Raw genomic sequence first — 72089 nt, forward strand, 5'->3', positions numbered from 1 at the left:
CTCGTTTGTTGGCAGTCTGGTTATCCTCCGTACTGGTATTTTTTTTTACCTGCATGAAATGTCACATGCTCAGATGCATTTATTTTATAGACCTTTCAAGCTGCTAACCTGAACCAACATGCACATTTGAGGGTGTTTCCTTTTCCTTTTTTTTTTTTTGCAGTAATTTCAAAGGTGTAACCGAGCTTAGCTGAAATTGCTGGGTTTAGCTCTTCGTGGCAGGCAGCATTTGATCATTGACAACTCTGTTTTCCTCATTGTTTCCTGACTAAAATCTCCACAGCCTCTATAAATATGTAAATTACCAAAATCACTAGTTTTCCATTATTTCTGCCCCTAAGCTGCTTAAAATGTTTCTATATTCCTACACTTGCAGTGCAAAACAGAGCAGCAGGTGACAGCTGAGTTTGACTCTATTATCAAACCTCTATTTAGCAGCTACTTGTTTCTATGCTTCTAATAATAAATTTTTTCTGAGGGAGGGCTCCTTGTGTCCTGAGCTATTGCTGGCCAAGGGCAGACTACAGAAGTGATGGAATCAGAAGGCAAGAATGGCTGTGTGTTGGTCGGAGGACTGTGGCCATCTCCTGTGCTGTGCATTGCGGGCTGTGAGCTATAATTTTATGACACAGGAAGGATATGGGATGGTTCTGATTGCTGTTCCTTTTAGGGAAGGACTGAAGTAATGAAGCTGACATTGTCTCCATGTATGATGGTATTATCCTCTTCTGATTCATTGCCTCTTGCTCTGGCTGTCATGAACCAGATCACTGAGTCTCCCCATGCGAACTCATACACTTTGCAACAGGGAAAATAAAACACCAATCACTGTGGGTTGCATATGTATTCATATACATTTATGGAGATATACCTTTGTGCATCTATCTTGAGCGTAATCAACAGACACACTGGGGGGAAAGGGGGTGAGAAATGGTAGAAAATGTGCTAGAAAATCTATTACAGGGGGCCTTGGATTTGTTTACCTAGTTTCTGAAATCCTGGTGCTGAGCCTGAGAAATGTGTCTGTGATGATGTTCTTATTTATCTGAAGTAAATCAAGAGAGAACATGAATCATCTCAAAGCCACATGCAGGTCAGGGCTGCAACACTCATTCTTCACATTGGGTCTGTAGTGAATTGGGTCAATTGGTTAGAAGTATATATTTAAGGGGCTGGAGTGATAGCACAGAGGGTAGGGCATTTGCCTTGCATGCACCCAACCTGGGTTTGATTCCCAGCATCCCATATGGTCCCCCAAGCACCACCAGGAGTAATTCCTGGGTGCAGAGCCAGGAGTAACCCCTGTGCATTGCCAGGTGTAACCCAAAAAGCAAAAAAAATAAAAGTATATATTTGGATTCAGGAGGTGGCTTTGGCTTTATAAAGTTCTAGAATAATCTTCTCTAGGTCCAAGTTAGTATTGTTGACTTCGCTGGTAATGAAAAACCAGTATGTGTGGTATTCATGCCTTAAAAAAATGTTTCCATGACCAGAGCAATAGTACAATGGGCAAAGCATTTGCCTTGAATGCAACCAACCCTGGTTCTATCCCCACCACTATGCATATAGTCCCTGGAGCATTACCAGGGACGACCCCTGAGCACAGAATCTGAGAAAGCTCTGAGCACTTCCAGGTGGGGTCCAGCTGCAGATCCAGACACAGAAGACACAGACACAGACACACACACACACACACACACACACACACATTCCCAATCCTTGTGAAATCTGCAGAGTAGAAAAGTTGATAATATCCCAAATTCTTACGCGAGAAGACATATTCAAAGAAATTAAATAATAAATGTTTATTTCATGGGGAATAAGCCCAAACAGGTATTGGCAAATTTTGGCTGTCCTTATTTTTCTTCTTCTTTTTTTTTCTTTTTTGGTCCCATTTGCCTTTCTAAATAAAGTTTTATTGTCACTTTAGGAACAGCCAACTTCATTCACATAGGGTGGTTTGTGAATTCCAGTAGTAGAGTTTAGTAGTCATATCAAAAACTTTATGGTTTTAAAAATACCTAAAATATTTAGTGTCTGACCCTCTATAGAAAATTGTCGTGGACACCGGATGAGGACATTTTCGGTCAGCCTTTGGCAAGACTGTTTTACATCATACCACACAGACGTGCTAAGTGCCCATGTGGCTATAGCATGGAGTGTTGGAGATACTACTTATCTTCCTCTAAATATATTTGACACTTTAATTTTTTGTCATATGGTAACAATTTTGTGGAAAAACAAAAGTTGTTTTGAAGAATTTTGTTTGCATTTATAACATTCCAGGGAAAATGTCATCCAAATCTCAAAAAGGATGTTTTCCCAGTCTGATAAGAGTGAGAATAATATGCTATTTTATTTACTTATTTATTGGGTGTTTGGGCCACACCCTGCAGTGCTCAGAGGTTACTCCTGACTCTATACTCAGGGATCACTCTTGATAGTACTCAGAGGACCAGGGATTGAATGCGGGTTGGCCACATGGAAGGCAAGCAAGCACCCTACTCGCTGTACTATCTCTCCATCCCCCTATATGTTATTTTAAATTCTCAGTGATAACATATAACCCATTTAAGTGCCAGAAAAAAACAAATAGAAATAACTGCCTCTTCTTGCATCATGAACAGTGCTGGGAGGTGCTCAGCCCTGCCTCAGGTCTGTACTTCTCGTGTGGTGTCCTTGGATCCCAGCAAAAACTAGAACTGCTGGCAAGTGACATTTCAGAGAAGTGTCCTCTCCCCAGGTCAGCCAGCACTTGCACTGGACAATAGCTGATCTTCATTTCTGCAAGTAGAGTGACTGAAAAGCGTTGGAGCTGGGAGAGGATGTGCAAGAGCAGGAGAGAAGTAGGAGGATGGTTCTGTTAGAGTCGGTGTTTGCTCTTACTGCTCACTCCTTGTGTGGTGCCCTCCATACTTCTGGCCATCAGTATCCTGACTACTGCTTGTATCAAATACCACTGAGGAAAACCCCAGGGCTCACCCAGGGAGTGGAAATGCCCTACAGTGTGTTACCTCTGTAACCTAAGACTTAGTCTGCTTCCCTGCAAAATATATATTATAAATTATCATAAAAATAATCTGCATGTATCTTGGGTATATATGTGCCCAGGGTATCAATCAGATGAGCCAGTTTTTTTTAAAAAAAAAATCTTTCAGACATATATGTCCCGTATAAAGGAGTTTTATGGTGCCAGATGGTTTGCAATAGCAAATCCAGTCTGTATGTATGACAATGTGCACTCCATACTAAAAAATCTTTTAAAAGGAACAAAAATTGCTTTCAACAATACAACAAATCACTCAGAAGTAATGCCTGCTTATGTTTTCTTTGGAGAAACAGCGAGAAGTTTTGCAAATATGTTCTTTAGTGGTAATTGCATTTGTCCGGATGCTCAACAAACCAGTGAATTGCAATAAAATTTGAATTTTTTAAATACCTGTTGACAGTACTAATTTGTGATGCTAGTTGCTTTTTAAAAAATGGAACAAATGTCTTTGTGTATTTTCACTCGATTTGAATGCTTTGCCAAATGTTTCATGAGCTCCTTCATGTAAGGTGAACATTTTCCATTTGTGACTTTAACCTTTTATTTCTAGGCAAAAAATATATATATATATATATTTATATATATTTTATATATATATATTGCTTTTGGGGCCACACCCGGTGGTGCTCAGGGATTGTGCCTGTCTCTGCACTCAGGGATTACTCCTGGCAGTTTTTCGGTGCCTGGGATTAAACTGATTGGCTGTGTGTGACACAAAAACACCCTACTAGCTTGACTATTGCTCTGGCCCTAGGACAAAATTATTTTTGTATCACTTCACTTGTCATCCCATTGATCTTTGATTTGCTCGAGTGGGCACCAGTCCTTATCTTACTGCATTCTCTGTCTTTCAGAGGTCAGAATTTACCCTGTGGTTCATCAAAACTTTAGACTTTGACCACAGGATATTGGTATACCATTGGTATAGCAGGTAATCAGAGTAGGGAGAGACTTTGAAGATTCAGCCCACCCTCCCTACTTTATAGGTGAGAATGTAGCAGTGTAGGGAATTTATCACTGTCATCATTGCTTAATACAAAATCAGATTTGGGATCCAATTTTATGGAAGCATGGGGCTCCTGAGTGTTGCTCAGGACCCACTCTTGGTGAATCTTGATTTTCCCAACTGGTGGTTCAATGCTAGACCCAAGGATGCAATGCTTCTGGCCATATAGAGCTGAGCACCACCAGGGAACCTTAGCAGGACTTGGTAGCCTCCAAGATTACACCCAGTTTTGCTCAGGTGGCTATGTGATACCAAGGATGGAGTCCTAACCCTGTACTGTCTTCTGGCCCTGATGATCCCAATTTTAGACCCATAGCTCCCTGAGACCTGTAAAATAGGTACTTTAGCAATCTCTGGGAAACCCTTCCTGCTTTTCATCCCACTGTATCTGTATTAGAAGACTTTCCCCTTTGATCAAGAATTCCCTTTGAGACATTCTAGAAGAGTTAGACAACATTATCATGATCTTGTTGTATCAATTATCAAGTTCTGTGTAACAACACACCCCAAAATTTAGTGGACTAATAGAATGATCAGAAATTGTTGTTATGGACCTATAGATCACGTGAATAGGTGATCTAGAGTCAGGCTGGATGAGGGATGGCTGATAGAGAAGGGCCTCACTCACGTGTTACAGTACTGGCTAATATTGATGCCTGTACCTGGACTTAGGTCTCTAGTAATTCATTAGGTGAAGTCTCATATTATGGGAATTCAAAGAGTGTGAGGAAGCCCATACATCTTCTGGAGGACTTTAATAAGAATAAGAGTTTCATTTTCTTCTGCATTCTGTTGACAATCAAAAGGCAAAGTGTGAGGAAGGACATATTCTACTTCTTGATGGGAAAAACAGGGACATTATATGCAAATGGGGTGGAAAAAGAGAAGTGAATGGGCACCTCAGGTCATTTCTTGTCATGAATTTGTATATATATGAACCTACACATAGAGTCCCTAATGTAATCACTTATAACTAGATGATTTCTGAGATATCATTTAGTTGAGCCCTGTGTATTTATAAATGATTCCTGGATGACTCACTGTATTAAGGCCTAATCTAGTGAGTGACCTGCTTAATTTTTAACAGCTACAAGGCAAAGTATAAAAATAATGTTAAAACCATTTCTGGGTATCAGGTTATTCACCCTTTAACCAAGGAATCCCACTTCTAGGAATATACTCTGAGGGTACATTCACTTTCAGAAAACACACCTTTAGAAAACACATGTTCATAGCATGATTCATTGCAATAGTATTTGTAGCTGCTAATATTGGAAATGTCGAAGCACAGAGAGAGATTGAATAAGCTGTGATACATGTCTCCCCTGCTAGGCAAAGGTTGCGAGAATGTTCATGATGTAACAAGAACATTCCCATTTGGTATGATTTGGTAGTTTGTTTTGTGGACTGGGAATGCTGTTCCCATTAACTTACATGAGAATTTTTTCCACTGTTTCCAGACCCCCAAAATGACCTAGCAAATGAAAACAAGTAGGAATGTTCTACTTTCCAATATTGGGATTGATCTGTACATGTGCACACTAGATTACCATGCAGCTGAAGAGGCATGAGAAAGAGCTCTGGGCACTGAAAGGGAGTCATTTCAGGATAAAATATCCCATGAATATACTTGATGTGCCAAATGGAATGTGCAACTTTTTGCACAAGAAAAAAAAGAGAAAAATTATGTATATAATCTGCTTATTTTTAAAAAAGAATATTTGAAAGGACAAAGCAGAAAGCAAAGTGAGTGAAGCTTTAAGGGAGAACAGACAAAGACAGAAATGATATAGCAAAGTGCCAAATTTCTTTGAGTATACATTTTGTATTGTTTTAATATTTGGAGACGTGTTAGTGCTTGACATATTCAGAAAATAAAATGAAATCATTACAGTGAGAAATATTTCAAATACTTCAAAATGAAAGCAATGGAAACATATGAATCCAATTATATTTCAGATAAATATCTTAGCCACATTGGAGAGAAAAAAGAAAAGAAGAACAAATCCAAGTAATATATGGACAGAATATATTCAGTTTTGACTCAATAACTGCTAGGAAGCTAAAGTTGCCAGCAAATACTTAACCCTTCTAATAGGTTTGATGTTAATATTTTTGTAGTGGTGGGGGAAGACATTTTTGAAGCAATTTTAAATAATGAATTATTTAAATGAGCAAATGAGAAAAATCATGCACATATGAATTGGAATTATTTTAAAAGTAGATGTTAAAGAAATGATGACATTAAATGTGAGCTCACAACTTAGCAGGCGAGAGTGCAGTGACAGTATGCAGGAAACCTGAGTTGATCCCCAGCACCACATAATCCCCTGAGCACTGTTGAGAGCAGCCCTTGAGCACAGAAAAGGAAGCAGCTCCTGAATACCTATGGCTATGCATCAAAAACCAAAAAACAAAGTATAAAAATGATGTATAGATAGATATCTTGACATTATATATAAAATTTTTAAACATATATGGGCTGCATGCCTGTGGACCACATACATGTGTATAGCTCTCATGTATAGATATGTATGCTTGTTTGTTGTGTAGATGTGTGTATAGATGCACGTATTCCTAGATCAGTTACTGCTAAAAGATATTGCATGAGAACTCAAAGCATGTAGCACCCAGATTTGAGTTTTAATACCATTCCTCACTCACAGGAACCAGAGACCTTTGAGGTTTGAATTTGAGGAAGGGCAGGAAGAAGATGGCTGAACATCGTGTCATGCTGAAAGTCAAAAGTTGCTAGAAAAAAATGAAGAAGGATGGACACAAAGAAGTTAAGTCAGCTAGCAAGGAGATTTTTGTGGTTAGAACTAGGATCGTTAAAGCATCTAGAAATAAATCATCATCATCATCATCATCATCATCCTGTTGATCGTTGAATTTCTCGAGCGGTCTCAGTAACCTCTCCATTCGTCCTATCCCTGAAATACTCTACTCAGCCTTCCCAATGATACCACATTGATGGCTCTTTCAGGGTCAGGGGAATGAAACCCAACTTGTTACTGGCTTTGGCACATGAACACACCATGAGAAGCTTGTGAGGCTCTCCCATGTGGGCAGGAAACTCTCAGTAGTTTGCCAGTTTCTCCCAGAGGGAGAAGTAGGTTATACGATATCATGTGGCCACAAAGTGGCTGCGCACTTCTGGGAACTTATAGAAATAAGTAAATACAGTAATTAGTTACACACTATTGAAAGAAAGATGGTACATTCCTCTATACCATTAATAAATCAATAGCAAAAGAAAGAGGAATTTTAATTCGAGGGAAATGCTGAGTTGAAGGGGATTAAGTTGGAAAGTCAACCATTTGTAACCATCCTAGCAAAGATGGAATCAAGCAAAAATTATCAAATATCTGAATATTTGATATTCAGAATGTAAATAGAAAGTTTAATGACCAACTTGATATTTGTGTGACTTTACAATTTATTCCCTTCGCATTGCTTTGCAGTTGCAAAGGGGAAAACTTAATTGTGTAGTAATAAAGGAATAATCACTTTTTAGGTAATGGAAATTAAATGCTGCTGCTAAAACAAATAAGACAGCATCTGAAGAGGACATAACATCACTTAAGTAGAATTCTGGGTGAGAATTATAGCTGTGAGAAAAGAGAAGAAAAACACAAAATAAGGGACTGTATTTTATGTAAAGAAATGGGAATGGAACATTTGCATATATTTTTCATATATTTACCTACCATGTACAGCAAAGAAATTCTGAGGAATTGTTCAAGATCTGGAGACATTGCAACTAAATCTATTATCTGTGTTCCTGTACTAAAAAAAAGAAAGAAATGCAATGCAGGATGTCATGGAATCAGTTGACAAAACTAGAATGCAAAATAAGAGAATTTTAGCAATGAGAAATATATTGAAGTTGAAAATTCTTCTGTGATTATGTAAGAAAATATCCCACCCACAAAAGATATGCTGAAGTGTTTAGAGGAAAGAGTTATGGTGTACATCACAATCTCAAATAGTTCTAAAAATATAAAAAATATATATACGAGAGGGGTTTTTTTTTTGGGGGGGGTTGTTGAGACCACACTCTGTGGTCCTTGGGGTTGCTCCTGGCTCTGCACTCAGGAATTACTCCTGGTGGTGCTCGGGGGATGCTGTGCATCGCACCTAGATTGGTCGCAAGCAAGGCAAGTACTACATCTCCAGACCCATAAAAATATATAATTGTTACACGTACTGCAAAACTACAAACAATAAAGCAACTAATGTGAATAGTAGATGAATCATTTTTATTTTAAAAAGATCAAATTTGAAAATTATTTTATCAATTTTATAATTTAAAATTATTTCCAGTTAAAGTATTTGAACAGCGAAGAAATGATGAGAAACTGTTCAAGATCTGGAGACAGATCTTGAAAGGTTTTTAGGACAAATATTTGAATACTGGTCTATGATCTAATACTTGTGTGATCAAGGACCCATTACAGGTATGTGCCACTTAGGGATGGGGCTATTCTGAAATATGTCATTGGGCAATTTTGGATCATGTTGTATACATAAACAAACCTAAACCTATTATATGTAGACTAAGTAAATATGTATAGGTATTTATATGTATGGGCTGGATTGATAGCACAGTGGGTAGGGCATTTGCCTTGCATGCAGCCCACCCGGGTTCGATTCCTCCACCCTTCTCAGAGAGCCTGGCAAGCTATCGAGAGTATCTTACCCTCATGGCAGAGCCTGGCAAGCTACCCGTGGAGTATTCAATATGCCAAAAACAGTAACAACAAGTCTCACAATGGAGACGTTACTGGTGCCCGCTCGAGCAAATCAATGAGCAACGGGATGACAGTGATACAGTGATACAGTGATGTATATGTATGTGAACCCCCATTTTATAATACAAACCTGGTGTACCTACTATAGCCTGTACCTATATACACACATATGCATTCATGCATATATACATACATGAGGGAACCAAATATCAAAGAAATTGTATAACATCATATACTACACACTTATACATGAATATTAATATTGTGTGTAAATATGCATGTGTTCATATGTGTGTAGTGTGTAACTTTATATAATTTCATTGATATTTGTCTCCCTCATTATTCAAGCAAGAATGTCACCCTACTTTATGTCTCTTAGGGATAAGACAAACATAAACAAGTTAACTATTTCTTTGTGACTGAAAAAGTCACCTCTCCTATTGAGTCGGAATTCCAAGAATGTCAGATTTTCTGTTCACAGTTCATCCGACCCAACTTGTCTTCTTAACAACTTTCTATGGTGAATATTTTCTCTTTCAGAATACCCTTAAAGTTTTAAGAGAAAAGAACATGTCTTATACCTCAGAGAACTGGAACATTGTGGGTGCAGAGTTGCACCCAAATCAGGAGCACAGTCCAGATGAGAGGTGGGGAAGGGCAGAGTCCAGTGACATGACTGTCCCTTGACAGACAGGCAGGTGTGATTGTGTATCATGACACAGTCCATTAAAGTCCTCATAAGCCCAGAGTTAACAATAAGCACTGATGGAGTTGAGTCTCTGTTCCACTAAAAATCTAGACATGTCACATGGCAGAAAACTACATGCCCTATTCTTTACAAGGCTCTTTTGTCACTTGAAATTGGTCCCCTTGCTCTTTTAGAATGTGAATGTTGACTTTGGAGCAATGGCACTCTTTAAACTTTGAAGTGAGTAACCATTCCCCAGCACTCCATTTGTCCTGAGTCTAGCAGAAATAAACACAGAAGACGGTACACATCTGCATACTCCACTGATTTATGGTGAGGAAGGAGGGTGAGATTTATAATCCTGGCACACAACAAATATTTATTGGCATTAGCATTCAGAATATTCATGCACTACTGCTCTCTCTCATATCCTATACCTGCTTTTAACTCTTTTTTGAATAAAAATAACACATTTCCTTTGGAAAGGGCTGATCATATAAATAATTTGGCGTTCCAATTCCTATTTCTAAAGTTGAGGTTTATGCCTTCTCTTTTAGAAAGGAATATATTTATATATTCTGTTTTTTAATTATCCCTCATTATATGAATACCAATCCAAGAATTTAAAATTGTAAAAAGTCATGACTAAAGAAAAAAATTAGTGTGTGTTGGGAGGGAGTGGGGGTATTTAGATCATACATAGATGTTCTCAAGGGCCTTTCCTGGATCTCTGCTCAGAAATGATCCCTGGTGATGCTTGAGTGATCATATGTAGTGCCAAGATCCATCAGAGTCAGCTACATACAAGGCAAGCATGTTAATCAAAAACCCTTCAATATTTTTTGGCCCAAGGAAGGGAAATTTTAGAAGTCATCTCATCAGTCCTTCTTAGGGACCTGAAGAAGGCTCATGCCAAGTAGATAAAGGACCAAACATGATGGCCTCTCAGTATCTGTCTTGCAAACGATAATGCCCAAAAGTAGAGAGAGAATAAGAAGGAAATTGTCTGCCATTGAAGCAAGCAGGGGATGGGGCAGAATGGGGGTGGCAGAGGGATGCTGGGGACATTGGTGGTGGGAAGTGAACACTGGTGGAGGTATGGGTGTTCGTATGGGTGTTCGATCATTGTATGACTGAAACTCAGTCATGAAAGCTTTGTAAGTATCTCACGATGATTCAATTGAAAAAAAATTTCTAAAGTCAGAAGAATTACCAACTTACCAAATTATCTCACTCATCCATGGACTATAGAGAGACAAAAAAATAGAGTGTTGAATAATAACAAACTTTTGGTAATGAAATACAGAACCAATTACCAAGAAGTGGAGGACTGGAGGAGGTGGGAGTAGAGGAGGTGATGAAGATTGGAGCCACTTTGAGGATGGTAATTTTTATATCAACGTAATAAACGTTAACACCATTGTAGCTTCCTAAACTCTAATAAAAAACAAAGAGAAATTTTAAATTACATGTTAAAAAAAAGAAGTCTCATGCCTTTTAAAGGCACATGCTTAGTGAGCATCATAAACACATCCAAGTTTCACTCTCCTACCACTCATCCTATACTATTCATATTACACGGGATTTTTACAAAATATCTTTTAACTTATGACATAAGATAAGAAGGATATGCTGTTCAGAACTAAAATATGTCTTCAATTTTCCTTATTTATGATCTTCAAAGTGTTATTCTTTCTGTTATAGTTTTACTTATCATATAGTTTTTTTTACTTTTTCTTAAAATCTTCACAGTTATTCTTTCTGTTAAAGTTTTATACAAGGGGAAATTTTTCCTTAAAATATTAAGTCGACTGGCACTCTATCATTATTCCAAAACCATGCTGTTTTGATTACTTTAGCTTTATAGTATGGCCCCTAGGATTAACACTACTAAGAATGAGACCCAGGCTACAATAATTAAACATAAAAGTATGTCTGTCAATAAAATAAGTTTGAAGAGGGAGGAAACCTAAATTCATTGCTGGAGAATATTGGTGGTGGGATTATGGCTGGAACATTGTATGCCTAGGTCTCAATTGTCATACTATCTACAGCTTTGTAAATCATGGAGCCTAAAAACAAAACAAAACAAAAATCTCAAACCACTGTTTAGATATTCCAGAAAGAAAATTCATCTTGAAAAATATCTTGTCACTTTCACTGTCATTCCATTGCTCCTCCATTTGCTCAACGGGCACCAGTAACGTCTCCATTGTGAGACTTGTTGTTACTATTTTTGGCATATCAAATATGCCACGGGTAGCTTGCCAGGCTCTCTGAGAGGGATGGAGGAATCAAACATGGGTCAGCTGCATGCAAGGCAAATGCCCTACCTGCTATGCTATCACTCCAGCCCGAAAAAAAAAATCTTGTTATAGGAAAACCAATAAAAAGTGAATTCTACAGCTGTAATATCAAAGCGCTAGTCTAATAACTAGACAATACTTAGAGTGATGGTGGAGCTTTCTGTGAAAAAACACTCTATAACTCAGTCATACGTGTCATATAGATGACAATGCTAATTGAACTATTTTCCTTTAAATACAAAACCACCACTTCTTAGAGCATTTTCTTAGAGGCAGAGACTCTCAATTGTGTATGGATTAAGTTCTTCTTCCCAGTCTTTGTGCCCTGTACAGACCTTTACAAAGCTGCTCAGAACTTGACCTCAGACCTGTCCCCTTACCTTTCTGCTTCAGGCTAAATGCTCTCCACATCCAGATCATGATTTCCACTGCATATGAACTTGACTTGTAATGACTAGCGCATCCCAGTCCCTGTTCCAGCTTCTGAAGGAACTGGAATCACTTAAAGCAGTGACAAGCATTTGCATGCCTTTTTACTCAATTAGTGCTGCATCTTGTGGTGTAGTAGACAATTCCGTTTCAAATATATGTAGTTGTTAGGAAAATTCTTCCTGTTGTTTTAAGACCTATGATGAATCTGTCCCTCTCTTCCCTATAAGAGCAAAAAGAAGATAGTCTTACCTATACCTCCAGGATAGCATTCTGATTAAAAATATTTTGGACACTATAGGGTGCTTGCCTTGCATGTGTCCTACTCTGATTCCATCTCCAGCACCCCATGTGGTCCCCTGAGCCTGCAAGGAGTGTTCCCTGAATGCAAAGCCGGGAGTAAGCTCTGAGCACCATGCGGTGTAGCCTAAAACCCAAATAACAATAAATTCAATTAAAATATTTTGAGCATAGATAAAGAGAGGGTGAATAAAGGATGTTTGTTGAATGGTAAAGTGGGATTCTCCGGTCAGGTTTGCTGTAATTAATATAGAATTTAAAGCTAAAATATCTAAAGTTTCAATGATGGTTTGAACACTCATGCTGAGATCTATCTTTTTAGTAATGCTTATCTTTCCAAGGGGCATACTTAATTTCTCCAGCACTCTGCAAATTATTACAGAAATTACAAATCTACTAGAAAATCAATACAACTAATTGTGAATTAATAGATTTCTGAGAGTGAAGAAGCATGTAATAATGTAGATGAGTTCTTTCAAGAACATGCCAGTTCCAGTTTCAAGGGCTCAGGGCTCCAGCTGTTTCATGTGACATCTTTCAAGTGTAAACACATTTCTTCCTCTCCCCCATTTCTCCCCCTTCCATCCCCTATTTCCCACTGATTTAGTCTGCCGCTGCCGCAAATAACATTTCCATTAGCCACCTACTGCTAAATCGCAGAGTAACTATGACAAAAAAAAAAAATTCCAACATGCAAACAAACCAACAGAGAAGCAACTGGAAGTTACCGTTTGTCTCAGACATTTTTATGGGATCCGCCAGTGTTCCAACTAAAATAATGCAAATGAGAAGTTAAATAAATTGAATTTAATAGGAAACTCCAGAGTGTGTGTTTATAACAGGTGCAAATCAGAACAGTGTATGTATTTAGAATTCCATATTTGGTGCAGACCAAAATGAACTTTACTATTATATTTGTGTGATGGTGGCTTTTAACATGGTCCTAGTTATTTCTGCATGAATACCACACCGTTACTACTCAATAGACAGTGATGGGCTTGTCAAAAAAAAAGACTCAAAATTAGCATATTTATATCTATGTAATCAATGAGAATGTGCCACGGCCTTATTCCGCCCCCATCTTCTTGGAATAACATATATATGTACATATATATACATATATAGATATATGACTTGATCACTTTAACATTTTCATTGTTTCTGGTTTTAAATTTTTGTTTCAGAGTGTTTGGAGTGATAGTCCAGGGGTTAAGGCACTTGCCTTGGACACAGCCAACTCCAGTTCTTTGTCTACATAATGGGAATCACTTATATCACTTGTCCTCCTATTGATCTTTGATTTGCTCCAGCGGGTGCCAGTAACACCTCCATTTGTCCCTGTCGTGTACTAGTGCAGCCCAATGATATCTGCTTGCTCCAGGAACAGTAAGAGCCTCAAATCGTTCATTTAGGGATTTGATGAAGAAGTCTGACCATCTAGTTGGTGGGCAGCCCCGAGGTCTTCTGATGTCCCGTGGAATCCAGTCAGTAACAGCTCTACTCCAGTAGTCATCTCTGAATCGCATTACATGACCGGCCCATCTGATTTTTGATGCCTTGGCAAATGAGACAGCGTCCCTGATTCTTGACTGTTGACGGAATATGGTCTACCAAATGCATAGCAGAAACTGGTCGCTGAGTACAGAGCCAGGAATAAGCCCTGAGCTCTTCTGAGTGTGGCCCCAAACAACAATGAATTTTTGTTTCAGAATTATAAATTAAGGCAGATATAAATCCCATTCTACAGATAAGAAGACAGGCTCAGAAGTCTATTACTCTCAATCTATAGCTGAAAGTTTTCTCAGAGTTAACAATCTTGTCTAGGATGGTTATAGAGCTAGAATCAAATTTTGGTGCATAATGGGGCTTCAGAATTATCTCTGAAAGTCAATTAGATCTAGCTTTATGTGATAGCATTAGTTGCATGCACCTCCTTAGGGAAGGAACTAGAACCCCTGCAGGGACACTGGTGCTGAACAGGAAGGGAAATCAGTAGCAGAGGTGCTTGAATTATTAGGGGGTGGGGGTGGCAGAAGAGATACTGGGGACATTGGTGGTGGAAAATAGTCACTGGTGGAGGGATGGGTGATCAATCATTTTATGACTGAAACACAATCATGAAAGCTTTGTAATTGTATCTCACAGTGATTCGGGTTAAAAAATTAAAAATAAATAAATAAAAACTCAATACTATTAAGTTTTAGTTCACTGACTAAAGAGTGATTTTAAAGCAAAATAAATAAAGCAAATGAACTGGCAAGGAAGGAAGGAAGAAAGAAAGAAAGAAAGAAAGAAAGAAAGAAAGAAAGAAAGAAAGAAAGAAAGAAAGAAAGAAAGAAAGAAAGAAAGAAAGAAAGGAAGGAAGGAAGGAAGGAAGGAAGGAAGGAAGGAAGGAAGGAAGGAAGGAAGAGAGAGAGAAAGAAAGAAAGAAAGAAAGAAAGAAAGAAAGAAAGAAAGAAAGAAAGAAAGAAAGAAAGAAAGAAAGAAAGAAAGAAAGAAGAAGAAGGAAGGAAGGAAGGAAGGAAGGAAGGAAGGAAGGAAGGAAGGAAGGAAGGAAGGAAGGAAGGAAGGAAGGAAGGAAGGAAGGAAGGAAGGAAGGAAGGAAGGAAGGAAGGAAGATTAGCTCCTATGTCCCGTCTCCCACAAAGCTTTGCTCTACAGTGCAGGAACTTGGGAGATAGTCAAGGAGGGTCCCAGTCTTTACTGCCTATGATTCAGGACCCAGCAAAGATCTGAAGCAGGAATGTGGGTCAGTCCTGGACAGTAGAACAGGTGATAGGGTCTCAGGCTAGTTCCTTCTCTTCTCCACAGATCTGTAATATTAGGGGACTTCCTCAGAAAAGTTTTAGTGTAGAGATAGGTGGTCAATCCTTGAATAACCAACCATTTTATTTTAAAAATGATTTACAACTGAATTTGAAGACAACAACTTCACTAAAAATGGCAGTTTCTGGGGCCAGGGCAATAGCTCAACGGGCTTGTCTTATATGCTGCCAATCTTGACTAAATCCTCTCACCATATGTGGTCCCCAAGAACTATGAGGGATCACTCCTGAGCACAGAGAAAGGACTAAACTCTGGACACAGCTGGATGTAACCCAGAAACAAGAAGGAAAAGAAAGAGGGTGGCAGTGGAGGACAGGGGAATTTGCCTGCTCACTTTTAGGCTTAGGTCATAGGACGCTTCTACTAAGAAACTAATAGCCAATACCACAATAGCACAGTGGGTAGGGTGTTTGCCTTGCATGCAGCAGACCCAGGTTCAATTCCTCTGCCCCTCTCAGAGAGCCTGGCAAGCTACCAAGAGTATCCCGCCCGCACGGCAAAGCCTGGCAAGCTCCCCATGGCGTATTCGATATGCCAAAAACAGTAACAAGAAGTCTCACAATGGAGATATTACTGGTTGCCCGCTCCAGCAAATTGATGAACAATGGGATAACAATGACAGTGACTAATTCAGTAGGGGAAGACTTGAGACTTTACCTTTTGGAGAGAGAGAGAGAGAGAGAGAGAGAGAGAGAGAGACAGACAGACAGACAGACAGACAGACAGACAGACAGACAGACATAACAGGGAAAGTGAGAGGGAGAAGGAGAGAGAGAGAGAGAGAGAGAGAGAGAGAGAGAGAGAAGGCAAGTGCCTGCCATAGAGGCCGTGGAGGCGTGGAGGGGTGGTATAAGAGGGAAGGAAACGGGAGTCATTGGTGTTGGGAAGTGTACACTGGTAAAGAGAGGATTTTGGAATATTATATGACTGAAACTCAATCATGATCAACTTTGTAACTTGTATACCACTGTGATTCAATTAAAAAAATAAAATATAAATATAAATAAAATTTTAAAAAAGGCTTTTTGTAAATCAAAGTTTATGCCTTAGAGGGGCTGGAGCAATAGCACAACAGGTAGGGCATTTGCCTTGCATGCAGTCAACCCAGATTCAATCCCCAGCATCCCATATAGTCTCCTGAGCACCGCCAGGAGTTGATTCCTGAGTGCAGGAGCCAGGAGTAATTCCTGTGCATCGTTGGGTGTGACCCAAAAAGCCAAAAAGCAAAAAAAAAAAAAAAAAGTTTAGGCCTTGGAGAATGTCAGTGAATTGGAGTGTAGTTATTGCATTTCTTCCATCATTAGGAATGATCACGTTTATCGAGCAAGCAAATGCTAAAATAGCAATTTAATGTATTTTAACCGAATTAAAAAGATTCTGCACATTGCTATTTTTACTTGAAAATTTTGGTCTATAATCATGTATGTGCCATGATTTTTGACAGCATAAAATTGATTTTTTTTAATCTATGTTGGCTCCCAGAGAGTCGATTGAATCCCCAGATTGTGTCCTAACACACACTATTCATGAGCAACAACAACAAAAAAACAAACAAAACTAGAACTAAGCAAAATCCCCAGATTGTCTCCTCAGCCTGACTATTCATGAGCAACAGACAAACCAAACGAAGCTAAAACAAAACAAATCCACTAAATCCAAGGCAAGATTAGGTATTCTATTTTTTTTAGAAAATGATCTTCTAAAGGCAGAACTGGAATAAATGCAGATCCAACCCATTCCTCTCTATTGTATAATTCCTGATGATTTTCAGTACTTAAAATTGTGCCCTGAAGCATTGTGGCTGACTAACTACCAAAATAACTTATGTTTAATTACTCAAACAAGTAATATTTTTTAAACAAACAAATAAAATCAGAAGATAAAAATTTTCTGATTAAATTCTAGAGTGATGAGCTAAATGTTCTGTAGAGCTGTCGTAGCACTGTCGTTCTGTTGTTCATCAATTTGCTTGAGCAGGCACCAGCAACAGCTCCTTTGTGAGACTTACTGTTACTGTTTTTGGCATATCTGAATATGCCCCGGGTAGCTTGCTATGCAGGCGGAATATTCTCGGTAGCTTGCCCAGCTCTCCAAGAAGGACGGAGGAATCGAACCTGGGTCTGCCGTGTGCAAGGCAAATGCCCTACCTGCTGTACTATGGCTCCAGTTCATATGTCTGAAAGTACTCGTGAGTTGGAACCCCCTTATGAGTGAGTGTTTTGTAAAGGTAATCAGATAATAAAGCTTAGTGGTTGTTTCCTTATACCAAGAGATATAAGGGAATTTTCTCCCTCTCTCTGTCTCTGCTATGTGAGATTACAGTAAGAATTTACCCATCTGTAAACCAGAGAATAGTCTCCCACAAGGAATCGAAGCAGTTTGACCTTGAAAATCCCAGACTTTGAACTAAGACAAACATAAACCCAAACATGACGAAACATAACAAACAGGAACCCAAACAACTACTTCTGTTTTTACCGGCACACTTTGATGCCCTCCTAAAGCAGACCAAAATACCAAGACCACTGGTTTTCCCAGAAGAAGTCATAAATACTTATCACAGAAACAGTATAAAACTGAGAAAATAATTCTTTTATTAAATGCAACAATTGTAGTACCCAAAGATACTGACTTCTATTTTTCTTTAGGCTTATTTTTCCTACCAAATTAAAAGATAAATGGGGGCCGTTCTCCCAAGAGGTGGTTAGGAGATGGCGGGCGGAGGGGGAGGAGTGGTGGAGGAGGGTGGTGAGGGGCCTCTGACTATTCTCAGTCAACCAGAACAGCAGTTCAGTGTGCGAGGCCCAAGAATGTAACACTGCACATGCTCAGAAGTGCCAGGGACAACCCAGGCTATTTCAGTGGTGCTCAAAGGCCTCCAAGTTTTGAGCATGACTCCAGAGGCCAGCTAAACTACTTTTGGTATGGGCAGCTCCTTGCAGAATGTCTCCAGACTGAGAACTAAGCCGCGGCCCCATGCCTGCCCAGGAGGGGAAAGGTTTTACTCTCTCGCCTCTTCCTTGCCGGGGGTGAAGGGCATGGCGACAGCCATATTATGACAACCACCGATGAGAGTTACAAGCTTGCAATGATCCAATATCTGGAAGAAATCTCCCTGGACTTAGTTGCTAAAGTACAGAAATCCAATAAAAAAAAATACAGTCTTCTGTACTTTACAGTACAGAAATATCTCTTCACAACATGTCTGACTCTAGTGGGGAACTCGTAACAATAATAGTGAGGTTTTTGTTGAAATATTGAATGTAACCAAAGTGAAGATAAAGTAAAGTGAAATTTATCAGTTACGGGGCGGGGGGGGGGGTGGCCAGGATGGGAGGTGTACTAGGTTTTTTTTTTTTTGGTGGTGGAATATGGGCACTGATGAAGGGATGGTTGTTTCAGCATTGTATAACTGAGACTTAAGCCTGAAAGCATTGTAATTTTCCACATGGTGATTCAATAAAATAAATTTTATATAAAAATAAAAGAATCTCTGCTCTAAGGCCATGTTGTTTTCCATTGCTATCAGAAGAGCAGACTGAACAGTGACTTTGTTTACTGTTTTGTTTTGGATTGTGTTTTGTTTTGTTTGGGGGACACACCTGGCAATACTCAGGGATAACTCCTGGCTCTGTGCTCAGGAATCACTTCTGACAGTACATGGGATGCAAGGAATTGAACGGGGTCAGCTACATGCAAGACAGGCGCCTTACCCACTTTACTCTCTGTAGTTTCTTAAACAGGGACTTTAGACAAAGGATTTGCCATTTCTGGTCAAAAGGAAAAGTTAGAACCTCTGATTGAAGTAGGCTGATCTTCCTAAAATATAAAGATTGGTGAAATGGGGTGGGCATTGTTGTGGTGTATACAACAACATGGAAATTGAGTTTGTATGATGAAAAGAGGTTGTGATAATAATCCTCTTATTTCTCAGTAAAATCCTGTCTCCTCCTCATTCAGTTCCCAACTCACAAACATGCCTTTCAACAAATGTAATCGACTGTTATACTTGTGCTGCCCTCATGTCTCAAAAGCATTTATTAGATCTTTGCCTACTCTTTGCAATATTTCTGTCCAGCATAATATATCTCCAAACTTAGGCTTTTTTGTGTCTAGGCCAAATTCTGTCCCTAAGAAAATTTAATTCTTTCGTTACATTCTAAACCGCATCATTGGGTTTCAAAGGGACATTCTGGGCATTAACATTTGAGGGTTTTTTTTTTAATCATATTGACAAATGCATTTCCCTCTTTGATGCCATGTATTTCAGAACAACAAAATAGCAAAAATCAATAAATTCATACTTAACTTGCAGAATGTCATAAAAACATTTGTTAGGCAAAGAAATCTGCTGTCAGTCTGTTCTTTCTGATAAGAACTTTCTTCTTTGAATTGCAATTTTACTGTGTTTTTATCTTTATTAAACAAAGCCTGTGGCAATCATTTAAAAGAATGTCTACATCTTTTGGTTTTATAAAAATTTGCATATCAAAAGTATGCACTGATATAGTGATAGATCACATAGAAGCATAGAGTTGAGTTCAGTAAGCAAAATATTTTTCTTGGAATTTTTGAGTGAAAAGAGACCTTCAAGACCTACTGTGTCCTGAGTTCTAAATATTTTCCAGAAATGTCCTCAAAAACATGTCTCACCGGAAGAAGTAAAAACAAACAAACAAAAAAGTCTCACTGAAAGAAGTAAAGGAATGTCATAAGGTAGCATTTTCTTGTAGAAATTATCCTTTTTCTTTTAGGAATGAAAAAGCTCCTTTTTGCTTCTTTGTTTGATTACCATTTATAGAAAATTGTAGAAAAGAATAAAGCAAGCACCCTGCCTCTCTAACAAGGAAGCAAACTGAAGCACAAAGGTTTTAATAGAAGAGATCAGGTTTCTTGTGGAAGAAGAAACTTCCCAAGACCTTGGTCTTGGTGGAGCCAGAAAGAGAAAGTCAACGTGACCCCTAAATGCCACTGGAACCTGACACACAGAGCACGTGTGTCAGGCCTGGAGAGTCAGGGAGTGAGTCTGTGCAAATACACTCAGATCCCTGCAGAGCAGCCCATAGCACGTCACTAGCAATCATTTAGGGATCTTTACTTTTTCCTGGCAAAAGATTTCAAGGTTAATACTTGAACCTGGGGGAATACTCAAGATTACTTTCTTCCCTCCCACTCTCCTGTCTTCCTTTCCTCTTGGAATAAACATAGAGCTGTTTCATACCCTCAGAAATAGCGTGTAAATTGGAAGAGGCTCAGAAGGGAATGAAGGGGTTTCTGAATCAGAGAGGAAAGTAAGCTACCAGACTTGTACCAGATGAACTTAGAATAAACTGTTAACTAGCTGCAGGGATGGAGTTTTCTCATCAGTGTTTCCTCTCTACCTACAGTCTATTAAAAAGGGACTGCATTGCCTGTTGCCTCTAATCTGAATAACTGTAGCACTGTAGCACTGTCGTCTTGTTGTTCATTGATTTGCTCGAGTGGGCACCAGTAATGTCTCCATTGTGAGACTTGTTGTTACTGTTTTTGGAATATCGAATACACCAGGGGTAGCTTGCCAGGCTCTGCCTGTGGGCAGGATACTCTCAGTAGCTTGCTGGGCTCTCCGAGATGGATGGAGGAATCGAACCCGGGTTGGCTGCATGCAAGGCAAATTCCTTACCTGCTATGCCATCGCTCCAGTCCTATTCCGAGTATTATCTGAGTAACTATTCAGAGACTGCTATCATTTTCTTAATTTGGTCAATTGAGTTCTATAGTGAAATCATTGTAATGTAAAAATCAGTGCTTCATACTTCATACTAAAATGATAATGAAAATGCAATCCATAATTTTTGTTTTTACATTTTTAATGATAAAAAGGGCAAACCCAAATCAAGGCAGTTTGAAGATTTTTAGCCATTCTTTGAGTGAAGATCGTTCACAGTTTTGCTTCAGACAATATCTTCTTCCTTTCCAATGCTGTGGCTAATATCCCATCACAAAATAGATTCAGAAGCATCAGTGATCAGTCTATATCGGAGATTTTGACAAACTCTGGTCCTGGCCTGACACACCAGAATGAGGAGTAGGGATGGTAAACGCCAAATTAGGCTGTTGAATTAGCAAACAAAACTGGTGCCCCATGAGACATAGAACATTGTGTCTACATTACGAACCAAGTATGAGACTTGGGAATCCATTGGGAAAGCAACAGACTAGGATAATGTGACAAAACTGAATTATAGAAGGGATATTCCTACTAAGGAATTTTAAATATAGATACTTTAGTGTGAAGTATAATCCATGGTGCTATATGTTTACAGACATGCCTATAAATGCTATATTAAGATAGAAATCTTCGCTAGCTAGAGAGAAGAGAGCTGGAGTCCATTCCATCTCTGCTGTGTGCCCCATGCTAAGTTTCTTGGCACCATCTCAACTCAATCATTTCCCTAGTACTAGGATAAAATTAGATGCCTTTAATTCAAAACCATCTAGAATTCTATGGCATCTCAAAATAACCAAGAGTGATGCAAAGGCCTCTTTTTTAATAGCCATCATTAAAAACAACAAAAAATACCAAGGGCTGCCTACAGGTGACAATATTATCATGAGTCTAAATTGGGAACCTTTGCCACAAAGCAGAGAAAATGTGCCTGGTCTGTTCTGCAGAAATTAGATGCTCTGGAGGAAGGGAAATGTGTCAAAAGGTACCAGATTATGTGCTGAAATTGGAAATATTGTTCCAGTTGCAGGTGACCTTTCATCGTAAGATCATTCACTTGCTGGTTATGCTGTCAAGTAACTTACTCTTGCCCTTTAAAGGTCATTCATTGCCAAGGGTGTGCCCCTGGGTACTTCCTAATATATGTTTCTGATTTACTTCTCCACCATAAAACACAACCTATCGTGTGGCATGCCTGCCATTCTGATGAGAGAGGCATTTCCCCTTGTATGATACACATTTCACATTCAAATATATTGATGGTGGGAGTTGGGGGGGGGGGGGGGAAGAAGGATCCTTCACTGCAAACCTTCGTAACTTGCAATGGTCGGGTTAAACTGAAAAGTAGACCTGCATTCGTGCCACAGGAGAATGTTTGCTCTGTGCTGTGAGTGCACGTCCAGGACTTGTTTACCAGAAATGAGTGATGTCCATGTGCTCAGCCCCAGGTAGAGCTTCTTATCCTGGTACTAGTCAAAGAGGGCCAAACCATGCATGTTTCTGGGCTCCAGGTTCCGGTTTCCTAACAAATCGACTAATGTTCCACAACCAAGACCATTCATCTAGGATACAAACCCTAGATGAGAGTTCAGATCAGAAAGGATCAGAGTTCCCAGCAAATCTGACTACAATCAGACTTCTAGAGTAGAATTCCTTCAAAGTCTTACAAGGGCAGATTCCTGTAGTCTCTGGACTGTAGACTTTATTATAAAAATATTTTACAAGTCTCTATTAAAATGTCTTGTGAAAAATCAAGGGAAGGGCTTCCTTAAAGAGTCTCAGGGAATGGAGAGAGAGTACAGTACAGCAGGTAAGGCACGTGCCTGGGTTTGATCGCTGGCACCCCTAATGGTCTCTATAGACCTACCAGTAGAGATCCCTGAGCAAAGAGCCAGGAATAAGATCTAAGGGTGTGGTGCAAAAACAAAAACACACAAACAAAATAAAACAAACAAAAGAGTACTATCAGGCAAAAAAATAGAAAAGTTAAGTTGAAAATCATCAGAACAAAATACCAAGTAGTGTCTGTGTATATTTGCTTCCTCCAGTAAATCATCATAAGCTTATTGCTCAAACAATAGGAATTTGGGGCTGGAGCGATAGCATGGCCAGTAGGGCATTTCCTTGCATGAGGCCAACCTGGGTTTGATTCCCAGCATCCCATATGAGATGTCAGGAGTAATTCCTGAGTGCATGAGCCAAGAGTAACCCCTGTGCATTGCCGGGTGTGACCAAAAAAGAATAAAAAGATAGAAACTCATTCTCTTATAGTTGAGGAGGGTACCGGTCCAACCAACATCACAATGTCCACAAGCTTGGTTTCCTGTGTAGGATGGAAAGGGGCATCTCTCTACACATTCCTCTGGGTCTTCCAGCTAAGGATACTCAACTTGTTGATGCCTATCTCCAGCCTGAACCCCCACCATCATCTGACTTTATCTCTCTGTGTGAAATCTACTTTTTCCTCTTATAAGTACATTAACTATTGCATTTAGGGAGCTATTCCTTATCCAGGATGATTGCATCTCAGCATATAAGTCTCAGTATATAAGGATGTATTTGTGCAATCCAATTTTCAAATAAGGTTACATTTGTGGGTACCAGGAATCATGACTTAGGTTTATATTATAACCATTCACTTGTATCACTTGACACTCTTTTGATCTTCAGTTTACTCGAGAGGATGCCAGTAACATCTCCATTCATCCCTGTCACATGCTAGTGTAGCCCAATGGTATCTGCTCACTCCAGGAACACGAAGAGCCTCAAAAAGAGCCTCAAACCGTCTGTTCAGGGTTTTGATGAAGAAGTCTGGCCATCTCGTAGGTGGGCAGCCACTCGGTCTTTTGATGTCCCATGGAATCTAGTCGGTAACAGCTCTAGTCCAGCAGTCATCTCTAAATCGCATTACATGTCCAGCCCATCTGATTTTTGACACCTTGGCAAACAAGACAGCATTCCTAATTCTTGATTGTTGACGGAAGTCCCGAACTCCGGATTCCATTAGAATCATTACATTGATGTTAGTATGTAACAAAACAAAATGCAATGTCTACTTAGTTTGATAAGTGTAAAATCCAAAGGAAAACACTTATTTTTCTTCTTTTTCATCCATATGAAGGAATAACCTGAAATTTGCTTCTCTCAAAATAGATTGAGAATTCAAGTTTTGGGGCTGGAGCAATAGCACAGTGGGTAGGGTGTTTGCCTTGCAAGCGGCCGACCTGGGTTTGATTCCCAGCATCTCATATAGTCCCCTGAGAAGCGCCAGGGGTAATTCCTGAGTGCTGAGCCAGGAGTAACCCCTGCACATCGCTGGATGTGACCCAAAAAGCAAAAAAAAAAAAAAAGAGAAAGAATTCAAGTTTTACACACCATATTTTGAGCCATTGGGTCTAAAATTACCATTTTTCTCTAAATGAACATACAAAGCATGTAAAATGACCATCTTAGGAAGTTTTTGTAGGGTATAACTACCCAGGTTACAGGTCAGTCCTCATGAATTGTTATTGTAAAAATGGTTAACAGGTTACTTTACCTCTAACACTATGCCTATGATCAATAATATGAAGAAGACATTGAGAGGGAAAGAGTAAGCCCATTAAACTTATATAATTCAGGCTTACCATCAAGAGAATTGGCCTCTTGATCTTGTGTCTAGAAACAGAATTTTTTTATTATTATTTTCATTCCCACAAGTAAATTTTTTTAAGAAAAAAATTAATAGTTGAAGAACAATTCTTCTTCTGTGTTTTAAAGGGCAAGGGATATTAGATTAGAAGCCAGGTGGCCTGGGAAGTGCTGCTGTGCTCACTGGGGTCTTTGGCAAAACATCAAATTTTTCAGTTGATTGTCCTTTAGAAGGAAAGGTAAAGCAAACACAGCTGACTACCTAGCTCTGTGCCAGAGTCACCCCTGGACAATATAAGGTCCCAAGGTCTGACCACATTAGCCATTCCAGTGGCCAAACTTGGGTTTTTTTTTTTTTTCGAGCAAATTGATGAGCAACGGGATGACAGCGATACAGTGATACATAATTGAAGAATTTTTAAGAGGCAGGGAGAGAGAAACAACAATTTTAGTTTCTAATTAGAAAAGCTTCTTGGCCTCCTCCAACTTTCTTTACCTAATATGCGTGAACACATTTGGGGTAGAGTTGCCTTGATAACCAGCCATCAGTTCTACTTGTGCAGGGAAGGGGTGCAGGGAGAATATAGTCACAGTTACCAGTCATTTCTTTGTGCAGGAGGAGCACAGAAATCCTTGCTGAACGTATTTGAGGCAGAGTTTGACAATCCCTTGAATGCTCTCATCTTTACTCCGCTTAGCACACTCACCTTCTTAGTCTGCCTATGACTGCCACGGCAAAGATTCAATTAAGGGAATGAGATGATTTTCTACCAGAATCCTGATGAAGACAGGCAGGAAATATTCAGTCTCCGAGGTAGAAAACACCGTTTACTAATCTCTGATGTACCCTTTGTCATCCAGTACCATCAGGTTCCATGCCAAAATTAAGTTGGAAGGAATTTTGCGTTTAGAAAATGAATATATTCCCAAGACCTTAGGAATGATTCTTAGCTGTATGAGACCCCAAATATTAACACCAACCCCCAATATTGAAGAAAATTAGCACCTCTCGAACCTTTTCTTAGGATATGTTTGAAATATAAAGACAACAAGTCTTCAGAGCAGATGACATGGGAATTGAAAAAGACTGTACATGTACATGAATGTATGTTGGGAGGGTGGGAGAATACAGTCAAAGAGATAGAAAGACTTAACAAGAACTGAATTATTGCTGCTAAGACACAAATAAAGACCAGACTTAGAAGCTGTAGGAGCCTAGGAACTCAACTGCTGACTCTGAACAGCTTCACCAACCCACCTTTGTCTATACCAAAGAATAAATAATCAAGATTAATTGAATGAACTAATGTTTAAAACCTTCAAGTAAATGCCCAGGTGAATTTCACTTGAAAATTCAGATAATATTTTCCCTAGAAGAATTTTATTGACTTAAAAAAATAATCTAGGAAGCTAGAGCGATAGCACAGTGGGTAGGTCACTTGCCTTGCACATAGCAGACACAGGCCTGATCTTTGGCACCCCACATGGTTCTCCAACCCCCACCAGGAATAATTCCTGAGTGCTGAACCAGGAATTAGCCCTGAGGACTGACGAGCATGGCACAAAAACAAAAAATCTAAAAGTCATCCAAAATCTAAAGAAATTCTAAGAATAAGTCAAGCTCTTCTGATCAAACAGTGCAAGTCTATTTTTAAATAGGGCTATCTGGTGGTCTCCTGGTCCAACTTCACTGGAACAAATAGACATTATGCCACCAGACAATGATTTTTAGGCATTAATCCAAGGTAATTCCTGGCAAGCTCCTCGTGGCATATTCAATATGCCAAAAACAGTAACTATGATGGGTCTCATTCCATGGGCCCTGAAAGAGCCTCCAATGCGGCACCATTGGGAAAGACAAGTAAAGAGAGGCTGCTAAAATTTCAGGGCTAGGATGAATGGAGATGTTACTGGCACCCAGTTGAGCAAGTTGATGAACAATGGGATGACAGTGATACAGTGACACAGTGATATCAAGGTCCTGAACTGCAGATGCCCTAAGAAAATGCCTAGAGAAAGATATTATTTCCTGAACTTAAAAACAGGAAAAAATTTTCAGTGCTTTGTGATTAAAAGGCAGGAGGGAAAGAAATGGGACTAATTGCAGAAAAAGTTACATCTTGGTAGAATAGAAGTGTCCATCCAAATGAAAGTGAGCATTGGCTTATGAACTTCCTCAGGTGACTATCAGGTGATACTATTCAGTGATTAAACTATTCTGACTGCAGGATTATTTGAGTCAAATGTGTAGAGAAAACTTTGAATTCGCAGTATGGATTTCAGGCTTGATTGTGTCATATATATGTATATTTTTTGAGTTTGCCTAGCTAGGACTTCCCTCATGTGCTTAAATAAATCTTGGTTCTTAAGCCAAGATTTAGGATCTGTGTATGCCTTGCCAAACATATATAACCCTCCTCAGGTCTTATACTTCAAGTTCACCACAGAACTTTCACATTTGGGAATTTTTCAGGGGGAAAATTCATGGCTAGTTAAGTTGAGTCATTTATGAATAATACTAGAGCTTCAAGCGAAGTAAAAATTCTTTGTAATTCATGAGGTTATTGAGTCCTCAATGAACCTATGCCTTGTGTTCAACTTCTAGGAAATAGTAGCTTAAAAGAAGATTAGTGTGTATTAGAAAGTATGTGATGGTGAGGGGAAATTCAGTTTTATTCATCACCGAATCATGCTAAGCCAAGCTTCGGTCTCAGTTCTCTAGCCAGTTGTTTGGGAGACTCTGGAAGAAAATCATTTTTAAACCAATACTTTCATCATTAAATCAAAGAACTTTATGACTAGCAGCAGTCATAAAATTTTATTATTCAAACGAAAAAGATATTAAACGCTTTACATTTTTCAATAGTGTCCTCCTTTCTATTATTAGATAATAGACATGACAAAAATTGAGATACAGATTGTACACGTATGAAACTTGGCGACTATTAGAAGAGATTGACTTATAACCACGCAATTGCAATGTAGATTGAAAGCTTACCATCCCTTGTCTAAGAGCACCTGCCCTTCACACGATCTCCCCCACGATCATGTTAAAATATAGAATTCTTGTGTTTCCTAGTCATAATGATTATTCAGGCATGGGTACTAAATTCCAACTGATCAGACAGAATACCTTTCTGGTCTTTTGGGATGGAGTTTGAAAATACTAGTGGATTTGAGTGAGTTGCTTAAATGGCATCAGTAGGAACTGATACCCAAGGATGTGAGATGGTTGACCTGGCATCAAGATGCTTATAAAGAGAAATCAAGAAAAACCTGCCATTTAGAGAAGAAGTAAGGGGACCGTTCCCACAGCCTGACCCGCCCAGCATCAGCACCCCACCCAGCACCCCCAAGGCCCCTGGCCTTGTCCCCCAAGAGGTTGCTGGGGGAATGGCCTGTACCTCAAGGGGCGTGGCCTCAAAAGGGGCGGAGCCTCCTGCCAGGGCGGCCTCCATTATTTTTTCCCCTTCCCTGCTATGTGGATTTAGGTCATAATCCATATAACCTATTTCTTTGTAGAACACTTTGCATAAACCAGGAAGAGTGCCTGAGAGTAAGGAAGTATTCTAGAAGGGGAAAAAGATTACCACCATCAACTTAGCTCATCCAGAATCCCCCCCCTGCAGCAAGAGGGAATAGGGATAGACAACTAGAAGATTCCAACTCTATAGTTCCATAACTATATGAAGAAACAGCGAAAATCCCCACCACGAGGAGAGGATGGAAAAAAAATTCCAGAAGCCTCAACAGGGGTTACCCACAAATACGACCTCTCAGATAAAGAATTCAGAGAGGAATCTTGAAGATGGTCAACGAACTCAAAGCAACCAATAAATTCAGGGAGGATATGAATGAAGCATGGGAATGGTCCACCAAGAAAATGCAGGAAGAAATGAGAGCAGAAATTTCAAAGCTATGAACAGAAATGACACAAATAAAGGAATTATAGATGAATTAGAGGAGAAGTAAGAAGAGAAATAGCAGCAAGAAACTTCCAAGCTCTCAGAAGAAGAGAGGGGACTATGAGCAATCATAATTTTATTTGCTGATGGCTTCCAAGACACAGAATTGGTTCCCATCTTTCTTGAAGTATAATGTTCAAATATGCTTCTATGAAATAACCTAGCATGTTTGGTCTCCATTTTAGCTTATCTTATTCAAAATTACATTCTTTTAATCATACTAAAAGTATCTAGACTAGGAGTGGAGAAGTTGTACAGGGGTAAGACAATTGTTTTGCAAGTAGCCAACCACATTTCAATCCCTGATGATACATTTGGTCCCCTGAGCATTTCCTGGAGTGACCCTCAATATAAAGGCAAGAGTAAGCCCTGAGCATCACTGGCTATGGTCTCAAAACCAAAAGAAAAAATCTGGAATGGCAGATTCCTATATGAGGTAATAATATGAGGTAATGCATTTATATAGGAAGGCATGGTCTTGGGGTGGGGGCGGGGGTATACGCGGCAGTTCTCAGGGCTTACTCCTGGCTCTGTGCTCAGGGATCAATTCTGATGGTGCCTGGAGAACCATGTGTGGTTCTGCGGGTCAATTTCGGTTCAACCACATGTGAGGTAAGCATCCTACTCATTGTCCAGGTCCTTAGGAAGGAATGTTTTATGGGAACCTGGAAATGCTTTCTGAGCTGAGTTTTAAAGATAAGCATAAATCAACCAGGCAGAGAACAGGTGGAAACAGGCAGAGGGAATAGCCCATAGAGAGCCCAGAAACTGATGACACACCTTAGAAACTACACAAGGTTCACTTTTGACGAAACACTGATAGGCAAAGTGTATGTTTGGAAGAGGAGATGACTAGTATCAAGAGATAACATTGAGAGATAGAGTCCACAGGCAGAGAGCCTTGTGAAGTCATATGCACTGCACAACTTGGATTTTGAATAGGCCTCTTTCAGAGAACTGATTCTCTTTGGCTTGCTTAGAAGCAGACCCACGCCAAATCACTTTGGAGCCTGAGGCACAAGAAAAAAGTAATAATGCTCAACTTGTGCTTATTTAAAAAGCCGATATTTTGTTCATCACAGAATATTTGCCTTTTATTTAATTTTGAATATAGCTTTACAATATTATTTATCTAATTAATGCTTCTTTGGTGACCCCTTAGATTGCATAGTTGAAGGGAATGCCTCACTCTCTTCCCCACACTTTTGATCCTGAACTGAAGAGACTAAACACTGGAAAGTTTGTGCCATTATTGGGTTCAACTTTGCCATAAGTAATTCAGAATCATTAAAAACAACATATAAAAATTTCTAAATGAGAATACAAGAGGTAAGGTAGCTCTTTCCTTTTACAGAAGACTCCCAATTTGATCCCCGGCACTCCCGATGGCCTCCCTAATACCAGCAGAAGTGACCTCTAAGTCACTGGTCACTGCAAATGTGACCCAACCTCACCCCACCCCAACAACTAAAAAATTACTTAATGATTTTCAAAATTACATTCTCAGCCATGATGACTGGCTTTGAGTAGGTTTCCTCGAACCAGATTCTGAGAGGGAAGTGAAAGACACACAGCATTTAGGGAATACTTTCAGGAGAGACACAGAACTGAACCAAGGAAGAGACTGAAGCTCAATGCACCTCCTTCAAACTCATCCTATGGGGAGTTTGGAAGTTGGAAACGCTCCTTTGAGTAGCCTTCATGGAGACAAAGGACTCAGACTCTCCCATTGCTTTATAAATAAGTCAACTACTGTGGGTGCTAGAGAAATGGCAGTGCCTTCCTCCCGCCCATGTCAATTCCCAGTAATGAATACAACCGTCAGCAACTGATAGTTAGAGTTTTCCTATCAATCATCTCATTTCAAACCTCCTGAAAGTTTAATCTGCATTTACATATGTTTATAGAGAGTGGGCCAGAAAGAGTTCATTGGTTTATTAGATAGAATCCTATTAGTAGTTGTATTATGAAAACCCATAATTGTTGGTATGAATAACAGCTCGAAGAGAACTATAATTATGCCATAACATTAAAATTACTGATTCAGTATTTATTTCTGCTGTGTGTCTTCCATTGTGTGAGATGTGGAGGATTTGAAGAATAAAATGAGCACAGTTTTGCAATCCTTACAAAATGCACCATTTAGGGTGGGACTACAGTAAACATTGCAATATATGTGTCCTGACAAAGCCATGCAACAGTGATGTGGGACAGTCTGTATTTTGAAAAGAAAAAATGATGATTGACCCTACTCTTGGAAAACAGCAAAGAGCTATTCTGATGTGTGAGGTAAAGTTAGGAGCTAGGAAAGAATAGGACTTACTCCCAGCACTGCAAGTAGTTCACTAGGGCTGAAATGTGGTACAGAAAGGAAAAAAGACTTTGTGAAGATGTAGACTGAGTTCCAGTGCGTTTTGAATGGCATGTAAATGAAATTGCTTTTCATGGAAAGTTCCAGAATTACTGGGCTATTTAAGAACAGGAGCTATTTTGAGACTAACATTACAAATTCTTGCATCAGAGCAGAGCATAACTTAAGTTCCCAATTATCATTGATTAAGCTTACTATTTATCTATGGCTACTTAACAAATTATCATAAACTCACAGGTTTAAAACCACCTATCTTTAAGCTTTCGTAGGCAGAGCTGTGTTGTCATTAGAGATTTTATTGGTGATGGACAATAATCTCTAAGTCTCTCAGGTTATTGTAAGAATGCATTGCCTTGCAGCCTATCCTGCAAAGACAGCAAAACACACACATACCGCCACCACCACCGACAACAACAACACACACACAGATTCTTCTTAGCACGGCATCTCATGTAACAATGTAATCAAGTGAATGATATCACCTATGCCATATTGTTGCTTAGATGCAAACCACACTGAGGAGGCAGCATGAATGTAAGAAGCTGAAGTCACTCTAAGTTGTGTTCATCATTGCTATGTGTTGCCACTCAGTTCATCTCTGAAAGAAAGGGGGCCCTACCAACCTTCTTCTTTGGCTTAATCCATCGGTCTCTTATGAAGGGACTTTGGTCTTGGTAGAATTCTAGAAATGGAATTGTCCATTGGGAAATCTGCATATGCTTTTAGCAAACTCAGTATTCTGAGTTGCCACAAATGCTGCATTTGCTGCATTATGTATCAAAAATGGTGTGATTCATTCAGTGATGCCGTGGTACACTTTGAGGCTTTTGAAAACCTATGCTCCATCAACTTCTACAATGTACTTATGGTAAGTTTCGTGATTAAGATATCTTTAAAGATTTTCCTCTCATTTTCTATTTTGGATGTCATTTTCCCTCTTTGTTATATCTTGTATCTTATATGGAATACAAATATTAGGATACCTACCTAAGTATATTGTGTTCTGTCTGGTAAACATACACCATCAGGGATGTTTGATCTCTAATCCGTGCCATCTGGTGATTCAGTGATATCTATATGAATACAGAGTGACTCTGCTGTTTAACTACTTAGTATGTGCATTTAATTAAGTGCAAGAATTCCTACAGGCATGTGGTTAAAGGAGTTTTGGCAGATTTCCCCTCTGGAGGGCTTGGCACCGTATAGCTAGACTGCTTGCTGGTGCTGGAATTCCAAACGTGCCTGCATTTGTAACAATAAGTAGTGGTTTAATATCATCGAGGCCCCTGTCAGCTCCCATTGCTGTTTATAGCCCAAGCAGTTTAATAACTCATGCTGAAGCAGAGTCTAGTTGTTTTAGATGCACTATATCTGTTCCGACCCTACTAGATGATTATTTATGACCGACAACAAGTAAGGATGAATACCCAAATGGGAACATCTCAAACCATCCTTTGTAGGAGAGTTCATCTGTTCTATAGTTATTCTCCTATGAACTTTGAATTACAAAGCAAATGTGGTCTTTAAACATAAACAAAATAGACTTTTTCCTTAAAATGCAAGGACAATATTTTGAAATCCAGTGTGTGTCTTAACTTCCTTTCATGCTAAGAATCAGATTCCCTGAAAAGATGCAATGTTAAAACAAATATGCACTAGACATGATCCTATTTTATCTGAAGTCAGGATGCATGGCAAAGTATTTTTGTTAACTTCTCAGTAACCAGTTGGTGATGAGCAAAGATCAGCGATGGGGCTTAGGAGTATGGGTAAGCGCCCCCACCAAGCTGTGAGCAACTGAAACAGTCAGTATAGTGGCTGTGGGCACAGTCATGTCATCCACATGGGCAGGAATTGATCTTTGGTGTTGGGAAAGTGCTCTGGGGAATGCTATGCAGAATACAGTGGGGTCATAAGAAGAAGCATCCTGAGGGAACCCCCAAATAGAGTGAGAAACAAAGAGGCAGTGTATTTTTTTTCTTAGAGATATCACTTCACTTGTATCACTTGTAGTCCCATTGATCTTCGATTTGCTCGAGTGGGCACCAGTAACATCTCCATTTGTCCCTGTCACGAGCTAGTGCAGCCCAATGATACCTACTCGATCCAGGAACAGGAAGAGCCTCAAATCATTCATTCAGAGATTTGGCGAAGAAATCTGACCATCTAGTTGGTGGGCGGCCACAAGGTCTCCTGACGTCCCGTGGAATCCAGTCGGTAACAGCTCTAGTCCAGTGGTCGTCTCTTAGAGATAAAATTTTAAAAATCCTCTCTTCTAAGAAAACACTCATAAATAGCATAAGTGAAAAACATATATATGACTCCTCCTATGGGGGAAATTTTCTGCCATAGAGGCAGGTGGAGGGTTGGAAAGGGGGGGGGGGGGCGTGTACTGAAGACATTGGTAGTGGAGAATGTACACTGGTGGAGGGATGGGTGCTCGATCATTGTATGACTGAAACTAAAACATGAAAGTTCTGTAACTGTATCCACGGTGATTCAATTTAAAAGAAAATTAAAAAAGAAAAAATATATAAGACTTGTTTAATTTCTGCTGTTTCTATTATTTCATTCTGCTTGGGATTTGAATCTTAGAACAAAGCCCTCCAATGTTTTAGAGGCAGGGAGCTGAGAAGCTCTGAAGTATCATTTTATCTGATAGTAAGTTTTCATATGTCATATGGTTAATAGGAATAGTGGTTGCTTTTGTCCTCTTAACTTCTTGTTCCTGGTCATACTAGGGAAGAATTAATCATAGTGTCTGTCATTGCTGGTTCATACCTCACCAGCAAAATATAACTCAGATTAACTTCCACTACCTTTTCTAGAGTCTTCTGACAGACACCTACTACTTCTCAGTCACCTTCCTTCACTGCTTTGACTGACGCTCTCTCCAGGTGTCCGTCAGGTTGATCCCTCCCAAGGGCTCTGAGGAAGAATCTGTCCAATGTCTCTTCCTGAGTCCTGGTGACTCTCAGCCATGTTCGTCATGATGATCTCTACTTCTGTCTTCATGTAGAGTTCTCCTGTGTACAGTTTCTATATCTTAATTTGATATACTTAATAATCCTCCCCACCCAAGTCCATCAACTCCATCCAAATCCCCTGGAGTCCGATTTAAGACCTCCTGAGATTGAATTCAACATCTTCCCCCACCCTTAAGTATGCTCTACCTTTTCTCCATGAAGTATTTCTTCCCAACTTAACCCAAAGCAGCACGCTCTCTTGCTGGCATCTAATTGTATCTGGTAACCATTGTTTCCCTGTATCATCCTGATGTGTATATGCATGTCCTTCTTCCCCCTAGACTTTGAGTCCTTGGGAAGATTGGTGCTGCTTTTTGCAAATGTGTGATTTCCATCCAATTTCTAGGATGCCACAACAATAGTCTCTCATTGACAGTAGACATTCAATGAACATCTCTTGTATAACTGAATGGAGCAGTTAAGAACATTTATTTGTGAAGCATTGTGAAGCAATGGGAGTGACTTTCACCAATAAACTATTGCCTCATCTTCATTTCCTTGTCATTTCCACTGTGTTTCCTGTTCCATTATTTCTCAATAATTTTTTTTCTTGCCCTTCATAAAACTTGAGAACTCAGAACAAAGACCATTCTTCACTTTAAAAAATAAGAATACTACAATAGGAAGCAATTATTTATGACCATAGACTACAACTACAGCATATTCTCAACACAACTTCTGGTGCACCGTTTCTGAGCGAGTTATTATATTTATATTATTTATAGTAGAGAGCTGAGGCCACAGAGCTGAGTGCTTTCACTCTGTAACCAATTATAACATTGCATAACTATAACTGGAATAAGAAGTGCATACATATTGTAAGCATTCTACACTTGGATTAGCTTGACACTTAAAACACTTTTGCTCAGAGTTAAACTAAAATCATTAACACAGGTACCCCCACACTTTCCCAAAGTTGAAGTTACATGAATTCACTTATACAAAAAACCTGTTTTGACAACTGGAAGAAATAGGAAAAGGATTTTTAATTCATAATAAAACAACAAAATAGCATTTGTTTTGCAGCAGCAACCCCAGGGGGCAGCCGACCCCCTGAGGAGTGAGTATAGCTCCCCCTAGCTCCATCTCCAGAAACTACTTCAAACAGGCTATGCATTTAACAGCATGCCTGCTTCTCCACCTTGAATTTTAGAATTTAACTTTGCTTCTATACTGTGTGAGTGTTATTTTACATGATTTGGAAGGTTATTTCAGATTTGAAAAATCTAAAAATAGCAAAAAATTCCATACGACTTGATGCACTAAATTAATGAATGAATTCAATTTATGGATACGTTTGTAATAATTTTTAAAAATTAATTGACTACATGATTAAGTATATTTAATTATGCCTCTTTGCTTTACAGATTAAAATTTTCTAGGAATTCTGTGCTTTCAGATATCAAGGAAATCCTACAAGTACATTGCATGATCATTGAACTGCGGTTTGGGGACCAATAAATATCATTTTTGCTTCTTCCTAGAAAACTTTAAACTTGACTCCACAATCTGGGTCAAGCTAAATCTAATTGTGTAAAGGGGCCATAGAGCTCCAGTGTAGGGTATAGCCTCCCTTTAGTACCCCATCATGGATTCATCGCTGTGCTTGATTCTCTGATAACATATTCGTCTTATTAGAAACAAGAAAAGGTGTGTTTTATTCCTTTCTGGATCCTGTATCATCCCCCCCACCCCACCCCCGCTTTGTCCACCCTGCTTATCTTCTATGTTAGCATAACTGGGGATGAAATTCACTCACCAGAGATTTTGTACCAACATGGCACTGTTCTGTGAGAACTTATTCAACCATCACACACACAAACACCTCCCTGCATGGCATAAGTCAATGATGATTGGTTTTTCTTCCAAAACTTAACCGTTTTCATGGAGAAAATGCTGGCACTGCTGTGATTGTTCCCCTGTGATAGTATCTTAATCTCTGTGCTCTTTCTTTTTTCTTTTAGGTAAGTGCTGTTTTCGTTGCTTCAGGGAGTGTTGATTTGTCTGGTAAGTGGTTTTTGGTTTTTGTTTTTTATTGTGGTACAGAGTGTTGCTTCAAAGCTGCCTGTAAATTGCCTGAGAGAATCAAAAGGCAAACCGGAAAGTATAAGCAGGCGTCAGACATGCTTTATGTTGAAAATGTTGGTGTGCGGTCAATCTTTTTTAAATTAAATTTTTTTTTTTTGAGATCTTTCTTTGGAGTTCTAGCATAACACATTTTGTTCTCAAGTCTGGAAAAGGGCCCAAGAGTTGATTAAGTGTTAATGAAAACTCGCCTTTCATAAATTCTTTGTATGTGAGTTTTCTTTTCTTGCTTTGCTTTTCTTTATGTTTATTTCTTTCTGCGAGACTCAGGTAAAATGTAAAATTCCACATTAAATATTTTGCTTAGGATTTTGCTAATTCTGTTGTGTGACTTGGGTGTCCTGGCTGTATTGTTACCAAGAATCATTGTTCATCTTCGATCTTCAGAATTTCAGGGATTATCTAAGAGAGGACACTTTGCTACTCGGCATCAGGTGATAATTAACTTCTCCATTATAGAGCATTGTTATCAGTTACTGAAACTGATCTTTTCTAGTTGTGCCAATACAGATACTTTATTTTGCAGATTTCCTTGTGTAGATTAGTAACTGAGTCTGACTTTCCTTGAGGTATGTTGTTGAAGCCAAGATTTGTCTTTTTTCAAAAGGGCTGAGGAATAATCCAGAAAGGAAGCAAATAGGAGAAACAAAAAGCAAATACTTTGATTTGTGAGTCAAATTTTTGAGTTAAAGATACCCAAACTCTGGTGGTTTGATTTCATCTTATTTTTTCACGATAGCTGACTTTCATATTCAGTAAAGATCGGAAATGCTTCATCATACTGTCTGTGTCTGGGATATAGAAAATTAAGTGTCCCATGTCTAACATATCCATGATTATTTTATGTTCCTAGTCCAGATGATTGCTTTGGTTAGGAGTTATGGCTTCTTTAAGGCATTAGATTTGGTGCAGTTATATTCTGATATAGTTGTTTAATATTTCCCATTTAAAAACATGCTCTAACATTGATTAATTTCTAAGATGTATGTAGTTTGTTGCTTAAAGAGGCTTTTATTCAAACATTTAGATTTGTCTGATTGTTGGCTCTTCATGTAGAACCTTAAAACAAGATTTTCCTGATGTTTATGTGTGTTTAATAGAACATGTTTGAAGAATACCCAGAGGTTAACTAAATTTCTCTTGAAACATTCAAAAGACTGTAAATATTGCTTTAAATAACCTGCATGGGATTTTTGACCCCATGCTGTGTTCAGTCCTGCAAAAGAATTTTTCTATTAAAGATTCCGGATTAAAAAGATCACAAAACAGGAGACAGAAGATGGAAGGGTGAAGAAGGTTAGATTTCAAACTTGCATAGGCTGTTCCCCAGACTTTGAAGTCTATCAGAGACTCACAGACATGTGAACCAAAATGTTATTTGAACAGACCGTTTAACGACAGGCTCAATAGTGAAGCACATTTTAAATTGACAAAGTTAGCCCATGCTGGGAGTTTTTTATTCGTTGCCTTTTGACCTTATTGGATGCCATAAATGAAATATGGTGCTGTAGGTTTGAAAAGGCCAGGGGCTACTTCTTTATACCACACTTGTGATGGGGGGAAAAAAAACAAGAGTGAACAAATGCAGTACATTTAACTCTCCTTTAACTCAGGCAGCAATAACATAAAGACACTTTGGTTCCAAGCTGTAACCCCACTTTAACACAAGATCTCCCTTTGTTATTTTTAAATTCTTTTCCCTTTATTCAGGTAAGCCACCCAGAAAGGTCAAACCTGGAGAAGTGGCTGGGTTTTATTTTCACTATAAAGAGAACTTGAAAATGTCTTATTTGAGACACTGTTTTCACCATAGGTTTTCTGATTTATTATACTGCTTCTATTATGAACATCTTCTACTTTGAAATCAGATGTAACTATTTCTGCTAGTGAACAGATCTAAAATATCATTATTTTTCTTATTAAAAAGTGCAGCTCCAGCTAGCTAGAACATCTAATAGCCATACTGAATTTCCACTGCTCACTTAAAGTGGCTCTTTGATTATATGAGTGATAAGCACCCAGCTTTCATTTCCACATTGTCTGAATATTCTTTGGTGGTCTGATTAGCTAAGATATACCATAATTCACTGACATTAAATGTCTAATTATATTAGCAATATTCTGGAATGTATGATTTTCCATGTGGTTCAAAGTTAATAAGATCTATTGTGGAGCTGGACTGAATTATGGAAGATTCATAACAAATCTATGTTCTAGTGATTTGTGTCAGTATTCATAAAGAGAATAGAGAGAAATAGAGTGTGTTTTTATCCTGAAGATGTTGTATGAAGGAGGGGGTTGGGCAAAGAGTGGGTGATACCAGATGAGACACACTAGTGCGTGGGTGGTACTAATGGAGAAGACAGTTTGTATTAAAACCAAAAATGTCAATTAACAAATAATGGGGAGAGGGGTGGGAAGGAAGGAACCTTGTACTGGAGGGCACATCGTGACCACTTTGGTGGCAGGGGGTGGGCGGTGACTTTCTACATCAGTATCAGAAAACGTGAACACTGTTATAACTCTATCACTTTAACTTAGAAAAAAGAATTAAAAGAAAGATAAAAAGATAAGCAACAATGCAAGATAGAAGGTGAAGCCTCCTCAGAAGGAAGTGCATTGAACATTTTGCCCTGAGAGGAAATAGTTGATTGGGCTTCATTTGGTCTTTTTGAATTCTCCTCATGCCCAGTAGGGGGGAATTTACATTTGTCAATTAAAATGTCTTCATCTCTCCTCATTTAGAGTCACAGGAAGTAGGCTGATTTCAAATCCCTTCAGGGCAGGTTAGGATCATTCAGCCCCATCCCCACCTTCCCCAGGGCTGGGTGCCTGAGGGGGCTTGGGGCATCACCTCTGAATCTGTTCCCGCTCAGCTGAGGCCATAGCCCAACCCAGAGTTGGATCCAGGTTTGTCTGTGGCTTTTGGGTCCTGCTGATGTGAACTGATGTGGTTTTGAGTCTCTGTACTTGGCTTGTCCTGGTAAGATCTAACTGTCTCACAGTTGAGCCCTGTTGTCAGGGAACTGGGAAGTTTTTGTTTCTTTATTTTGGGTTCTTGGCTCACATACAGTGGTGCTTGGAGCTTACTCCTGTCTCTGGGCTCAGGAATCACTCCTGATGGGACTAGGCGGGCTCATAGGGGGTGCCAGGGATTAAACCTGCTCGGCGAGCCCCCGACAGCTATACTGTCATTCCAGCCCCAGTTTTATTTGATTTTTTCTTTGTTGGTTCATCTTCTAGATTTATTAAATAGTAGCCACAGCCCACTTAGGTGACAAAAAGAGTCTCATTTGTTTAACATATTTATTTATTTTGGTTGTGGGGGCCACACCTGGGAGTCCTCAGAAACGACTCATTGCTCTGCCCTGGGGGTTGCTCCTGAGAATGGAGCCTAGATCTCCCACAGGCAAAACATGTGCTATTTCACCAACTCCTAACATTTTTGTTTTAAAAGTATAAGTATGCCCCAAATGAATGTGTCTACATAATTATGCACACACATGTGTATAAAATCATATAATATACAAGTAAGCTAAATTATAAATATTTATTGTATGTAATGGACTGGGGTGATAGCACAGCGGGTAGGGCGTTTATCTTGCATGCAGCTGACCCTGGTTCGATTTCTCTGTCCCTCTCGGAGAGCCTGGCAAGCTACTGAGAGTATACCGCCCACGTGGCAGAGCCTGGCAAGATACCCGTGACGTATTCTATATGCCAAAAACAGTAACAACAAGTCTCACAATGGAGATGTTACTGGTGCCTGCTCCAGCAAATCAATGAGCGACAGATTGACAGTGATACGGTGATGTATATGTATACACACACTAACATTTACTTTCCACTGGATTCTGTGGCCTCTGGGTTACTAAAGTAAAATATTATCACAAGGTATCAATGATCATGATGATTCAAAAAAGTAATTTTTAAAAGAATGGATGAATGTTTATTAACATATTGATTTCCAGAGCAGACACTGTTTTTCCCCAAAAAATCACTTTAACAATCACTATCATTATACATGTGATAAAATCTGCCACACGACATCTTATAACCTACTTCTCCCTCTGGGAGAGCCTGGCAAGCTACCAAGAGTTTCCTGCCCACATGGGAGAGCCTCGCAAACTCCCCATGGTGTATTCATGTGCCAAAACCAGTAACAATGCTGGGTCTCATTCCCCTGACCCTGAAAGAGCCTCCAATGTGGCACCATTGGAAAGGACGAGTAAAGAGAGACTTCTAAAATCTCAGGGCTAGGACCAATGGAGATGTTACTAAGATCGCTCGAGAAATTCGATGATCAACAGGATGATGATGATGATGATGATGACGATACATGTGATTAAAAAAATGTCCTTGTAAAATTTACATACTAGTACCAGTTCAATACTTACATAAAATGGTGTTGTTTGGGGAAAACTGGGTGAAGAGGTAACATAGGAACAGGCTAGAGTGTTCTCAGCTGCCAGGCAGCTACTTTGTCAGTTTTTCTGAGGAGGTCACAGAAAACTTCCTAAAGCTGCTCATTTCTGCTAGAGTGAGTTCAAATCTGCAGGTTTCTTGAGATTCTACTCTGCATCTAACTGTCTGCACAGCTCAGATTTAAGGCACTGTTAAAAATCGTCTCTTAAACCTGAGAGCAAGTACAGGGATTACAATGCCTACCGAGCAAGTAGACAACTGGGGTTAGGCCCTGACACCACATATGGTCCCCTCAGCACTGCCTGGAGTGATCCCGGAGTGCAGAGCCAGCAGTAAATCCTCAGTACTGACACGAGTAAACTAAATCCACCAGCACTACCACCTCCACCAGCAACAACGACGAAAAGTCTCTTCCCAAAACCAAATGGGAAGCAGGAAAAGCCCCTTTGCCTCCTGTGTCCATTTAGCACTTTTGTCCAGTGGAATTTTGCAATAAAGAAAGTACTTTGCTTTCCTCAATACCTTGCGTCCCACTCCCAATTTTTCTCCTAATGGTCCTTCTGAAATGATCTACCTTCCTTACATCGTATCTTGAGTTTTCTTTGCTACTAGTTTATAATAAATTTTATGGTGTAGTAACATGACTCTCTGTGTAGTAAATAAAAACAAATAGGACTTTGAACAGTTCATCCATTAATTTTCACTTTGTTGATTTAGCTCAAAACCTTGAGTTTAAAAAATTGATTTTGACTCTTTATTCCCCTCCTCTCCGTTCCTTGCTTCCTTTTATTCCTATAAACAAAGTTCTAGTACTTTCTATACTCTGCAAAGATTGATGATTTGTATTCTGAGAGTGAAGTAATGTATAGAAATGCAGACCAGGCAAGCCTATTAAAGTGTATCTACCATATTGTGTCCCCTTCAAGGATATTGGTTTTGGTGTTTAAAAGATTGTACATTTGATCAACAGAGGATATACTAGGCAGTATTTAATATATTTGATAGCTTATGTTGGGGATATCTAGAATAATAGGGACTAGAATGAAGGAAATTCTACTGATCAGACAAGTGGTTCAATATAGAATCAAGTTCTCAAATTGATTTTCTAAAAAACAGCAGTCCAAGATTCTCTCAGAGATAAAGAATAGATTTATTTGTAGTTGCTGTGTACCACATATTTCTTTAAAGATCATAAGGTACATTAATATATTAATATTGCAGATAATTTAAAATAAGAATTCATGTAACATTATTTAATCATTCTGAAACACTTATGTGTCATCAGTCAATCCAGAGCATTTATTCTGTTATTAAGGTAGGGTGTTTGCCTTGCATGCGGCTGACCCAGGTTCGATTCCTCCACCCCTCTCAGAGAGCCTGACAAGCTACTGAGAGTATCCCACCCGCACAGCAGAGCCTGGCAAGCTACCCTTGGCATATTCGATATGCCAAAAACAGTAACTACAAGTCTCACAATGGAGACATTACTGGTGCCCACTCGAGCAAATCAATGAGCAACAGGATGACAGTGACAGTGACAGTTATTAAGGTATAGCAATGAATCCGGGAATAGTTTTTGGGGCAAGAATGAAAAAAGTAGGGCTCTAGGAAGTTCACTAAAATTCTATTGAGAACTTTCTGTATATAAGATGTGATGAATCAACCTATGAGAAGATATCAAATCAATTTCTAGAGACTTGGAAGTTTTCATAATTACTCTTTATGTTTAAAACATCTAAAATATAAGTGATTTAGTCAATTCACTATAAAGTATAAGTAATAGAATCTAATTTTATCTGAAATATATAGAAAAATTGCAGAAAAATTAATAAACCTCCCTCAAAATAATTATTTATAATGGATTTACTGTATTTCCCTTGCTGGGGCGGCATGATATAATAATAATCAAATAAATATCAAATATATTTGACATTCTGACCATAACATTAAATATAACATTAAGATATTCAAAACATTCTTTCCTAGTAATATTGTTGAAATCTTTACAGTGATCCCCAAAAAGTTCTATATGAAATAGTACTTGGAGAGGCCTACATTTCATTTTATAATGAATCATCTACCTTTTTAATTGAAAATGTTACAACTTTTTGTGTTAATCATGATAGAATGCCTCAGAGGGCTTTTTTAATTATATTTTTATGGCTTGACCAATTTTATGTTTTAAAATTTAATTTCTTTCTCCTTCACATAGTTCTCTTCTTTTTAATGTGCTTTTATGTTCACGGAATATACTCTGGTGTATTCAAAGCACCCTACAGTAGAGGTCAGTAGTGCTAAAGGTCAAACTTTCCAAATTTATTCAAGGGTACTTTCTTGGTCAAAAATTACTTTAACCACATTTATAAATATATAATTCTTTTATATTATATTTTTAACTATTTGTGAACTACAGTCATCCACTGTGGATCTTTGCTTAATCAAGGTGTGTTTTTTTTTGGGGGGGTGAGTAGGATGGCACATCTGTGGTGCTCAGGACTTATTCCTGGCTCTGTGCTCAGAGATAACTAACTCTTCTTAGTAGTGCTTGGGGGAGGGGACCATATGTGAAACTGGAAATCAGTTTTCAGCCAGTCACATGCAGGCAAGTTCCTTAAGCACTATCCTATCTCTCTGGCCCTATATCAAAGGTTGTTTACTCAACTACGGTTTATTTTGTTCCTGTTTGTTTTTTTTTTAATTTCTCTATTGAGCCAATTCAGCTATGTGATCATCCAAAGTCTTGTCAGGAAAAAAGAAATGAATATAAAATTTGAATTAAAAGGCACAGGGAAAGACAAAATGGATTGTGAAATGTCAGGACTGATAAGAACCCTGAAGAATATCAAGCAGGTACTCTACATATAAGGACAATGAGAATCAGACATGAGCAAGGTGAAATGACTTGTCCAAGTTCAATTCTGTCTTGTGGCTCCTAATCCAATTCTCTTCCTATTGCATTAAGCAGAGTTTCAAAGAAGTTTACTTCTGTGTATTTGAATATTTGAATTAGATCTATGACAAGTTCCAATTCTACTTGTTATTATGCTAGTAAGCTAAGACCTAACTTAAGTCTACTTATGCCCAAGATCACAGTCTTCCTAAATTCACACAGCATATGTTACAGGTTAGCACATTTATTATTTGAAATGTAAATATTGACATGAATAACATCTGAAAGACAACAAATATGGGTTATAACACATTCCATGGCTTATTTTTCCATGCCACACATATATTGTGAAAAGCTTCATTTTAAGTGCTGTGCATTTTGTTAGTTGATATGTCAAGAGTGGGCTCTACTTATGATCAAGTTTAGGCTTCACATTGCAACAGTCTTCATTTGCTGAAAGTAAAAACTACATTTTTTAAAAAATTTAATGAATCACCATGAGATACAGTTACAGACTTACAAACTTTCATGATTGTGTTTCAAACAAGGCTCAAGTACCCATCCCTTCACCAGTGCTCATTCTCCACCATCAATATTCCCAGTACCCCTCCCCTGGCCCCCATGTCTTACCACCCCCTGCCCCTGTGGCAGGCACATTTCCTCTTACTCTCTCTGTCCTTTTGGATGGCACATCTGTCTTTATCATCTATTTTTATCTACATCTATTTTTATCATGGACAACTTAAAAGAAAATATAACGCTGTTTTCATAAACAAGCCATTTTGTAAATGGTGCAGACATAAACACACAGTGAACATAAGTATCTTATGGGGTGAAGTTTTGAAACATCTCAGAGTAGTCGCTGATTATCGTCTTAACAGCACAAGTTACACAAAGTGCTTTGAAAGTGTAGATATGATTTTTTTTTAAATTTTGACTGAAAAGTTTTTTAATTTAATAGATAAAGTCATTATTTTATCTTCTTAAGATTTTCAATTTAGATTGGATTCATTGCATTTAGTAAGTGCGCCTCTACAATTACATTTATAAAGGGGAATCTAAGCATGTTCAATGTTCACTTTCAATTATCAGATTGGAAATAGAAATTTAATAATGAGGTTTCAATACCATCTTCATTTTGGTTAGTTTCCCAACATGAGAGATTAGCCATGATTTTTATCATTCATGAAAAATTTTCAAAATCCTAGAATAATTGACTGGAACACATAATGGTGAATCCTGTAACTTTATTTAACTAAATTGATCAGAGCTCATGAACACTGTAGAAAGAATGTTATAATTCTGTGATGCCTAATTTTAGTAGTGGGATTTAGTTCTCCTTGCTTGAAACTAACAAAGAGCAGAGTAGGGTTTACTTACTCTGTTAAATTATGTGTCTTAATTTTGATTTCAATTCACCTGAGAGTGCTTAGCTGAAGTATTTACACACAATACTTTATACTACTTGCATCTCAACTGTAATGAATTAAGCATTTACATTTTTATGTAAAAACAGTTGATATCTCTAAATTTTTTATTGTGGACATCATTTCAAGGCATTTGTGTGCTCCATTGTGTTGTTTCAGCAAACCTAAAGCTTAATGCTTTTGTTTAATGCAAAAATTAAGATTTCCGCTCACCAGTGATTGTTTTCTAGGGAAGAATATATTACCTCACAGACTTTAAATTGCTCAAGGGCACAAAGAAATACTAAAAAATAATTTCATAGATCATAGCAAGGCCAATGTTTTATATTATTTTTGTGTGAAATTCAAAATTAATTTGAGCAGCTAAGTCTATTAACATCAAAGAGTAAATCTATTTAAGTGAAAAATTATTTTCATATGTAAGTTTTTCATATAAAACAATTTTATCAAGAATATTAATGGAAAAATTTTAAACATATTGAATCATTTACCTCACTTGACGTTTTCTTGGAAAGCAAATATATTTTCCTTATTATGTTCCTTCCAGAAGATATTAAAAAGTCATGTAGAATATTTTTGTTTTACAACCACTGATATAGCATTTGTACAGTTATCTCTGAGAACTTTTTTCCGTGTGAGTCTGTCCTAGTAATAAAGTTCTAGACATAGATAATCCTCCATTAAACTGACAAGCCAAGTGTTAAAGTTTCACTTCTAGAGCTAAATATATTTAATTTTGAAATTAAATGCATAAACTCCAGTTTCCATAATGCAGTACTTATCTCTGGCCAACAGTATTGTGGGTGGACAGGGAATTTGTCTTTACTTACCCCTAAACCTCCTCCTCCTTCTTAATCCAGGCTTTAAGCACATTCAACTGCATTTGATGTTCAAAGAACACAGAACTTTCCCAGGTCAAATTACAGATATCATAAATATATCATTTAACTAATGATTGGGTACTGGCATTGAACAGTTCACAGATAATATTATCTAGATATGACGTTGATAAAAAGTGAAAATTATTTTTTTATCAAAAAGAAAATTTCAGTGAAAATGCATTTGGACACGCTTCAAATAAACTGAGTGAATCTCCGTGATTATCTTTTGTCCTTGAGATTGTGATTTTTGGTCTTTATTTTATTTGGGGAAGAGTTTGGAGCCACACCTGGCGTCATTGGGGGGCTACTCAGCCTCTGTGCTCAGGAGCGATGTCCCTACAGGAGCCAGTAACAGGTGAGGCAAGTGCCTTAAGTCCTGGATGATCCCGCCAGCTCCTAAATTTCAGGTTGTTTGATTTTTAAATAAGTTTTATTTCTTTTCAAAGCGTATTTTTTTAATTTTTTAATTTATTTATTTTTAATTAGTGAACCACCGTGAGGGTACAGTTACAGATTTATACACTTTTGTGCTTATGCTTCCCTCATACAAAGTTCGGGAACCCATCCCTTCACCAGTGCCCATTCTCCACCACCCGTAAACCCAGCATCCCTCCCACCCTCCCCAATCCCATCTCCCCCCACCCCACCCTGCCACTGTGGCAGGGCATTCCCTTCTGTTCTCTCTCTCTAATTAGCTGTTGAGGTTTGCAATAAAGGTGTTGAGTGGCCACTGTGCTCAGTCTCTAGCCCTCATTCAGCCCGCAACTCCCTTCACCCACATGGCCTTCAACTACATTATAGTTGGTGATCCCTTCCCTGAGTTGCCCTCTCCCCAGAATGTGAGGTCAGTCTCCAAGCCATGGAGTCAACCTTCTGGTACTTATTTCTACAATTCTTGGGTGTTAGTCTCCCATTCTGTTATTCTATATGCCATAGATGAGTGCAATCTATCTATGTCTATCTCTCTCATTCTGACTCATTTCACTTAGCATGAAACGTTTCATGCTGATCCACTTAAATACAAAATTCATGACCTCCTTTTTTCTAACAGCTGCATAGTATTCCATTGTATAGATGTATCAAAGTTTCCTCAACCAGTCATCCGTTCTAGGGCATTCGGGTTTTTTCCAGATTCTGGCTATTGTAAACAGTGCTGCGATGAACATACATGTGCAGATGTCATTTCGATTATACTTTTTTGCCTCTCTGGGATATATTCCCAGCAGTGGTATTGCTAGGTCAAATGGGAGCTCAATATCTAATTTTTTGAGAATCGTCCATATTGTTTTCCAGAAGGGCTGAACCAGTCGGCATTCTCACCAGCAGTGTAGAAGGGTCCCTTTCTCCCCACATCCTCTTCAACAGCGGTTGCTTTTGTTCTTTTGGATGTGTGCTAGTCTCTGTGGTATGAGGTGGTATCTCATGGTTGTTTTGATCTGCATCTCTCTGATGATTAGTGATATAGAGCACTTTTTCATGTGCCTTTTGGCCATTCGTATTTCTTCCTTGGTAAAGTTTCTGTTCATTTCTTTGCCCCATTTTTTGATAGGGTTAGATGTTTTCTTCTTGTAGAGTTCAACCAGTGCTTTATATACCATTGGTATCAACCCCTTATCTGATGGGTATTGTGTAAATATCCTTTCCCATTCTGTGGATAGTCTTTGTATTCTGGTCACTGTATTTTTTGCGGTGCAGAAGCTTTTAGTTTAATGTAGTCCCATTTGTTGATCTCTGTTTTTACTAGATTGCTTAGTTCTGTGTCACCTTTGAAGATAAAATCCCAAAGTGAAGAATCTGTTAAGAATTTTAAAGGCGTGTTGAACTCCACCCAGTTGCTGGAAGATCTCCTCTTCAGTTCCTTCCGCTTCTACCTGCTGCTCAAATGTCAAAACACTCTTTGAATAATCTGGAAATGGGAGAGTGTCCAAGTCCTTTCATAGACTCCCCAGCGCGGCTTTTATTTTCCTATGACTCATGAGCAACTAGGAATGTTTGGACTCTTTGGTATATTCCATATCGAAGGGAGAATTGACAGTCCTCAGACTCCATTCTAGTTATCTTTGTGACTTTCTGAGGAAGACCTTTCCCTGTACCCTCAACTCCAAGTTTTTGAAGAAACTTCCTATTCAATGCGCATGTCCTGTCTCAGTGGAAGTGTTGAGGGGGAAGGGGACAAGATTTTCTCTGCTTCTTTCTGCTAAATGCAAATCCATTCACAAAGCTTTTCCCACTTTTTCTTAGTATCCAAGGACACAGCATGATGGACCTGGTCCAAGTCAGGGGTCAGGTGATTTGTTCAAGGAATATTCCCATTGCTTAAGTTGGGCGTTTGAAATGTAGATGAGCATATATGATGAATGCTGCCAAGAGTTTAAGTTCTTAGAACTTACAAGCACTGAGCATTTGACATTTGTTATTAATAGATCTACATATAGCAAATATCTAGAGCTCAAGATATGATGCTGTATTTGATGACCTTTGTTCATCCAATGGCAAAAATAATTCCGTTGCTGGCATTTTACAACAGAGCCGGAGGGCTGCCTACCTTACCTTTAAGAAAAGTCTCAGAAACAGCACAAAAGATGCTAACATTTCAAGGTTTCCTGTAGCCCCAAGGCAAAAGCCAAACTAAAGTTACCATGAAAAGTCATGTAAAAACTAACAGTCACCCCCCCCCCCACCTTAACTTACTAATTGAAGTTTTGGGCCATAACATGTCTTTTGAGAGAAAGGTCCATAAGCATTTAATTTGAAATTAGAGTGGTTGTAGTTATTACTTTTAATGTTATGAAATCCCTCTGAAATATAAAATTTTTTTTATCTAATTTCAACCAGCTGGTTAATTTCTATGAAAATGTCAGTATTCAACTTTTACTGATCTACAAAAATGTAGATTTGGTATAGCTCAATCTAATAATCAATCATTTTATGGAACAGTACTATCTAGTTGAATTTTAATTTGCTGTTGTAACCATTGTTTAAATCTTCAATAGTCAAGACTAACTGATTTAATAGAGTTTAATATGCTTTGCTTTATTTATACTTTTTTGAGGGGAAAGTGCTACTAGGACATGGTTGTCAATATTAGATGTTTTTCTAATTATGCCCCAGTACTAACTCCCCAGATCTAAAGTGCCACTTTAGAATTTTGGAATAACCTAAGAGAGAAGGAAAGTTTTTCTAAATTTTACATATTTTGCAGATGGTCCCAATTATGTATCTTACTATGAAATCCCCAATCAAAAGTGCTAGTTTAGAATTTTTTAATAATCTAGAGAAAATGAAAGATCTCTAAATGTTACATATTTTACAGATGGCTCGTCGAGTCATCTATAAGGTAAAAATGTGACCCCAGTGTTTAAACCTGAAGTAATTGCCTTTGTTGAGGGATTTAAAATGAAGTTCCCCTAATTATTAATGCATCATATTCTTCTTCAGTGCCTTGGGCAAAGCAGTTTTGGTTTTTAAGCAGGTTAAACTCCTGTTTTCTGTCAGAAGAATCATAGTGATGCAACAAAGCAATTTTAGCCTACAAGTCTATAATTAGCGCCAGAGTTCTAGAGTGCAGAAATAATTTTTGAAATACACAGGGTAACTTACATTCCATCTTTGTGATAAGGCATGCGTGGCAAAATAATATTGAGATCATACAACCATTTGGGATAAAGAAACATGTCCATACAACAACTATGGGAATTATTGTTTTAATGGTTGCACAAATTGCTATTTTCTGGAAATAGTTGATATGTGAAGAAATCAAATCACCTGAGCATCTCATTTTTGCATTATGGCTCCAGCTGAATTTCTTGATAGAATTATACCTACATTACTACTAGCTTCCCCTTCTCAGTCTTAAATATAATTCCATTTAGGGACTCTGTTATTATATCAAAACAGAATAAAAATCTAGTTATAGAGTTCAAGAGTCTTCACAATTGGTGCTCTTTGATTGTGCATTGTGTGAACCACTCATCTGACTAATCCCTGTTTCATCTTTATCACCTGGTCTTATTGTAGTGTCCAAAACACTGCCAGGAAGTGATTGCCACATTATGACCTGAGTGGTGTAAGCAGAGATTTGTAACTGGGTAAAGCCTCTTCCCATAAAGAAATCCTCTGCTCAGAGGTCACTCCCAGACATGAGAGACTTTCTGATTTGATGATAATTCTTTCTGCTCTACTCTTCTTCCTCAGCTATATGCACATAGATACTTGATTGGCCCTTATCAAGTCTGATTTCTACGGATATACTCAGTACTCTACTATGATTCGCATATCAGCACTACTAGGTCTGGTAAATGAAGAACAAATAAATTAAAAAGAATAAATGATTTGGACTTATTAAATAGGTTTCCTAAGACCCCATGATACTTGCTTTACTTACAAGTTCCTATCCTTTTATAATGGAAATATAGACAGAGTTTACTCCTGTACACTCAAAATACCTTGTCTGTTTTCAATCTTCCAAAATGTCTTATATGATGCATTTGTTTCTGCTTAGGTAAGACAACCAAATATCATGAATGGGGTTAGAATTTAATAATTTTTAATTATTAAAGAAATTAATAATTCCACTCCAAATAAACACCAAGACATGTTAATAATGATTGAAGTATTTTCAACCCTCTTGGGGACTATTCACTTGTAATTTTTTTTGGACTGTCGAAGACAACTTTTATGATTGGGAAATAATTTAATCTCCAGTTTGGGGTATCATTGAAAGTCAATATAGAAAATGTTTGTCTTTTGACAAGTTGAAGACATATTCATCATTTGAATCCTCTCTTCTCTACTTTTATTAAAACACCAATCTAGCCAGTTAACTTAGTTTCTAAAATTCTAGTGTTATCAGGAAATTTAAATAAATGTATTTTCCAACTATCATGTTCTCTTGCTGCTAGAGAGATGTCAATAATTGACTCATTTCCCTCGGACTGGCACCAAGTTTGTTGCTCAGTCAATAAAAATTAAAGACTATATTCTCAATAACTCATTTAAAAATAATTACTAAGACATTGTTGTAGGGAATAAGTAGAGTCAGAGAGATAGACCTGCAGATAAGGCACTTGCCTTACATCTATCCCATCCAGTTTTGACCCCCAGCACCATCCATGGTCTCCTGGAGCCTCTAGAAGCCAGGGGTAAGCCCTGAGCTTACAGGATGTAGTCCTAAAACAAAATCAAAAGTGGGGGCTGAGGGCTATAAAACATACCCAGGATCAGGCAAATCCTAGTGTCACTGCTGCTGTTATCACTCATGTGTGGGACTGGACTAGATCATCTCTCATGTGTTAGTCTAGATGTGGACTAAGAGACCACATGTTCTCCCCCGTGCTCTTAAGACTAGACTTCCACCAGTGAAATCTGTGACTGAACTTTTCTAAAAGCACAAGTTCACTACTGGTACAAATTAATCTTGCAATTCACAGAAACCATATAATCTTTCCCCTTATTGTATCAAGTGAGAGAACTGACTCCCATTAAAACATGTGAGGGAGGGTTGGGACTCGGGGTGGTGGGGATACTGGGGACATGGGTGGTGGAAAATGTGCACTGGTGGAGGGATGGGTGTTTGACCATTGTATGACTGAAACGCAAACATGAAATTTTTGTAACTGTATCTCATGGTGATTCAATAAAAAAAATTTAAATAATTATGTTGCAAGGACAGAAAGATAGTACAGTGAGTAGAGTTTACCTTGCATGTGATTGACCCATGTACAAACCCATGTACAATCAGGGAACTCGTATGGTTCCCTGAGACCTGTCAGGAGTGATTCCTGAGCACAGAATTAGGAATAAGTCCTGAGCAGAAGTAGGTGTGCCCGTATATATATATATAAAAATATATATATATATATAATCGATTTGTTCAAGCGGGCACCAGTAACGTCTCTCATTGAGAGACTTATTGTTACTGTTTTTGGCATATCCAATACACCACGGCTCACGGGTAGCTTGCCAGGCTCTGCCACATGAGCTCGATAGTCTTGGTAGTTTGCCGGGGCTCTCCAAGAGGGACGGAGAAATTGAACTCGGGTCGGCGGCGTGAAAGGCGAACGCCCAACCACTGTGCTATTGCTCCAGCCCATATATATATACATATATATATACATATATATATACACTAAAGATAACCTGATACTTTATGTCCTTGTAAAGTGTTTCAGAAGAAGGGGGAATGGGGAGCAAGGAAGGTAGCCTCAGAAAAGTGCTTCCACCTTCTGCTTGACCCACCTCAGTTATCCGGCAAAGTTCCTGGACTGGTAAAGTTCTCTACAAGCACCTGTATGCTTATGGCATAGATGCTAACTTTCTACCAGCCCCAGAAGGCAGCTGTCAAGGTACTCCTGGAAGCCACTTGAACTACACTGCACAGGAACTGGCCTCTGCCAGAAATTTCCCGTATCTGTGGAGTCAGATTGGAGTGAGGAAGTTCGTCTACAGGAAAAAGAAAGTAAGCCCTAACTCTGCCCCAGGTTTTTCAGGATCATTGCCTTTTCTTTATGAACGAATGTCAGGAGGCAGATAGTGATGTAAAGTAAATTTATTTAGAAAAATGTAAGGGAAAGGGAGAGAGAGAGAGAGAGAGAGAGAGAGAGAGAGAGAGAGAGAGATTATTTTCGAGGCCCTTATTGTTAGGGTAGGGCCTAAAGGGAAGAGCCTTGGGTTATTGATGTCTTTTTTTAAATAATTTTAGCATGACGTTTTGTCCTTCTTTGAGCTGCTTTTCTGCAGGGATCCATTCTTCTCTGTATAAAATCTCAGTTTCTGCATCTGGGTTGTAACTTCATGACATTGGACTATTTCAAGGCTGGGACCTTGGTGGCTTCTTTAAATCACACCTTGAAAAAGTCATTACCAGGGTCCTCTCGCTGTCTATGTTCCTGTAACAAAATGAACTGTTTATTTTCCAGTTAATAAACACCTGACGGATCATAGAATATACTTATTGCATAACATAATAGAGCGATTTGGATAATAGTTACTTAAACACACCATATTGCTTTTAGAATATATTTTTTTCTAGTTATCAGCCATTGAGGATTATAAATATCACTTGGATCTTCTTTATCAATGAAGGAAACAGAAGCACAGCATTGTTAAATAGAACAAATATAAGGAAACTGAGGCCCAGAGACACTGAATGATGACCAAACAGTTTCCCGGCCAAAATGGCAGCATGAACTTGCTTCAGTTTTCCTAAGATGGTCCCAGCTTCTGCAGACTGCTTTAACAACATAGAAAATGTATTATTTTTCCTATTTAACAAAAATCAATGTCTAGATTTGGATAATAAATACTCATCTTAATTAAGGGCTCTGTTTGGAAAACCATGCTGGTTTTCTTAGGTTATCTTGCCCTTGGGGTTTGTATGTGATGGGAATGAGAAGCGTTGAAAGTGGGATTATATTTCCTTCACAGATATGGCATCAGAAAAAAAGTCCCCATCAAGAACTCCATGATTTCCACGTCTTTCAGACCGAAAACAGCTCTAACTATAAAAATAAAATAAAATTCCAACAATTAAAAATGTTTGATAGAGATTCTTTCATTTATAACACTGCTAAAGATAGTTTCTCATGAAGATCCAATTTCTTTTTTTTTTTTCTTTTCGGGTCATACCCAGCGATGCACAGGGGTTACTCCTGGCTCTATACTCAGGAATTACTTCTGGAGGTGCTGAGGGACCATATGGGATGCTGGGAATTGAACCCGGGTTAGCCGCATGCAAGGCAAATGCCCTACTTGCTGTGCTATCACTCCCGCCCCATCAAAGATCCAATTTCAATCAGGTATCCTATTATGTTGTCTTAGTTGCTACCTTGCTGTGTACCTTTAATTCTGACATATGAGAGATCCTTCTGTAGTTATCCCTTTTCTTCTGACTGACTTCATTCAAAATGATATCCTCTAGCTCCATCCATGTTGTTGCTGCAAATTGTATGATTTTGTTCCTCTTAGAGCGGCATAGCATTCCACTGTGTACCTATTCTGTAATTTCTTGATTTATTCATCTTTATTTGGGCATTTGTGTTGTTTCCATATCTTGACCATTGTACTAAGTGTGATGATGAACCCAGGAATGCATATGTCCTTTTGAATTCATGCATTTTGGGATAGAGCCCAGAAGTGGCATGACTGGGCCATTAGCTAGTTCTACTCCCCCCATCCTTTTTTGTTAGATACGCATATTGCTTTCCATAGAGACTGAACCAGATTACATTTCCATGAATAGTGAATGAGGGTTTCTTTTTCACCAGAATCCCAACAATTGCTGTTCTAGGCTTTTTGATATGTCCCATTCTCACTAGCATGAGATGATATATAATTGTTTGGGTGTGTATTTCTCTAATTATGCATGACAAGCACATTTTCCTGTGTCTGTTGGCCACATCCATCTCCTTACCCCATTTAAAGTTGGGTGATTAAAAATCCAGCAAATTCTTATAGTCCTCACATATATATATACATATATATATGTATGCATATGTATATAAATGTTTGATAAAGTCAAATTTAATCCATGGGTTTCATAAGCCAAATCTGGATGTGCCTGCTTCTTCCTTTACATGAAAATTTAAAAGTTGAGTGTTTTATGAATGATGGAACATTTATTTAAAAGTAGAAGGAAGTGACACATTTTGTTGGCTATTTCTTATAAACCAAAAATATGTAGGATATTTTAAAATTTGGAGGATATTCATATCAGATGAGCATGTGCATGGAAAGCAAATGAGATGAAGTTTGAATCTGTGACCATTCATAAGTATTTAAATAGTGGAACTCTACTAAATGCTAGGAAGAACCTAGTTACTAAAAACTGTAGAAACATATGGTAGTCTCCCCAAATACTTGAAAATATTCAGTGTATTTGTGGAGTGTTTGTGTGTGTATTTTGAAATGACCCCCTTAGTTTGAACAAGAAACAGTATTTTGGCACACAATACACATTGGTAACCCTAATAAAGGAGTTTGAAAAGATAGTGACAATAACAAATGTCAACTATTAATATTATTGTTTGGAGCATTTGTCAAGTTGTATTAGAGCTCAGATTGCCTTCATGAGACCATTTGAGCTCTCATCAATCATGAATCACTCCCAAAGGCAGCAAATCATAATGGCCATTTCTCCTTTAGGACAATGACAAGCTTCGAGAATGTTAAGTTCCCCTGGTGGCCGTAAACCTGAGCAATCTCAGGGGAATGCGATAGAGAGACTTCTTTGTTTTGGTTGATGAAAGCAATAAAAAGTCATTCAATGACTGGTTCTGTTTTGACATCTCCAAAACATCACTAAAATGCTTCTCTATTATCTTTTTAATACCTCACGATAAAAAGCACTTATCCAAGACACATCTGTATTTTATGCAGATTTCTCCCTAAGACTTCCAGTAATCATTTTACATGTATGAGTATGTACATGTTTGTGTTTTTTGATTCCTCTGACAAAATTGCAGTTTGACAAGTAAAAGGAATTTTCTCACGCTCAGGTAACTTGGCCCTTGGCAGGCACTTTGAAGATAATTTGAATCCTATATCTTGTGTGAATGCATAGATGCCTAAACCCTCTGAATGTATGTTGGCTCATAAACAGGTCAGTGTGTTATATGGACACATGAGGCTTCAATGAAGGCTTAGATCCCTCAAATGAAGATCAGGGTTCACTTTGATAGGCAACCTGTGGTGGTCATATATCAGCTTATATGTTTTAGACCCTTAGACATTTATACTTAGAACTAAAATGGAATAGACTAGCAGAAGTCTATCCTTTAAAGGCACATATAGGGCATTACTATATAGACATAGAGACTATACAGACATACAAACTTGTAACTCATAGACACCAGAAGATTTTGTCACTTCAGAAAGTGCTAAACATTCTTAAAGTTTTGTTGAAATGAGCTATATAAAGTAAATTTGCTATGTGCCAAAGAGAGTGGTTGGGATTGGGTGGAAAATCGGAGATATTGGTGGAGAGAAGGTCACACTGGTGGTATTGGAACACAAAATCCTTGAAACAACTATCTAACAAAACTTCGTAAATCACGATGTTTTTAATAAAAAAATAATTTAAAATGCAGGAAGGGGCTAAAAATTCATAATGAATATTTTAAATTTCTAAGCACACAAATTTGATATGTCCTTGTAGTCACAGAATTTTCAAATTTCTGGGTTTAACACCTTGGTTTCTCCCTTCCTTAGTGGAATTTGATTAACCAAAGGCATTGGAACATCAGGTATCTATAATAGGCTTAATCTTTTGAATCCCAAAGACAGTATGCTCTTAAGTCTTTCATTCAAAACCTGTCAGTATGCTCTAAATGTATAACTATAGCTCTGTATCATCTATTTTAAAAACTTTTCATCTAGACAGCCTCTTAAATGTACATTCTGCATTTAAACACTACAATTCCAGTTATCTGATCTGTGCTTCATTAAATCAAGCTACAAATGTAGCACATTTTGTGTGTGTTTTTCCCTCCTATCTCCCTCCAGCTATGTTTCTTTCGATGCAGCTATCTAAAAACGGAGTCTACGAGTATCAAGATAGGATTTTAGATATGCTAAAGCATTCTGATATTTTTGCAGTTACTATATTTCATTTAAAAATATCACCAAGACAGGTTGTTGTCAGCTTGTAATTTATTTAAATTGCTATTGGCTTGATTTCCGTTTTTGTACTCTTAGGTTTAGCATTCCTAAGATCAAAAGTGAATCTGAGTTCAGGACATGCAAGATTTGGGTGGAAAATCTTTATTAAACCTTGTTAGGTCTGTAAGTAATGACTGATTTCACTTTATTTTTATCTTTATAAAAATAAAGATACCTAATGCTAATCTGATACTTTCTTTTGAAATGAGAAGATGAGAATTTTTAGAAAAGCTGTCATGGATATTGGAAATTGCCAGCAAGCTGGTGCAGGCTGGGTCTAGCATGGAGTATTGATTCAGATGTCATAATTAAATGAGCCTGAGACGGAGCTCAGATAGAAATGGTTTAGAAAGATGGATAAAGAGTCAGGAAGAGATATGAGTTAGAGTCTCTTTCCCTAATAGTACTTGTCAGAATTTCAAGGGTGAGAAGTTCTATCAATTGGAACAAGAACGGTGTGGGTGTGATGGGTTTGGCACCTTATCAATTTTCTCCCTTCTAAGAGAGCATGTGTGTGACATCTGTGATTTATTTCCGATCTACCAGTCTGGTGAGCATGAGCCTTGAATTTGCTGCCAAATTACTCTACTCGTCTACATGCTAAAAGGCTGCTGTCACATTTAAGACTGTCGGAAATTCAGATCCTTCCCGTGGGTGATCCCAGAGACACAAAAATAGGGACTTTCTTTTGCTTATGGAGAACCATGTGTTGGAGTTCTGTTGTGGTAAATCAATGTGTATTATATCAAATTAGCCTCTCTCCCAGCCATTTCTGTATATATGGTTCAAACAATAGTATGACCATCTGCCTCTCTTTCCCTCTCTCTTTTAGACCACAATGAGAGCTTTCCATCAATAGAAATATAAAGCACCCTAACCAAAAAACTTACCAGTCTAACATAAAAGCTACTTTCCCAGATTCTATCCACATGCACCCTATAGAGTAAACATTTCTCCTTAGAAAATAAATTCTGATTGCCAGCAATTGATTTCCAAAGGGGGTTATCCCTCCTTCTCAAAAAGTGGGAAGGAAGCTAAAGTCTTGATTAAATATGAGGACGGAGGAGCATTATAAGACCCATGACATACTAATGGGAGGAAAGACATTCCATGACATGCCTTCTGAGAAGAAAGACACACTTATCTCCGCTATAGTTTTCGGGAGATCCACCCAGCAGCCAACTTTGGGTAGATTAGGTTCTTTCATCTACATACCCTCAATCCTGAAGGAGAGAAGGCAGGTTATATAAGTCTAAAGGGTATCAGGAGCATTGATTATTTTCTTTAAATGCCATCTTTTTTCCAGGCCTATGTAGGGGGGATATCATTTAAAGTTGACATAGCAATCCCTCTGGCTATTTGAAGTGTGACCTTATGACCTGGAAGCTAGCCTCAATCTTTAGGATTTATCAAAAAGACTTTAATATTGCAGAATGACAGTGCCCACCCATCATTTGTTCACCATCTCCCTCTTCCTGCTTTCTCCTCATTATTAGAAGGGTCATTATTTTAAGCCACTTGGTTGCCTCAGGAACTATAAAGTGAGCCTAGTGATAATTCTTCATGACACATATATGTACATCATCTTTCTCTGATCATTTGACCAAACCTGCCCCCAAATAAGATTTACAAGTATCTTTTATTCTTTAGATTTCATACTAAAGGGCTTCTGCAATTCATTTTTTCCGAGTTACAAGCAAAGTAGAAAACCATCAGGAAGTGCATTATTTATTGAGCAGCACAGACTGCCTGACCATTTACCATTTAAGGTAAAAATGTTTACAAATAACAAAAAATGCAGAAATTTGTTCACAGATGACAGGAAGGTCTTCCATTTTTTTAGAAATCAAAAACTGGAAAAATCCTACTTGTCTATTGTACAGCTCTCTAATAACACATATAAGGAATAGGAGGTTGAAAAATTTAAGTTCATCAGTCAAGAACCTGAAACAGACCATCTCAACCAGGGTTTGTAGTCAAAAGAGCTGTTGTGAATCTCAGATTTGCCTCTTTCTGAATGCCCAAAGATTCCCTACAGATTTACTTAACTTCTCTTCCTCCACCAGCTGATGAACCTTTCTCCATGCCCACCCTACTTCTCTTTACATCTTGCTTTCCTCCTCTGAGAAACTGGGAGGAGATACATGTGTCTAAAGTTCTTTGTGAGGATTAAATAAGGGAGCCCTAGCAAAATATGTAGGCTGAACATTTTAGTTGTCAAGGGCTGCTCTTTAGTTATAGGTATGGTTGGAGTTGAAAGTGAAAATAGGCTGGAGTGACAGATAGTACAAGGGGTAGTGCATTGCATGCAGCCAACCTGATTCGATCCCCGGCATCCCACATGGTTCCCTGAGCACTGCCAGGAGTAACCCCTGAGCATTGACAGGTGTGATCGAAAAAGAAAAAAGAAAAAGAAAAGGTGAAGCTAGTCACAGAATTATCCCTGTTATCCCACAAAGAGTGGCCTAATCTTTGATCTCCAAGACGCCTATCTCTTTACTTGCCTAGCAGAGAGGAAATAGAATCTGTTTGGGGAGCATCAACTTAAAGAAATGGGTTTTTTTCTCTACTATTTGGACTTTGCTTCTTGGATCTACTTAGAAGTGTGTTGTGTGTTTAGACAATCTCTGCTGGCAAGTGTTGCTAGAAATAAACAAGCTGTCAGGAGCAAATGATTCATTTCTCATCTACTTGGATGACATCTGGTTTAAGTGTGATGAATACATGCTTGTTTAAATCCTACGTTGACGGTGATGCTATCTGACAGATATGTTTGCAAATATTTTGGGAATCCCTTAAGTGCTTGCCACCGAAAGAGAGCTTATTTAAAAGAGGGAGAAAGTCATAAACTTCAGTCTATAGGGTCAACACTTGTCTCAGTCTCCTTGTCTCCCCAGGCTATGAGAATTGCAACTACACCTGCCACACTGTTTAAAGATTAAGAAGTGGCTATTTTGACATTAAATGTGCCTGCCACAGGCAACATGCTGATGTAGCAAATGTGCAGCAGTGGTCATTGGGACATTTGGAAAACTGTCTTTGTTTAAATAAAATATTGAGAGTGCCTACAAGTTTAAGTGGACCTCAGTATATTGAATGGTTTGTCTATTTGCCTTACTTTTGTAGCTATTCATTTAATAACATTCAGTGGGTTTTATTAGACCTCACACAGAGAGCTAAAAAGAAGTGAAGATATGTACCTGCCAGGGGACTTTACACGGCCACTAGGGAAATAACTAGTCTTAACATAACGCTTGATTATTCAGATTTGCAATGGAATTATGTGGCATAGTGTCTTGTGTGCTGAACATTCGCAGTCATTCCGGCTTGCTTGTGCCATGCTGATATGTTTTGCCATCCTGATTAACCTGAGAATTCACAGTCTTTAACTGAAATATATAGATAGCCATTTATATATTGGGAATTTAAATTCCATATAGATATTCTAAATTATCTGAATGGTGAAAGTTGAAGGCTTATGCATAATGTATAACAATTGCTCGGTGAGGTAGGAATAAACATTTACGGGGAGAAAATCATGTGAAACATGTGTCAAAGCTTAAAGAATGTGTGCTTGATATATAGCCCATTTAATAATATATTTATGCAAAGAAGAGTGAACAAATGTTTCTTTATACACATGGCACCAATAGCTACTATTTGCATGGCCCATTACAATTTTTAAAGTACTTTCCATAAATTGTAACATGTAAAATAACAATCTTAGTTTAATCCATGTAATTAATTAAATTTTTCAGTGGCATAATTGACATTTTTGAGCATGCAATTGCTTTTTTAAAACATCAATAAACAAAACCAGTTTTATATGCTATTTTTATAGTCAACACAGGTATTTCAAAATAATGGATTTTTACAGATTAAGTCAATTATTTCTATCGTTATATTTTGTTCAAGTTATTCTTTTTTACATTAGAAATGTAAATCTGATAGAATACCTTTTATCAGAGCATTCTACCAGAAGTTTAGTGGTGCAACTAGAATTATACTAATTCATATTTAGCATGAATAGAGAAAATTTTAGGAATATCCCGAAGCATTAATGGTAGTAAATGTACATTGAGGAAAAATTTCTGCTCCAGTGAGAATGCACTTTAATTATTGAAAAGAAATCTAGAGACTGTACATTTCAACAAGGTCTTTGAATATGTTCTTCAGATTTTATATGAATATAAAACACAGAAGAGTATATAAATGCATGCATATAAACACCCATATGTATACATATGTTTAAAGGCATACATGTATGTGAAAATTTTTCTATATGTGTGTACACACATAAAACATTGGACATGCGCATAAAGCAATAGTAATTACCTTGAGAGAATGGTATAAATAATGAAGTGGATGAATAAAAAGGATCTTTTGTTTTAATAACTTTCATGCATTATTCCCATCTCTACTTATGTAAAAATAAAAAAAATAAAGAAGTGACATTTAATGATAAAACCAAGAATGAGGAATGGACTGATCTGGTCAGATTTGTTTGTTGTTATAAAGGAAATTTTTAGTTTTCCATCAAGCAGTTTTGTTACCATGTCAGGATAAAGAATCACCTTTCAGTATCTGTATTGTAAACTATATTGCCCAAAAGGGGGGAGGGGAGAGAGAGAGAGAGAAAGAGAGAGAGAGAGAGAGAGAGAGAGAGAGAGAGAGAGAGAGAGAGAGAGAGAGAGAAGTTCCTGATATAGAGGCAGGCAGGCAGGCTGGGATGGGTGTAGGTAGGGCCAGGAGGGAAACTGGGAATATTGGTGGTGGAAAATGTACACTAATGAAGGGATGTTGGAACACTTAAACTGATCATAAAGAGCTCTGTAAATGTGTATCTCATGGTGATTCAATAAAAGAAATAATAAAAAAATAGTGCTTCAGTTACTGTAGATATATATAATATGTATACATAATATGTATGTACATATATATATGACATAGATACCAAAAAATACAATTGCTGAGTCATGTGTTAATTGCATTTTAATATTTTTAGAGGTCTCCAAACAGTTTTCTATAGAGACCAAGCCAGTAAACAGTCTCAACTGTGACTGAAGATTCATGAAGTTTCCCTTTTCTGCACATCACCAACAGTGCATGAAGGTTCCCTTTTCTGCACATACTCACCAGCCCTTGTTGTCTTCATACATTTTTTTATGCGGCCATTCTTTTGTCATTTTGATGTGCATTTCTCTTATAATCAGCAATGATTGGCTATCTAGTTGTCTCCTTGGGAGAGGTGCCTTTTCGAGGTTCTCCTCATTTTTAGTGGGTCATTTCTTTTTTGTTGTTTGTTGAGTTCTATGAGTGCTTTATATAAGATAGATCACTTTCAACCATCCATTTGATGTCAACAGCTCACAAATTCCTGGGAACTCTCAATTGACTCTCTACTCCAATGGCTGAAAAATGACATCTAACCGATTTTGGGACCAAGGAAATGACTCAAAGGGTTGAGCACATGCCTTACATATAAAGATCCTAATTGGATCTCCAAAGCAGATGGTCCCCTGAGAACCCCCAAATGTAATGAAATCTTCAGATCCATACAGGATCTTCTATCATCATGTGACACCTGGATTGATCCCTGAGCTTTGTAGAAACCCCTAAAAAAATAAAAATAACTAAATCCTTGATTATCCTCCATAGAATGCTTCTTTGGCTGCTCTTTGGGGTTGGGTGTCTTGTAAGATTCCCCTGAAAACTTCAGCTGGAAGAAGGAAACGGTAATGACAATTGAGAGGGCAGACCCCTTTAGAAATGTCTTGGGCAACCCCATAGTAGAACAGCAGGCTGAACCTGCCTCCAGCTAAAATGGCAGCTCCCTTTTGTCCCCACTGGCAATGGGCTGGCTCCCAACCAGCATTGCCAACTCGGAACAGGTTGGAGTTGGCGGCTTCTAGTTCCTCATTTACAAAATGGAAACAATAATTCACAGGAAGCATCGCTATGGCTCACTTCAAAAATGAAGTGCTACTTAAATATTTGTGCCCAATATGTTTTCTTCTTCAGATCAACCTTTTGAAGGCTGCCCAACTTTTTCCAAACAGCACATGGTTTGTAGGAGTCTTACAGCTTTGCTCTCAAGTCTGTTCAGTATCAAAACACCCGGCCAGTTTTTAGAGTCTAAGAAGGCATGTCTCTGTTCCTCTTAAGAGGCTTCTGTTAAGAAGTAGGTTGCAGTCAAGAGTTCAATAACCTGACCCTCTGACCGTAGGCTTTAGCCTGACCCATCAATGACAACCGCATTGATAAAGGAGTGCTGGCTTAATTAGAATGAGCTGTCTCTCAAAAGGCTGCCTGGAAATCAACCAAAGCCGCCTGCGGGTCCTCCTCACCTTGCCACTCCAAGGGCAGGAGATGCCTAGAAAGAGCCGGAGGTGTTGCCTAAAGATGAATTCAAAATGCGGAGGAGAATGAGTTGCCCGGTCCGCTACCTGAGATTATCTTCAGCTACAGATCAGAAAGGGGCTTGCACATTGGAACTGTTGGGATTCATTTCGTGGTGATCAGGGAAGCAGCTGATTGATTTTTTACAAATTAGCCTCCTTGATGTCAGCTAGGTTTATTGGGGGATTGCAGCCGCGGTGGGCACATTGACACAGCCGCCCAGGGTGGTTTGAATTCACCCGATCTTGTATGACCTTGGACCACGTCCTAGGGCTCTTAGCCGCTGTCTGGGGAAGCGCGAGGAAGAAAGGCGTGTTTGATTGGAGATTAACGAGGAAGCCTGAAGAATGTCTTCATCTCAGTTGGCTTGGCTGCTCGCTGAGTGTGCCTGCACCACAGGAAGATGAGTCCTTTTTTGTGTGTTTGGAGTAAGCGTTCAGAAAGCCGGATGTGTGACCTGGCAACCGCTGGGCTGCCTTAGGGGAAAGGCACTCTCGGCCTTGAACTAAAGGTCTCCTTAAAATTTTCTTTCATTCCCCCCCCTTTTAATCTAGCCAGATATAGGCTGCAGCTTGGTTTATTGTGAAGTTGTGTTTAGTGTATTCTTTGGTCTGCCATTATTTTTGGTCTATGATCATTTTTAAAGAAGTGATTTGTAGGAAGGATACTGGCTGGTCTGAATACCACCCCAGGTAGGGCTCCGAGGGATCACTGAACTTGCACAGCTAGTTTCAAAGCAGAAACCAGGGGTGGGGGCGCTGAATAATAGTACTGCAGGTAGGGTGCTTAATGTGCATGCTTCTGACTCCGGTTTAATCCCCAGCATCCCAAATGGTCCCCTGAGCCCACCAGAAGTGATCCCCGAGTCCAGAACGAGGAATAAGCCCTCAGCACAGCCCTGTTTGGCCCTCAAACAAACAAAAGCAGAAAGAAATACTGAACCTTCTGGGTGCTGGGTCCAATCACATGTGGATTGTCCTTCCTGCCTGGGAGAATCATTGCTGAAGCTGAGAGCCTTTGCTAAAGAAATTCAGACAGGAGCCAAAGCAGCAAACGCCTTTCTGAGCATGCCACTGCAAGAGCTAATCTGCTTCCTGCTGGGTACTGCCTAAATGAGGCAAATAGTGTATTGCTGGAGTGAGGGGGGGGTGGGGGTGTACCATTTTATGTTGTTTGAACCAGGAAGATGGATCTAGTTTTCCATTTCTTCTATTCTTCTCTTCTGCAGAGCACATTTGGATATGTACTGCTATTTCTCATTTCTTTCTAACACCCTGCAGGCTTTGAGTGGTAGAACTGGGATTGCTCTCATGTCCTAGCTGTGGGAAGCCATGTAAGGATTATTTTTAATTTCTTTTTTGGTGTGTTATTAAGAATTTTAGCAAGTTGCAGTTTGGAAATAACATCCTAACAATTTTATTCATCACAAAGTTAATAATTAATAATGACATGACAGATAATTTATAATAATTTTATGATAATAATTTATAGTAATTTTTGTGACAAACTGTATATCAATCATATACATATGATTGACAAACTATGCAAACAGAAAATACTTTCCAACATGTAAATTAATGACCGGCTAGTAGTTGAATAATAACCGTGATTATTAAAATTCTGCTATACCAGCTAATGTGATAGATGCTTTATATATTCATTTACCAAATCTCCTAAATAAGCTTAGCTCTAGATGGTATTTCTACATTTTGTAATAAGAATAAAGGAGGAGGCATTTATCCAGGATCAAACACCTATTAAAAGAAGCACTGCAGTTTGTATCTGCATCTCCCTGACAACAGAACTCTCTCTCTCTCCAAGATTCTGTGCAGCCTTAGAAAGAATTGAACACATGATAGAAAGTGGCCTGCCTTAAATATTCAGAAACACCATTTTGAGAAGGAATTTTATAATAGCACATTCAATCTGCCTACATAACTCATGGCATATTCAGAGTTAAATAAATCCTTTAGAGGAATCAGATGCTTCTGGAAGCCAGGATTAACAGATAAGATGCTTATCTTGCATTCCTCACATTCAAACAGAAGCAAGAGATGTTTTTGATCAGTGAACAACAGAGTAATTTTACTATTGCTTCCCAGAACTATCTTGAAAAAAATTAAAGACAATGGGAAAAGTTTAGAGACATTACAGACTTCCTCATTAAACATTAGAGAGTTATTCTTCTCTCACTGGGTTCTGTGTGAACTAATTTTTTGTTGCTGGGTGATTGATAGAGATTACTTCCTTTAAAATGAGAAGTATTTATACCTACAGCAAAATTTTCAAGGAGGACGACAAGAATGTGCATCCAATTTTAATAATTTGGCTACTGATGAGGGATTTGAGTTAAAGACAAAATAATTCTTTGGTGCGATTAAAATACAATATTCTTCTCTTTCTTATTTAAGTATTTATATAATTCAGACTAGCAGAATTAAAAAAAAAAAGTCTAGGCTCCACAAGCCTTGATAATCAGAAATAGTCCAATAAAAGATTCCTCGGGCAATATTTGAAATAAGAAATGCAGAATAATGGAGAAAGGGACATGGAAGGGGCCAGGAGATAGCTCAAAGGGTTGGAGCACATGACTTGTATGCATGAGGTCCTGAGTTAAATCCCTGGCACATGCCCATGCTCAGCCCTACTGACTGTAGTTCAGATGGTCACACCAAAAAAAAGAGAAAGGGACATTCTGGAACCCAGATTACCATGACGTGAGTACATACACACATCTGCTTCACACTCAAATAATTATGCAAGCACACACCCCATAATATTCAGACAACCCCCCCCACACACACACAGAGACACATGCTAATAAAGGAAAATGTGCAGATAATATCCTAAGAGCTACAATACTTATTTATTGAATGACTATGGTGTGTCTTCCATGATGCTAAGCTTTTCCTCCCTTGAAAGCATTATTCTATCCTGTTAGACCCCCCATAGAAGCTGTTGGGATCACCGCCTTTCTACAGCCAAGGAGTTGAACTCAGAGAAATACAGTAGGTAAGAAGGAAGGAAAGAGGGTGGCTCTGGAATGCAGGGAGACTAAATGCCCCTGAAGCTAGATTCTCTTCCTTAGGCAGTTTTTTCTTTCTGCCATGCAACCAGGCAGAACTCTACTCAGTTAACCAATTGTGATACAAATAATGGTGCTGAGATGCCTCCAGGACCAGGTGACTATGGATGCTGTCCCCAGTGTCTCCTATAAAGCTGGCCAATCTTCTTGTCTACACTGATGTTTTTGTACTATAACAAAGACATCCTCAGTACATGGGGGTACCCTCAGATATTGAGTCCCCTTTAAAGGCCTTTGACAACCAAATACATATATATCTGTAATAGATATAAATCTCAACACCGGGTCTCTTCTTTCTCCATTTTCTTTCCCTGTTTATATCCAGGAAATTCTCTTTCACTCCAGGTCTGAGCCACCTGCCCCTGCTTTGCAGAGCCACTCTCAGCTTCTGTGCCCCTGTCTTTTATTTCAGCACAAGTGATCAGGTGCTGACTGATTGTTTACCTCCTTGTCCCACCCAGGGGCCAGGACTGCAGTCTTATTTCCTCGTTTGCAAGCAATCAGCATGCTGACATATTAAGATTTGTTGGTGGGAATGCTGACTGGTACAACCATTCTGCAAAATTGGGGTGCATCTCAAAAAGCTAGGGATTGAGCTCTCATATGATTGATCTAGCTGTCCCACTTCTTGATGTTTACCCCAAAGATCCAAAAATTATTCAGAAAAGACAGTTTTACTCCTATGTTTATTGCAGCCTAGTCTCCATAGCCCACATCTGGAAATTACTCAAGTGTCCAAGACAAATGACTGAGTAAAGAAACTGCGGTGGTACATATACACAATGGACTACGACTTGACTATAAGAAAAGATGAAATCATGTAATTTGCCACTACGTGGATGAAGCTGTAGCTTACTTGAGAGACGAGAGCCAGGAAGAAGAGGGACAGATCCAGGAGGAGTTCTCTCCTGTGTGGGGTTCAAAGAAGCATAGTTAATGAGCAACAAATGACCAAAAGCAACAGAATCTAACAACTAGTCTGCAGAACAGAGCTTACCATGGTAGTGAGATGTGCAGGGGGAGTGGGGATATCAAGGAGGGGAGGAGGGGATAAATCTGAGGATCCTGAACAATGGTGGGAACAATGGTGAGAACTGACACATTGATGGGAGGTGTGTAATGTTGTATAAATGAGTCTCCCAGTGACTGTGTTGTAAAATTATAAAGCACAGTCACTTTATCATTTATTGCAAAATTATAAAGCACAAAATTAAATGAGGTTGAATTTACAACAGAAAGAAACTCAAATACGTGACTTTTCATGACTGAATAAATTCGTTCTGTGGTTGTTCTCTTTCCCACTTTCCTTGGGGCTGCATTTGGCAGTAGATGTGATTTAAATCAGAATTGACTTTCAGGTTCCTGCAAAAGAATTTGTCAAGGAATTCTTTTCCATTTTGTTCTTCTTCATGCTAGTCCCACTCCAGACTGTTCTGTTTTATTTGTTCATTTCCCAACAAAGTTTTCTGAGAGCTAGGTGCCTGGGCCACATATCAGGGGTTAGTGACCCGGGTCAACCGCATGTAGCTCGGTAAGGCACGTTGCTTTTGACAGCTTCTCTAGCTATTAGAGTAACACAGTCTCCCCCCAGCTTAAGTGAAGAAGGCAGCAGGTAGCCTCTTTTATGCAGAGCCTATGTAAGCTCGAGGTCAGCTCCTACTATGTGCCCTTTCTTTGGTTGCTATTGAAAAATTTATCATGTCATTAATAGACTCACATCCTGCTATGAATGATGTGAGTCTTAACTGTGAGTATGTCCAGATTAGTTTTTATTTAACCTGCGAGAAAGCAAGGTGTACATCAGGAAGAGGAAACAATGGCTTCATCAGTCTGTTTGGGAAATAGGAAAATCTGTTATAAATTGTAAAACATCATTGAGCTGGAAAATTCTTGGCACCACTACAGAGGATGGGATGGGGGGATGGGAGGGATATTGGGATCATTGGTGGTGGAGAATTGGCGCTGGTGGAGGGATGGGTACTCGAGCATTGTATGACTGAAACACAAGCTTGAAAAGTTGTAAGTCTGTAACTATATCTCACGGTGATTCACTAATAAAAAGTTAAAAAAGAAAAAAAGAAAAAGAAAATTCCTGCCTAGCATGCAGGCAGTACTAATTCTAAAGGAACTGGAAAGTGGCCTTTCCTCTAATATTTTCTTGGAAAATTGTATAGAATTGAATCCTGGTTCGATTCCTGGATATAGATGGTCCCTTGAGAGTCTCACCAGGAGTAAGCACACCAGGAGTAACCACAACAAGGAAAAGAAAATTCTTGCTGATGCTGTAATACAACATCTGATTTTCTTCATAACTCCAAAACACAAAAATAGTAAAAATCCAAATGTTGATCAAGCCAGAGATGAAACTCCGTGAGCATATAAACAGAAAGAAGCTCTCAGAGTAGGCCAAACAGCCGGTCTAGAGGCATTCTTAAATGGACTCGACCTTTTTTTCACATATAGGATTATAAAACTGCCTAGGATGTGATTTAATGTAAACAAACCCAGCACCTAACATTTAGAGGTGTTCAAATATTGATTCACCTTCTTCCACACTTCATTTACAAAGTTAACTAGAAACCAGGAGTTTGAAGAACTCCAAATTTACTCTTTGGAATGGCTGGCTATCAGGAAAAGACTCCAGACCACCTGCCCGGCAGAAGGTCTGCCCAGTATATGGAATTCTGCCCTGCTCTTGCAGATAGCCACGTCCACACTGTGCCTTTCAAGCCCCTTGGATCATGTTTGACATTTCTCTCTCTATTGCTCGACAGAGAGATGGTGAGATAGAGAGTCGGGCTCATTACAAGGTTTGTCCCTTTTGATTGTGTGCTGGGAGATTACTGTTAATAGATTCACCAGAACTGAAAAAGAATACTCTCACCTAAAGGTCATCATCATTATGCTCCCAAATAGTCACATTTTCTGTTATGCTGTAAGGAACAAATGGCATTGTCTAGGTTTCCGTCACAAAGAGCCATTTCTAATCATGTTTGTGATTATGGGTCATGGAATTAATTACCTGGATGATCAAGAGAAAAAGAATAGCAGAAAAGAAAAATGCTGGCACTGTTTCTGTGTAGCACATTTCGTTGGCCTTTCTATGGTGCCATGGCATTTTTCATGCTGTTGCTATATTAATGTGTGTGGAATTAGCTGAATATGTAAGGTCTGGGTTATTGATTAGTAGTTTATTGTTCGCAGTCTGGCTTTTCTTCATATTCATAGAGGATGGAGCAATGTTTGTGGGACAAGAACTGGCAAATGGCCACTTTGGATCTTAATAGAGATGGGGACAAGAGGTGGTTATATTTTCTGGTGTTTTCCCTCACATGTCTTTCTCATTATTATTTAATTTTTTATTTTTTGCAGTGCTAGAGATGAAACCCAGGATTTCATACACACAAAACAAATCCTTTGCGACTGAGCTAGCACACTTCCATACCTCACATATCTTATTTTTGTAGCCTCCAGAATTCTTTGATTTCTGAAACTTTTATCAAGCTGGGAAATCCTGCTATAGATTATTTTCCAAAAAGGGGGTGATATGGATATTGACTCAAAATTTTGGTTTTGCCCAGACATTCAGTCTATTTTTTAATTCAGTTCCAAATCAGTTCTTGAAGACCTTCTGCCCCAGATAGCAAGAATAAATATATTGGGCCAAATAGTGTCCCTGATATTTGTGTGTATTGTCTGGAGGGGGGGGTCGGTGTGGGATAGGGGTAGGATGGGGAGGGAGCAGAGGGAACAGGGTGTTAAGGAAAATGACAGGGGCAGAATTTATGTCCTTGTTGTATGTGTAATTACTCCTTTGTGCTTATCTGAAAATATTTATCTGTCCTACCTTGGAAATCTATTTGCCTTCCCTGGAGTCATTAAGAAACAAAGCATGTTTCTCTGCTTTGTGAGGCTTAACAGATTTTGTGGCTTACAGATTCCCAAATCCTGCATCCTTGGTAGCATTTGGAGAGAAGGCTGAAGAGCAGAATACACTGTCCTTATTTCTTGCTCAGAAAGAGGGAAACCCCCGGTGTTACCTTTGAGGGAAAGGAGAGCATGGCAGCTGAGTTTGGAATACGATCTATGCCAGGGAAACAGTGGGTGGAGTGGGTATCACTTTTTTTTTTTTTTTTTTTTGCAATCCTTGAGAAAGATGGAAACACAAAGCTTCAATCCTGAGCAAGGTTTCTATAAAAGGAAAGCGTCGGATCTATTCCTGTACTTCCAGCTGCAGTTCCGAGCGAACCGATTGAAAAATCTAAACAAAACCCATGTGAAATTCATTGCGAAGCCCAGGCTCTCTCTCACCATGTCTGGTTCAAAAGTGAGTTGTTATAGCAACAGGAGAAAAAGTAAATGAGCATTTCACGTTGTAAAATTATGCCTGCCTCTCTTCTAAACAGCGCTGGTCCATGCAGTCAAATGAACCCAGAGCACTTAAAGGGAAAGAAGTCCCTTTTAATTGCGGGGGCCGGCACCCAACCCACCTTTAAAACCCAAAGTTCATTTCAATTAACCTTATCCCCCAAATCGATATAGTAAATTCTCTGGCAGGATGAGAGGGAGCAACACGCTGTCTGATGAAGATGACCCTTCGGAAAATATGGTGCCCTGCGTTTCAGCGCGGAAGAATAGCTCAAGTGCTGAGTGGCACCCAGCACGCAGCCCCGGACCCCCAGCCTTTCACCCCTAAATCATTGTTTTCCATCCACTGTAGATTGCAAGCAGCCAAGAGACCTTGCTTTTTAACACTTGTTCACTGACCTGTATTAAATTGGATGTTGATCTGGGTCCAGTTTCCAACAGACGTCTCAAGTGGACGCTCTCTGCGTCCCACCCAGCTTCCAAAAGAATAGGAGAGGGCTGATGAGGTCGGAAAGGTTCCTTTGTTTTATTTTTATTTTTTCCACTTGTGCACACTTCCTACTCCCCTCACCCCCAGTAATTGCATGCAGTACTGTAGGACGATTTCTTGGATCGCTGGTTGTGTCTTAGTTATCTCATAAGGAGCCTATCTCAGGCCTAACACATTTCTTTTCCGTTAAGCGTTTGTAATCATCAATGTTGCAGGTGACCACATTTAAATTAATTTGTAAATATATAAAACAATGAAGGCGGGAGAACCCAGACTGAGTCCCTAAGAGCAACCCTCCCACAAAGCCTAAGGCAAATTTTAATTATTAGCTATAACTGATCTGTGCAATTAGCCTGGGCTAACGTTCCCCAAAGCCTTTCTGGTTAAAGAGACAGGCACACGATTTAGGGACCTCGACAAGTTTGCAGTTGCAAAAATCCATCTTTGTGGGAGAAAAGAAGCAACAATCCAGAAAACAGTCTGCGATTGTTGACGCTGAGGGGGACCCAAATGATGGCAACATCTGCAGGGCCCTATTGTGAGAGAAAGTCAGCCTGAAGGTATTGGTCAGGAGTGACTTAAACCCTCCATATTTGAAGGCCCAAAGTAACCGTTGAAACCCAGAGGATAACTCAGGGGCAAACAGTGCCTGCCTTGCAAGCCAGAGACCGCAAATTTCCACATGCACTAAACAGACCTTGGCACCCATCCCTGGCACACTGTCAGGTGCTTGTGATCCCTGCAACTACAGTGTGTGAGCCCTGGCAAACTCTGTGGCTGAGTGTGTGTGCACTATGGGCAGATGTGCAGTGAGCACCACAACCTAGGGTTTGAGCACTGCCGCCACGTGTGTGTAGTCCTGGGTCAGTGCAGCAACAACAAAGGGATGTGAAGGAGGGAGATTTTCAAAAAGCAACAATCTTGCCTCTGGGATGGAGCTGGCATCCCTAGCCTTGGCCTTGTTTAGTGTCCTGCCTCCTCCCAGCCCCATCTCCAACTCATCCTGAAGGATTTAATAGGATGAGATTCTCTAGGGCTGGAGTGATAGCACAGCGGTTGGGCATTTGCCTTTCACATGACCGACCCGAGTTCGATTCCTCCGCCCCTCTCGAAGAGCCCGGCAAGCTACCGGCAAGTTACCGAGAGTATCGAGCCCCCGAGCGGCAGAGTCTGGCAAGCTACCCGTGCGTATTGGATATGCCAAAAAAAAAGTAACAATAAGTCTCTCAATGAGAGACGTTACCAGTGCCCGCTCGAACAAATCGATGAGCAACGGGATGACAATGACAGTGAGATTCTCTAACCCCTCCTGCAGGATTTTCTCAT

Source organism: Sorex araneus, chromosome 4 (genome assembly GCF_027595985.1).
Source record: "Sorex araneus isolate mSorAra2 chromosome 4, mSorAra2.pri, whole genome shotgun sequence".
Lineage (NCBI taxonomy): Eukaryota > Metazoa > Chordata > Mammalia > Eulipotyphla > Soricidae > Sorex > Sorex araneus.